This window comes from Cervus elaphus, chromosome 22, assembly GCF_910594005.1.
Source record: "Cervus elaphus chromosome 22, mCerEla1.1, whole genome shotgun sequence".
Classification (NCBI taxonomy): Eukaryota; Metazoa; Chordata; class Mammalia; order Artiodactyla; family Cervidae; genus Cervus; species Cervus elaphus.
Genome location: NC_057836.1, coordinates 26,864,148 through 26,936,236, shown reverse-complemented (window position 1 = coordinate 26,936,236; position 72,089 = coordinate 26,864,148).

Sequence of the window (72,089 nt, the reverse complement as noted above, 5' to 3'; positions counted from 1 at the left end):
AAAGAAGTCAATGAAATGTAGACAGATTTATGTGCTGCTTAAATGGACAAATCTGTCCTGGCATCTTAGTACATGAGCTTCGTAATACAGTTTTCATTCTTTTTGATTTATGACAGATATAGTATTTATAACATAGAGCACAGTTTAAAATACAGAGAACCTTTACCCGTACTGAACCAGACAAAACATCATGTTTTTCTTTTTTTTATCAGCTTTATCATTAACTCTTCCAGAGCATCAGTAAAGATATAAGAGATCCAATTTATTCCTTGGTCCCCAGGTATTAAGGGGAAAAGCAAAACAAAACCATAGCAGACTTACTTTCATTGAAATAATTTAGAATAGTCTGATGGTTATGTTCTTTGAAGTCAAGCCACATGCAGGTTTCAATTTGTGTGTCTGCCCCAAGATAATTCTGTGACTTTAGATACATATCACTTAACTTTTCTGCACCTTTGTTTTATCAACACTTTCGAATGGATTAAAAACAAACAAACAAACAAACAAATGGACATTACCCGGTATTTTTGGCCACCCAGCCTCTGATCTAACTTTCACTAATTGAAGTTATTATTCCAGATATTCTACTTACTTTTCTATCCTTCCTTGTGACTATGATGTGTGTGTGTTAGTCACTCAGTTGTGTCCAACTCTTTTGTGACCCCATGGACTATAGTCCTCCAGGCTCCTCTGTCTGTGGAATTCCCGGGCAAGAATACTAGAGCAGGTTGCAATTCCCTTCTCCAGGGGATCTTCCTGGCCCAGGGATCTCCTGCATTGCAGGCAGATTCTTTACCATCTGAGCCCCCAGGGAAGCTCAGATGGCAAAGTGACTATGATGCAAGCACCTAAGCTGTAATTCGCCAATCACCGAAGTCCTCTTAGATACTGATTCAGAAACTAGTGATTCAAAAAAAAAAAAAGTGGGGGCTCCTACAGGACCAGCAGCAACTACATTTATTTTCCCAGGGGAAGATATTGGCAGCGTCAGTAGCAACATCCACTCTATGATACCTCTATATCAAAGATGTACATGTGGGCCTCTGGGATACAGAGGGAGGAAATGAAATCATCCCTGAACCAATTCTGCTACATAATTTTGAGTTTTCTGCAGGTTTTTTGACCCTTTCCAGTGATACTCAGGGTTTTCCATACTTTACCTTTATACACAAACTTTCCTACTAGGTAAATTATCTTACAGTACTTATACCAATGAACCTTGACCTTAAAATAAAAATAGTGACTAGAGCACCTGACAATTTTCAGTCTCAGCTTTGGTATTTATGAAAAATTTTCTTACATACTCTTTTGCTTAGCCATTAGAACACCATAGTGAAGATGAGCAGCTTACAGCTGAAGAAGCTGGTGGTCAGAAAAGTCACCTGATTTTCCCAGGATTACATTTGGAAACTGGCAAAATCTCAAATGTAAACAGGAAAATCATTTAATTTTCCTGACGCTGTATCTGATATTTATTATTAAACTGTAACTTTTCAGAGTTGGCATTCATGCAGATTCTGGTCAATTGATACAGAACAGTAATGTGTCTTTGAGTCATAAGATGTGACTTATCAGAAAACCCCATTTATGCCAATCATCCAATTGCCCTAAAATAATTACACCCATTATGGTTACTATAAAGTTTGCATAAAGCAGATATATTTACTAGTTTCTGTCAGTCTTCAATTTCCTAGCATGTCTAATAAAGCAAAAAAAAAAAAAAGTATGATTATCTGGTTTTAAAAAGGCAGAGAAACAGCATTTAAACATAAAAATCCTATTTTTAATCTAAAATATTACAAATTTATCTGAAAGTTCACTGATTCCTAAACTATACAAATGTATGAATGTGAACACATATCTGCTAAGGTGCTCAGTCGTGTCCATGTCTTTGCGATCACGTGGACTGTAGTTTGCCAGGCTCCTCTTTTTCCATGGAATTCTCCAGGCAAGAATACTGGAATGAGTTGCCATTTCTTTCCCCAGAAACACATACCTAGAAGTACTCATATATATGATCTCCTAGAAATTCCCAATATTTCATTCAAAATATATTATACTACAAATACACTACGTGCTTAGATACTCTAGATACTTAGAGTCTGACTGTTTGCGACCCAATGGATTGTAGCCTGCCAGGCTCCTCTGGCCATGGGATTCTCCAGGCAAGAATACTGGAGTGGATTGTCATGCCCTCTTCCAGGGGATCTTCCCAACCCAGGGCTCAAACCCAGGACTCCCGCATTACAGGCAGATTCTTTACCATCTGAGCCACCAGGGGAGTCCCACAAATACACTACTTAATTATTTTTTGCAGAAATTACAAATATTTATTTTAACTGCCAGGAAATAACTTGCTGAGAGTTCAAATTGTCATGACAACTTTGAGTTATGACATGAACTCATAACATTAGAAATACGTGAACCTTGTAACTCGGAAATCACCCTGCTGCATATACCTAGAAAAACTTTTGCATCTGTCCCACCATGAGTTATATACAAGAATGTATAAGTGTTAGTCTCTCAGTCATGTCCAATTCTTTGCAATCTCATGGACTATGATAGCCCTCCAGGCTATTCTGTCCATGGGATTTCCCAGGCAAGAAAACTGGAGTGGATTGTCATTTCTTTCTCTAGGGAATCTTCCCTACCCAGGAATAGAACCCAGGTCTTCTGTATCTCTGGCAGATTATTCACTGTCTGAGCCACCAGGGAAGCATATACAGGAATACAAGAATATTAATTGTGACACTATTTATAATAAAATATTAGAAATAAGCCAAATGTCAATTAGCAAGAGAATGGATAAATGATGGTGCTTGTTGTTCAGTCGCTCAGTCATGTCTGATTCTTTGCAACCCCATGGACTGCAGCATGCCAGGCTTCCCTGTCCATCACCAATTTCTGGAGCTTTCTCAAAGTCATGGCCATTCAGCTGGTGATGCCATCCAACCACTGCATCCTCTGCCGTCCCCTTCTCCTCCTGCCTTCAATCTTTCCCAGCATCAGGGCTTTTGCTAATGAGTCGGCTCTTTGCCTCAGGTAGTCAGAGTATTGGTGTTTCATCATCCAATGAATATTCAGGATTGATTTCCTTTAGGATTGGCTGGTTTGATTTCCTTGCAATCCAAGGGACTCTCAAGAGTCTTCTCCAACACCACAGTTCAAAAGCATCAGCTCTTCGGCACTTAGCCTTCTTTATGGTCCAACTCTCACATTATGGATGTGACTACTGGAAAAGTAGTCATGTGACATGACTACTGGAAAAACCATAGCCTTGACTAGACAGACTTCTGTTGGCAAAGTAATGTCTCTGCCTTTTAATATGCTGTCTAGGTTGGTTCTTCCTAGACAGCAACCTAGGTTCTTGCTCCTAGGTTCTTCCAAGGAGCAAGTGTCTTTTAATGTCATGGCTGCAGTCACCATCTGCAGTGATTTTGGAGCCCCCCAAAATAAATTCTGTCATTGTTTTCATTGTTTCCCCATCTATTTGCCATGAAGTGATGGGACCAGATGCCTTAATCTTAGTTTTCTGAATGTTGAGTTTTAAGCCAACTTTTCACTCTCCTCTTTCACCCTCATCAAGAGACTCTTTAGTTCCTCTTCACCTTCTGCCATAAGGGTGGTGTCATCTGCATATCTGAGGTTATTGATATTTCTCCTGGCAATTTTGATTCTGGCTTGTGTGTCATCCAGCCTGACATTTTGCCTAATATACTCTGCATATAAGTTAAATAAACAGGGTGACAATATACAGCCTTGACATACTCCTTTCCCAATTTGAAACCAGTCCGTTGTTCCATGTCGGGTTCTACCTGTTGCTTCTTGACCGGCATACAGGTTTCTCAGAAGGCAGGTAAGATGGTCTGGTATTCTCATCTCTTTAAGAATTTTTAAAATATTAAAAAGAATAAACTATAGCTGAAAACAACAACATGGTTGAAGCTCAAATATATAATATTAAACAGAAAACAGCATGTCAGAAAATAAATCACACTTTATGATTTCATTTATCATAGTTGAAAACCAGACAAAACTAATAATACTTTTTAGGGTTGCATGTAAATGTATTGTAATGAAATTTAAGGTATAAATTTTAGCCCTAGAAAAGCTAAAAGTGTAAAGAGAGCCTTTAAGAGGTATTGTGGGGTGATTAGATGAGTGATTACTTTATTATATTATCTGCACTATAGCAATGCAAACTATAAGTATGACACAATTCTTAGTACAGTATCTTTTAAATATGACTCTATATGTTTAGGACCTATTCATAATTTTAAGTGTTTGTTGAAAGAGCTCACAGGACTCAAAATGTTTATACTCATTGCACAACTTTCATATGGTGAAGGGTACAGTACAGCAGCAGTAGGAGAAGAATACCCATTAAAAGTGTCTAGAGAGTCTAGTGCAGAGTTCTTTGTCCTATTTCCACTGGCCAAGTTGTGCATTGTGTTGGGTCTCAAATTGCTACTCCCTTACCTCAGTACCACAAAGCCCAACCTCAGCTTGTGGTTGCGATCCCTTAGAGGGAACTGGTTTACAGAGACAAATTCTAACTCTTTGACCTTTCATAACCATTAAAATTACACCTCTGGGCCCACTGCTACCCTGCCCCACCTTGCTCTCAATGACAGATTTCACCAAACCCATATACGAATCGTACAGTCAATTATTATTAAGTAATGCTAACAGACTAATACAACTCATGGAAGAACAAGAACTCTGTGGTTACAGAACATTTGTTTTTCTCAATGAACAGATTCCACAGATTGCTCAAGAGTTGGTAGCTATGGATAAATGAATGAAGTCAATCCACACCAGGTAAGATTAACCCATTCTATGTAGTGCATAGCAAAGCATATGTTCACCACTGCTATGGGAGTGTTGACTCTATGTCAAAATATATTTAAATTTATATGAATAATTTTTTACTGGCCTGTCTTTTTCCACACCCATCAAATCTCTCTCTCTCTCTCTTTTTTTTTTTTTTACATCCATCAAATCTTAATGGCTCAGCCACTTTACCCATTATTCTAGACTTGGTCAAGTTGCTGATTTGGGGATCATCTCTATATTTCTAACCCATAGCAATATAGGGAGTATTGGCTCCATCAGCCACAAATCTGCTGATTTGCTGTTAAAAAATTTAACAACTGTGTCTTATTTTGATAATGACTGCAATGAGTAATAACATTTGTTAAGCATGTTTCGAATTAAGCACTAAAGCTAAGCACCAAGCATTTATTATTCAATATACACATGAAGTAATGAGGAAATTGAGACTTAGAGAATTAAAATAACTTCCTCTGGTTATATAACAAGCATAGCAGTTTAGAATGCTTTCAGCTGTATCAAAAACCTGATCACAATATATTAAATAAATTGGAGCTGATTTTTCTCTCACAATGAGAAGTAAATAGCCCTGGCCTAGTTTGCACAATAATGTCAGTACCAGATACTTCATGATGCTTTTGGTTTTTTATGTTGGGTTGGGGAAAAGGTTTGTTCATTCTTTTCTGAAAGGTGGCTCTAGTGGCCTGGTGGTTGTGATTTAGTTGTCTTTAACTTCATTTGAAACAATTTTGTTAGATTGTACTGTGTGGCAGCTGTCATATCAAAGTGTATTTTTTAAAAAACCAAAATTGGTGAATATTTGCATATCCATTTTAATATTGAAGATGGAAGTAAAAAGCAACATTTTAGCACATTATGCTTTATTATTTCAGGAAAGGTAAAATCACAACTGAAACTCAAAATAACTTTTGTACAGTCTATGGAGAGGGAGCTGTGACTAATTGAATGTGTCAAAAGTGGTTTAAGAAGTTTCATGTTGGGTATTTCTTGCTGGATGGTGTTCCACAGTCAGGTAAAGCAGTTGAAGTTGATAGTGATCAAATCAAGACATTAACTGAGGACAATCAATGTTATCCCATGCAGGAGATAGCCGACATACTCAAAATATTCAAACCAAACATTGAAAATCATTTGCACAGCTTATTTATGTTAATCACTCTGATGTTTGGGTTCCACATAAGATAAGCAAAAAAAAAAAAAAAAAACACCTTCTTGACTGTATTTCCACATGTGATTATCTACTTAAATATAATGAAATTGTTCCGTTTTAAAACAAATTGTGCTAGGTGATGAAAAGTGAATACTGTGTGATACTGTAGAATGGAAGAGATCATGGGGCAAGCAAAATGAACTACTGCCAATGACATCAAAGGCCAGTCTTAATCCAAAAAAAGGTGATGCTGTGTATATGGTGGGATTGTAAGGCAGTCCTCTATTATCAGCTCCTTCTGGAAACTAAACAATTAATTCCAAGTACTGCTCCCAATTAGGCCAACTGAAAGCTGTACTACATGAAAAGCATCAGGAATTAGTCAACAGAAAATGCATAATTTTCCAATAGGGTAATATAAGACTGCGTGTTTCTTTGACGAAGTAAGTGGCAGGGTCTGAAGTCAGAGATACCACGTTAAACAGACTCTCCCCCATCATCTTCTATACTAACTATACTAACACCTTCCATCCAGCTATCAGGTCTTATTTTTGTTTGTTTTTATCTTGCATATGAATCCTTATTTAGATCCTTTACCAAGAACACTAATTCTGAGAAACTTTTCTGTCATCCCTCATTCCTTCTGTTAATTGCTCCCTGGCACAGATTATGCACCTTACTGGGCTTTGATGATATTCTATTATTTGGTATTGCTTATGGACCAACTGTGGGGATTCCCTGGTGGCTCAGATGGAAAGAATCTGCCTGCATTGCAGGAAACCCGGGTTCGATCCCTGGGTCAGGAAGATACCCTGGAGAAGGGAATGGCTACCCTTCTTTCTTGCCTGGACAATTCCATGGACAGAGGAGTGTGGTGGACTAGAGTCCATGGGGTCGCAAAGAGTCAGACATAACTGAACAACTGACATGCTTTCACCAACCAACTGTGGCCCAATCCATCCTTCCATTTCATCTGGATTTTGTTGTCTGTTCCTCTCATTAGTCTACTTACTGCTACCTGAATATGTAACCTAGCTTTAATCTCTTTAGTTGTTCCATTCCATATTCCTGAGATGGCTTTTTCTTCTCCATCTGTAAAAGTCCGTCCACTGTTCTAACCATAGCACACTTTTATTGAAAATGTCTTTGAATGATGCAGTCTACATAATTTTCTATCTTTTCTGAGGCAAAGTAGAACTTACAGGTTACTATTCACTTGAAAAATAATAATGTCTTGACTTATGAAGCCTATTGATATATTTGATATTTATCAACTATATTGTTATTTAATTTATTTGAAAATATTTGAAATATACAGGATAATACAAGCCATTAAAAATCAATCATTCCTATTGTAAGTATCAGGAATTAACTTTTACTCTTTCACTTTTACAAAAAAATTTAACTTTTGCCATGTGTTTTTTAATTGATTTTCCTGATACATACTTTTAAAACTCACTAGTGGTGCTTACATATATATCTATCATTAAGAATAAATAAATGATGCATTTTATTCTTCAAGAATTAATAAAATATTTCAAAGTTCACCTTTGTCAGTACTTCACTCCCACTCCGTGTCCCATCTACTCTAAGAGATAATCTTTCACAATTTCTGTGCAATTTTTTTCATCTTATTTTTTATACATGTATCCATCTACATCCATGCATGTTCTATTATACATATTTTGCACTGCTGCTGCTGCTGCTAAGTCACTTCAGTCATGTCCGACTCTCTGTGACCCCATAGACGGCAGCCCACCGGGCTCCCCCATCCCTGGGATTCTCCAAGCAAGAACACTGAAGTGGGTTGCCATTTCCTTCTCCAATGCATGAAAGTGAAAAATGAAAGTGAAGTCGCTCAGTCGTGTCCGACTCTTGGCGACCCCATGGACTGCAGCCCACCAGGCGCCTCCATCCATTGGATTTTCCAGGCAAGAGTACTGGAGTGGGGTGCCATTGCCTTCTCCAATATTTTGCACTAGAAATTACACAAATGGTATTCTTTATTTCAACTTGTGTCTTTCAGAAAATATTTTAGAAATAAATATATGCACATACACATAAATATATATGTACTTATTACAGTTAAATCTAATATATTCTGACTAGTTTCTGTATAGTAATATAAATATGTCAATATTTGCCCATTTATATTCTATGGAGGAATAAGTAAGTTTCCAGTTTTTCACCATAGAGACAGCACTTAATCAGAACAGTAATATATCCAGTGTACCTGTACAAAACATTCTTCACTGTGTATGAAAAAGCAGAGTTTCTGGATATTAGGAAATGAGCATTTCAACTTCACCAAATTAATGTCATGTTGCTGTTCATATTACCTGTTTACTTCATTTGTACATGAATGTGTGAGAGTGCACTTTTTATATCTTTGCCAATTTGTTAGATTTTTAGAAATTTTTCAGTGTGATGAAGAAAAAATCATGTCATTGTTACATTAGTTGCTATGCTCCTGATTATCAGGGTTGTTGCTTTTCAAAAATAATTGACATGAAACGTATGAGACTTCAAGTCATAATATAAAATTTCAAATATATCTATTGCTAAAAATTGTTATAACTGCTTCCAAACTTAAACGGTATGCATAAAATAAAACCTTAAAGTTAAAAGTTCTTATGATCCCATCCCCAGTCCCCAAACACATCCATTGTCATGCTTTCTAAAATCTAGTTTGTCTCTGTTCTTTTAGTATGTATATATGTAACTATAAAGAGTATATAGTGTTGTTATGTATATTTTTAAATTTTCATAATATGACTTTTCTAAAGCTTATTTCCTTAATTTTCTGCTTTCAATATCTAAATATATGGAAATATCAGGCATTCATTTTTTCTAGACATTATGGCACCATATAGACAGTATGGCGTTGTAGCATGCGTGGTCATTATTACTAAATGGCAGAAATTTGTAAATTTTACCTTTTTGAGTGCTGGATATTTTTGTATAACAGATTTTCTTCAGCTTTGTTCTAGAGCAAAGTTAAGTTATTTGAGAAACATGGTAATCTTTTTGAGGGTGACTTTTAAGCTTTGTGAGGTGGGGCCAGACTAGCTATTAGTCTAGGGCACTTTTCTACCATTATTGAGACAACATCCTTCTGAGTACTCTGCCCAATATCCCATCAATTATGTTTTCTTTTCCCACTCTGGTTGTAAGGACCACAAACTCTACCCGACTTACTGTGAACCTCATAGATTGTTTCTCTGATCCTTTTGGATTGTTCTTTCCCCACTCTTGCCTAATTCCCTCACACACAAGTATGGATCTTGTGTGCATGCACGCACAGTCATGTCCGACTCTTTGCGACTCCATGGACTGTAACCCACCAGGCTCCTCTGTCCATGGAATTTTGCCGTCAAAAATGTGCTGAACAGTACTGTGCAAAACACTCAAGAGAAATCCTCTGCAGATACCTAGAACATTCTCTTTTGCAGGCCTTTCCCCTCCATGTTCTGATCTGCAAACCCTGTCTGTCTTGACTTTCTTGAATTTCCAAATTCTTGCACTACACTTGGTTACCTCTTACGGAAGGAGAGTAAATCCAGACTGAGATACTAAATCTTAGCTTTCAGTGGAAGTGTAACTCATTTAATTATTATCCTTACATTCCTGGGATAATCAAATGTGACCACAGTATATTTTTTTCTACATTGTTGCATTCACTTTGTTAATTGTCTAATGTTTTGCATCTTTATTCTAGTGTAACATAGTTTATAATATTTACCTTGTGTTTTTCTCTCCCAGTTTTGCTATCAGTGGTGTATCTCTCTCTTTCCAGTGTCTAAAGCAATTATTAGTTGAATTATCTCTTGCTTGAAGACTTAGTAAAACTCACCTGTAAAAATATTTTTGATTGGTACATTTTAGATTCAAGATGTTTTATTATATATTTGGGTTTCTAAATTATTTTTACTTTATGTAGGTTTTCTATTTCTAATATAACATATACATACATTATCCAAATCATTCAAGTTTCTAAATATGTTGGCATAGATTATTCTATATTATTATAAAGTCTTGAACACATTATTTTCCTTATCTTTTAAAGTCTAATGCAATTTGTGTATGCTTTTTCTCTTTCTATATTAATAGAGGTTTTATTATTATTATTGTTAATAAAAAAGGTTGAAACTATTTTTCATTTTATTTATTAATTTCTGCTTTGTTTTATTTTCCTTTATTCTATTTAATGCTTTTTCGTATTTTAACTTGGATTCTCAATTTAAAAAAAGTATTTCCCTTTATCTTTAAATTCATAAGGCTATGGATTTACCTCTAAATACCATTTTAGCTTTACCCATAGTATGGATCATTGTGCTTTAATTGTAAAATATTGATTTCATAATTTTTATTGTGATTTCCACCTTTATCTATGAACTACTTAGAAGTGAAATTTTAGTATCTACGTGTTTGAAGCCATCTTCTCTTCATGATATTTCATTTAATTTTGTTTATAGTACATAACTTGAATGATTAAAGCTCAATGAAAATTGGTAAGATATTTTTATGCTTTTTATGGTATTCAGTTTTTGCTAATGTTCATGAATGCTTGCAAAAAAGGAAAAGTCTCTGTTGTCCACAGGAATCCACTTAAACATACTAAATCAAAATTATTGTCCAAATAGTCTATATTCTAGACATTTGTTTATCTGTTTCATCTAAAACTTCTGGAAAATTTGTTAAAGTTTTTATCATTGGAAAATGTTTTATCTAATTCTGTATTTTTTGTTTTATATATTTCAAATATAAATTAATAGGTATCTGCAAGTTTGCTATTGAAATACCTTCTTTATAAATTTTATTTTAGCTTTACATTGTTTTTATCCATAATAATATGGCTATTTGTGCTTAAATTCAATTTGAAAAATATCAATATTTTGTTCTCATATATATTTTATTGCATATTTTTCTTTTTTTCTGTACCCTGATGTTTTAACTGTATTTCTTAAAAGCACAGTAGTTGTTCATTTGCTACACTGTGTCCAACTCTGCAATCCCATGGACTACAGCACACCAGGCTTTCCTGTTCTTCACTATCTCCCAGAGTTTTCTGAAATTCATGTCCATTGAACCAGTGATGCTATCAAACCATCTCATCCTCTGCTGCCCCCTTCTCCTCTTGCCTTCAATCTTTCCCCAAATCAGGGTTTTTCCAGTGAGTTGGCTGATCACAGCAGGTAGCCAAAGTATTGGAGTTTCGGCTTCAGCAACAGTCCTTCTAATGAATATCCAGAGTTGATTTCCTTTCAGATTGACTGATTTGATCTCCTTGCAGTCCAGGAGACCCTCAAGAGTCTTCTCCAACACAATTTGAATGCATCAATTCTGTGGCACTCAGCATTCTTGATAATTCAGCTCTCACATTCGTACATGACTACTGGAAAAACCATAACTTTGACTATACAGATCTTTGTCAGCACCTTCATGTCTCATCACTTGTGTTTGATGCACTCCGTGATCCATTATTAAGACCATTTTGTGTTTATTCTCTAGTCATCTCATCAAGTATTAAGGCTTTGATACTATCTATATACTGATGACTTCCCAAAGTATATCCTCAGTCTCAAAGATCCTAAGCTCCATATTTGTTTTTTCTAACTATTTCTTTGCCATATCTACCTGTAATTCAAATAGCTTAACATGCCACAATTTGAATTTCTGTTTTTCTTCTTTATATATGATCCTCCTTTACTCTTCTTTAGCTCAGTAAATGGCAATGTTAACCTTCAGTTGCTCATATCAAAATCTTGAAATCATCCTTGACACCTCTTTCTCTCCTACTCTACATCAGACTTATCAACAAATTCTGTTAAATCTGATTCAAACTATAGATGCAATCCTATCATAGAACCATCAGTACTCTCATCCTGACTGATGCTATCAGATTGTTGCAATAGCCTTCTAACTCAGAGGTCAGTAAACTATTGCCTACAAGCCAAATTATGATTTGCATGTTTTTATATGGATTTTTTATATTTTTATTCACTGATATGTAGGCAATAGTCAAATATTCTGTATACTAATCCTTTATCTACTCTATATCTTACAACTCTTGTTTTCTAAAATGTAACTTACTTTTTAATATTAATATTATAGTTTTTTATACATGATTTTTGCATTTTTAAAATTGCCAGCTAGCTAAATTTTAAACTTCCTGAGGGAATAGGTCTTGCTTACTACAACTTTAATATGCTACTCTGACTAAAACATCATGGGTGCTCAATCAACATTTGCTGACTGATTGATTCAAAATACTGTATTTCACTTGAGTTTCAATACACAGCTCACAGGTAACAAAGCAACAGGATTCACAGCCTATACCAGCACTGACCTATACCCCATCAGCAGTCAGAAATGAGCTTTAGAGGATAAGCTGGTTTCTCATGTTCCACTGTGTCAGAACTCGGGTACACAGGCCAAGAAGTAGGAAGCAGCGTATAAATGCACAGAGGATTCCAGACAGAATCTTAAAGTAGTAAATGCACTTTCAAAAATGAAAAGGTTTACTTCAAGGTCCCAGTTCCTTACACTGTTAGAAATATTATTCAGGAAGTCTTTTAAAGAAGTTCTGTTCACACAGTATGCAATTTCATACACACAGGACAGTCAGGCTACCAGGGACTAGTTTTGTATTCTATAATTCATTTGCCACCTTCAACTGTTAGCTTATATGTATGTTTATGTAAGACTATATTTTACATTTATTACCAGATCAAATAATATATATGCAGCACCAAGAGAAAGTATTCCTACTGCCCCAGCAATAATATCATTCACTACAAATTTAAAGAATAGGAGCAATGCCTGCCTAGCCAGTGCATTTCTTTCTCTCTCTCTAAGAAGTAACTACACTGGAAGTTCACTAAGTTCATAAGCCCATAAATGAGTTATACAGATAGAAGAAAAGTCAGGAGGGACAACCTCTGAACAAAATAAATCTGAAGGAAGAGGAGAGGAAAAAGTGTACAATGCTCCAAAAACTATGTATTAACATGAGGTTCACCTTGATTTTTATAAATAAGTTTCAGTTGGCTATTGCATCTGTGGGTATGATTAGAAAAATTAAAAACGGCTTCTGAACATTACTAAGCATACTAAAAAAACTACCATATTACATAGAAACAGTAATTTAAGAGACTACTCTGGAGGTGGTACACATAAGAAAAGTGGAAATTGACATTAGGAAGAGAAGTACTTGAAAAGAAAGACAGAGAAAGAGGAACAGAGGTCAAAAGAAGATACTTTAGCATTTGTTGAAGAGCTGGTTTGGTGGTGCTGAATTCTCTCAGCTTTTGCTTGTCTGTAAAGCTTTTGAATTTGGGAGCGGGGATCGGGATGGGGAATACATGTAAATCCATGGCTGATTCATGTCAATGTATGACAAAAACCACTACAATATTGTAAAGTAATTAGCCTCCAACTAATAAAAATAAATGGAAAAAAAATAAATTATAAAAAAAAAAATAGAGGAACTGAGGTGTAGAGAAAGAGAAGTTAGAGATAGCCAGTTCTAAAATAAAAGCAAGGAGAAAGTAATAACCTGATGCTGACTGATCTATATACTGAAGGTATTATTACCAGTTATTTATTACACTGTGAAGTATGCTATGCTCCACTCAGTCATGTCCAACTCTTTGCAACCCCATGAGCTGTAGCTCACCAGGCTCCTCGGTTCATGGCATTTTCCAGGCAAGAATACTGGAGTGAGTTCAGTGAACCATTTTTTCACATTTTTTTTTTCAGTTCTTTATTCCATCTGCTTATAAGGAGAAAGAGAAAATCATCTTAATTCTCATTGTTGAAAATAGTCTCTGAAATGCATCATCAGTTTTCAAACAATACACTTTTGTAGTTGGAGATGTTACTTTACTGATCCAAAGTAAAAGGGGAAAAGAAAAATGTAAGTACATATTTCAAAAATAATTTCATAAGATTTACCGAAGAAATCTCACTATCTTATTAGCTATGTATTTTTCAATTGTTTAACCTTGTTAGGCCTCATTGTCTTCACATTTAAAACTTTCACAGTGATAATTCCTGCCACATTTGATTGTTATAAAGATTAAATGTCATAATTTACATAGAACGAATACTATAGTTCTTGGCATATTTTAAATGCTATGCAAAAGTTAGCAATTTTGTTTATTCTTATAGTCAAAAAGAATAGAATTCATACTCTAATAAAATTTTTTGAGTCTTCTAATTGCTCCCAGTTATTGTTTCAATACTTAATTATACATATAAAATTTATTTCAAAGTATGTATTTTAATAATTACAAAAATAAGAGGGTTGCGAGTTGTTTTATTTTCAAACTAATAATCCTTAATATAAAACACCATATGGTAATATAAATACATTATACCCTTTAGAAATAAATATGTCAGTAAAGTATACTCGATTAAAAAATATAAAAAGATATTAACCAGTTATTTATTTCTCCAATAAAATGATACCTTACCTTGTTGAGAATTGCATGTGGTAACAACAAACAAGAAGCTAGCACAGGTCACCATGGAAACAGCTATGCAAGGAATGGTCTGGGTTTTCTGGACTGTTTTTCTGGTAAAGGAACCTTAAGGACTGATCAGCGCTAGCAAGTCTAAAGCCATGACCCAGAGACCAATAACATGCACAGATGTGATCATAGAGTTCTTTTACATGAGAGGAAATTCATTAACTTTGTTCAGAAGAAGTTGTACCCTGATGTGATGATGGAGAAGTGTAGTAACTTGATCTCAGTGGACCATTCCTTTCCTAATCCAGACATAATTGTGTTAAAGCAAGGAAAAGAATCCTGGATAGTTGTGAGGGAAGAAAAAAGAAGCTGGAGGGCAGATTTGGATTCAAGGTATAAAATAACCAGAGATAGAAAAATGTTTATATCTTGAAAACATTAATTTCTTTTTCTGCATCAGAGAACTCATAGTGGTGAGAAAACCTATGAAGATTAAAGATGTGGAAAGGCCTTTAGTTATGCCTCAAGCCATGCTCAACATGGAAGAGTTCACACTGGAGGAGATAGCCAGGACTCTAAGATGGTGTCAGTTGGGCCACTGAAGGTGAAGTTCCTGGATGCTGAATTAAGGGAGCTGCCAAGCAGGATACTAACGTGGGATTTCATTCCTAAAGGCACTGCTGGAGAATTTCAAAAAGGTTATTACAGATATTACAACAGGTATTTTAACATAAAGGGATTAGATGTTAAAGAACTCAATCTTTGGGTTAAATCAGTGGTCCCCAACAATTGTGGCACCAGGGACTGATTTCATGGAAGACAAATTTTACACAGAAATGGGTCATGGAATGGTTTAGCTCATGTTCTGCTATGCAGCCTAGCTCCTCACAGGCCAAGGATCAGTGCTGGCCTTGTTTGTTTTTGCTTTAATCTACTCTGACAGCCTCTGTTTTTTAATTTGCACTTTTAGTCAATTCACATTTGAAATAATTGCAAATATAGCTCATTAATATCTACCATGATTTTAAATGTTTTCTAGTCATTAAATTTTTCATTTTTAATTTCCTCTCTTTTCTGCCTAATTTTCATGACATATTCTATGTATATATTAGTCCATCTTTTCTCATCTCTTAACATATCAAATATGTACGTGTGTGTGTTCGTTGCTCAGTCATGTCCAACTTTTTGTGACCCTATGAACTACAGCCTTCCAGGCTTCACTGTCCATGAGATTTTCCAGGCAAGAACATGGGAGTGGGTTGCCATTTCCTTCTCCAGGGGAATATTCTCCACCCAGGGATCAAACCCGGGTCTCCTGCATTTCAGCAGATTGTTTACCATTTGAGCCACTGGAGAACTTTATCAATTATACTTCTTTTAATTTTTTTTAGTGGTTGCTTTAGAATTTACAGCACACATTTAGAGCTAATATGTCTACTTTCAAATAATTCTGTACTGCTTCACAGATTGTATTGGTAACTTAACAGAATATTTGCAATTCCTTCTTCCTATCCCATATAATGTATTACACCTTTGTGTTATAATCACTCAGTAATCACCCAATATATTGTTGCTATTAATACTTTGAACAAAAGGTTATGCATTAGATCAATTAAGAATCAGAAAACATAAAAGATTTATTTTATATTCATTTACACCTTTTCCAGTTTCTTCATTTCTTAAAGTACACTTAAGTTTCTGACCTATCATTTGTCTTCTCTGAAGAACTTTTAACATTTCTTGCAGTGCCAGTCTACTGGTGACAAATTTCCTTAGTTTTTGTTTTTCTTACACAGTACTACTTCTTCACTAATTTTTTAAATTGGGGGAACAATGTAAATTTTTTATAGTGGCAAAAACATAAAATTTATCATCTTAACCATTTTAAGTGTACAGTGGCTTCCCTCGTGGCTCAGATAGTATAGTAAAGAATCTACCTACAGTGTAGAAGACCTGGGTTCCATCCCTGGGTTGGGAAGATCCCCTGGAGAATGGAATGGCAACCCACTCCAGTATTGTTGCCTGGAGAATTCCATGGACAGAGGAGCCTGGCAGGATACAGTCCATGGAGTCACAAAGAGTCAGAAATGACTGAGCAACTAACACTAATTGAGTAGTGTTAAGTATTTTTACATAATTGTGAAACAGATCTCCAGAGTTTTTTTATCCTGCAAATCTGAAGCTTTACACTCATTAAATAGGAGCTTTCCCCAACCCTGATTCCAGCCATTGTTAACTACCACTCTACTTTCTGACCCTATGATTTTGACTACTCTAGGTACCTCATATTAGTGGAATCAAGTAGTATTTGTCTTTTTGTGACTGGCTTACTTTATTTGGCATAAAGTCTTCAAGGCTCATCCATGTTGTAACATGTGATGGAGTTTTTCCCCTTTTAAAGACATGACAATATTCTACTGTATGCATAGACATACTTTGTTTATCCATTCATACAATAATCAGTTCAGTTCAGTCACGCAGTTGTATCTGACTCTTTGTGACCCCGTGGACTGCAGCACACCAGGCCTCCCTGTCCATCACCAACTCCCAGAGTTAATCAAACTCATGTCCATCAAGTCAGTGACGCCATCCAACTGTCTCATCCTCTGTTGTCCCTTTCTCCTGCCTTCAGTCTCTCCCACCATCAGGATCTTTTCCAATGAGTCAGTTCTTTGCATCAGGTGGCCAAAGTAACCAAAGTATTGGAGTTTCAGCTTCAGCATCAGTCCTTTCAGTGAATACTCAGTATTGATTTCATTTAGGATTGACTGGTTTGATCGGCTTGCAGTCCAAGGGACTATCAAGAGTCTTCTCCGACACCACAGTTCAAAAGCATCAATTCTTCGGTGCTCAGCTTTCCTCACAGTCCAACTCTCACATCCATACGTGACCACTGGAAAAACCATAGCCTTGACCAGACAGAACTTTGCTGGCAAAGTAATTAATGTCTCTGCTTTTTAATATGCTGTCTAGGTTGGTCATAACTTTCCTTCCAAGGAGTAGGCATCTTTTAATTTCGTGGCTTCAATCACCATCTACAGTGATTTTGGAGCCCCAAAAAATAAAGTCAACCACTGTTTCCCCATCTATTTGCCATGAAGTGATGGGACTGGATGCCATGATCTTGGTTTTCTGAATGTTGAGCTTTAAGCCAACTTTTTCACTCTCCTCTTTCACTTTCATCAAGAGGCTTTTTAGTTCCTCCTTGCTTTCTCTCATACATTAATAGACATTTGGAATGCTTCCACCACTTGATTATTGTGAATACTGCTGTGTGAACAAAGATCTATAAATATAGCTTTAAAACTATGCTTTCAGGTCTCTATACTTTCAGTTCTTTTGAATATATTTCCAGAAGTAAGATTGCTGGGTCACGTGGTTGTTTTAATCTTCTGAGGAAACATCATACTGTTTTTCATAATGGTTGTATGATTTCACAATCTCCCCAACAGTGCACAAGTGTTCCAATTTTTCACATCCTTACCAACACTTGTTTTTTTTTTCCCCATTGTAATTACACTAGTAGGTGTGTCTCCTTTATTTGTGAAAGTTAACTTCACTGGTACAGGATTCTAGAGTGTGACTATTTTTTCTTTCTTTCAATACATATCTCATTCCATTCTCTTATTTTTTGTATAGTTTCTGAATTTTTATAATTTGTAATTACAAGAAATATATAATTATTGAAATAGGTAATTCTTGCACTTGTTCCTCTACATGTAAGATATTTTTTTCCCTCTAGCTATTTTCAAGATTATCTATTTTTCTTCAGTTTTCTGCCATTGAGCATGATATTCCTACATGTAGAATTTTTTCTTTATGGTATTCTCTGAACTTTCTGGACCTGTAGTTTTGTGTCTGTCTGCAATTTCAGAAATTTTTCATCAATTATCACTTCAATAACTTCTTCCCTTTTTTGTCTTTCTTCTCTCTCCAGTATTCCCATTACATATACATCATGCCTTTTGTAATCATCTCACTGTTTTTGGATATTCCGTTTCATTTTGTTCATTCTATTTTGTTCATTCTGTTTTCTTTTCATTCAATTCAGGAAGTCTGTTGACATATTCACTCACTGATTCCTTTGTCATATCCAACTTAAGCCAATAAGCCCATCAGAGGCAATCTTCATTCAGTTACATTTTTCCCCCCAGCATTTCCTTTTTTAGTCATTATAGTATTTTTCATTTTCTACTTACATCATCCATCTATTCTTACATGTTGTTTAATTTTTGCATTAATGCTTTAACTTATTATCAGAGTTATTTTAAATTTCCAATCTGGTAATTCTAAAATCACTATCATATCTGATTCTTGTCTTGTTACTTGCTTTATCACTTCAGATTTTTCTTTTGGGATTTCTTAAAATTTTTTGTTGAAAGCTGGTGATGACATGATATATCTGGTAACAGAAATATGTAAGTATTCCTACAAGTTTCTGGTTCCAATATGTCATTTCCCAGTAAACTGATCTAGGTTATAATTCTGTCTTCACCTGCATCTCTAGCTTTTAAGGTGGAATTTTGTCCTGTGTCATCAGTTCTCTGATAAAATTAAGGAAAATCAATGATTCTAAGTTTGTTCAACTTTTTTTGGTTTTATAAAAGTAAGAATGATAATTTTATAAGCTTTATATGTTAGAACTGAGACTAGAAGTCATGTGTTGTTTTAAGACTGTTTTTATCCTTATGACTGAAAGCTAACTTTTTAATACATATGTTCACTTCATGCTTTTTATTTAAAAATATTGTGTATATAAAAATACAATTCAAACAGAACCCCACCCCTTTTATCTGAGTAATATAAAATGAGAATGAAGTGCTCCTACCTACTCAGCCCCTTAGTATTTGCACTTCACCTCACTCAGAGCTAAGAATTAATTCTATTTGGGATGTATCTTTCCTGAGTTCTACCTGAATGTATACAGGTACACACACACACACACACACACTTTTCAGACAAAAATTTAATCGTGACATGTATTAGTCTTTTATTTCAAGACAATGAGCTTCATATAGAGAGCTAATCAGATGAATGAAAATAATGACATTAATTTGTATTTTAGTATATTAACTTTATTGTAATTGTTATTGGCTACATTTATTCAAGATCTACTGTATGCAAGCCGCCCTAGTAGATATTGTGATAATAAGGGTGGTTTGAGGAAAAGAAAACACACAATTCTGAATATTGCACTAGAAATTAAAGGAAGCATGATATTAAAAGTCAAATAGCTAGTGGATATTTATAATTGTTCCAGGTTCAGAGGAGGAAGGGATCACTATCTTATGCAAGAAAAATGTCTTCACTTGGTTAGGACCTGAGGTTGAATCATTAGAGAATAAAAGACATATGATATGGGGAAGAAATTTTAAACCAAATAAATAGTAAAAGATTTTTTGAAACTAATCAATTCTAAGCACTTGTGCCTGTTCTCTTCTAGGAACTTTCCATGTATTAACACATTTAATGATCAACAATCCTATGAGATAAATACTCATTATCTCCATTATAACTCTGAGGAGACTGAGACTTAAAGAGAGAAATAACATGCCCATGTTCATGCAAGCTTTGAAGCAAAATAGTCTCTCTTGCCAGTGCTTTTACATTCTGCTAAATCCCACAGGTGGGCATTTAGGGAGGGAAGAAACATGGAGCTATATTTTGCAGGCTTTTGAATGCCAGGCTAAGTATTTTGAATATTTTTCTCCAAACAATAAAAAGTCAATGAAGACTCGACCAGAGGAATAGCTTGTACAAAGAGTGTTTTAAGATAATTAATTTAATAGCAGTGTATAGAATGGACTGAATTTGAAAAGATAAAAAGCAGAGTAATTATTGAGAAATCTGGCTCAATAGTTAGGAAGCAAAGGGGTGAATGCTTATTTCATGGTAATAGCAAGAAATAACAAAATCAAAGGATAAACATTACAGTCATATTACTCTTAATTCTGTCAGAAGCACTATTATGATACCAAAAAGAAAAAAAAAATAGCCTTCTTGAGTTTAAAGTCTTAGATCTCAAACACAGAGGTCTTACCTCTTAGTCCAGCCAAATAAAAGATTTGTGTCTATCACACTTAAAGGCAGGTAGAGAAAGTTCCAATTGCCATTCAGTGCATTTGCTAGTATTCAGCATTTCCTGCAAAGTGTTTTATAAAATAAAATTGTAAAATGGTATACATTCGAAAAGTTGAAAAATAAAAATATTTGCGATGGGGTCAAAGTACATATGTTGATGTACCATATATTACATTAAATGAAAGAACCATTCTCAAAGAGGTAAGCAGAAAAAAAGTCTTTTAACTGAGGCAGCACAAATCAGGGGAAACTTATTAAAGCATAAGCACCTGAGAAAATGAAAGAGTACAAAAATGAAGGCAAGATCTTAAAAAGAGACATTTTCAGTCAGAGAACAGAGCATTCAATATAATAATAAGAAAAGGCATCATAATAGAAAAGGGAGAAAGCATAAACACCTCCAGTACACACACAAAAATAATAATTGTTTTTAGAAACTAGGAGATGGGTTCCAATTTCCATAAGTTAATAAAAAGACACTTTACATGCAAAAGAGCCCTAGAAAAGATTAGAGACTGAATGACCTAAAATAATGCCTTAGAATTGCCCTGCTTTTTTTTTTGGTCAAAATCTCATATTATTCAATATAATCATATATACAAAAAAGTAATCTAGCAACAGATTAATTTCTAGGTGTCTGAATATAACAGAGAAGGACATGTGCAAATAAACCCAGCAGGTAGTTAATAGCCAGCTTCTCCAAAGGACTGATTGTCATCTTTATATGTGAAGAAAAAAATCAAGGTACTGCCTTTGGGAATATCTCTAACATATTTATACTGGCTATTTACCTTAGTAGTTAATGGACATCAATATCCTGGCACCAAAATAGAAGTACTGGAAAGAGATTGAAATGAGCTCAAAGGAAACATTTCACTTTGAGATAAATACCATGAAAATATAGCTGATTGCAGTTTCTTGGGCATAAATTGTCATGAGTACACACTTCATTAAAAATGAGCTTAATATAAAAAACTATTCTTGGTACTCCACTGATGTATCATTCTTCCCCCTTTCTATAGCATCTTAGCTTAGCTGTTGAATTAAATGATAAAAAAAAAATGATAGTGCAATAGAAATGGGGCCAAGAGCTGTTGGGGTGGCTTAATGATCAGAATTAGAGTACCCAGTTTTCCTGGAGAAAAACCAAATCTAAATCCCAGTAGCAATTTCACCTTCTATTCTTTAAAGATAAATGAACTGTGTTGCAAATAACTCATTTTATGAAAGTGCTTTAGGCAGGACTATGAACATATAACATTGTCTTAGGGAACATGAGGTAAAATGTTGATTCTAATTTAAAAAACTATTTTCAAAAGATACTTCAAAGTACAAAATGTTAAAAAAAAAAAAAAAAAAGTAAAACATGCAGTTTTCATCATTGTTCTATCTTTTCATGGACTAATGATATAACCTCAGTTTGAAATATGGAACTTTATGATTCTATCAATGAATGGTTATTTTAAAATAAAATATCTAGTCTTACTTAAACACTCCCTGCTAACGTCTCATAGGTTTTCTGTGCCGTTGTTCTTAATTAGCTCATCTGGCTGTCCATATGATTGCTGATTATCACATGTCAAAGAAAAGCCCTGAACCCAAGTTTCCAGTACCCAGAGAAGTGTGAAAAATTGTACCATCTTGGACAAGTTATGTTAGCTCTCTGGACTATATTTTGACTGTATTTGATAATCTAAAGTTAGCATGGCTACTACACTGTCATGGTGCACATCAACATTTTCAGATTCCAAACTGACCAAAAAAGGCAAGTGTGATGAACTGAGTATTTCATGGTACTCAAGCACAGAAATCTTACTAAGTATCACTAGGACAAAGTAATCTATGATCAAGCTACCTTCAACTTGTATGAAAGTACAAGTTTTTGTATGCCGAAGTGCCTTGCAGCTGGTGGTACACAAAGTAAAGATGCTTTCATAAAATTCTATCAAAGTCAAATTCAACTAATGATTGAGCAAAATCTGTGTGCAAGGAACTATGCTAAGTCTCACCACATAATTTGTTAACATAATCAGATACAAATTCCTAAATGTCTTATATTACCAATATTTTACTACTACAAAAACTGATGCTTATAGAATGAAATTTTGAACCCTAATCTGGTCCACATAGTTAAAGAGACTATTGTGTGTGAGTGCATGCGTGTATGTGTAGTACTTATGTAGTTATGTGTGTATCATTATTTAACACTTGTTATTGCCTAGGCATGGTGTAGCATGTGTCTGCCCAGTCCTAACTCTTTGTGACCTCATGGGCTATAGCCCACCAGGCTCCTCCATACATGGAATTTTCCAAGTATTGTGTTAAGTGGGTTGTGCGTGCGTGTGTGTGTGTGTGTGTTGCAAGAGTGACATTATTTGATTATTAAAACAAAGAGATTTAATAACCTGCCCAAAGTAGCAAAGCTCTTAGGTGGTAGATCCGTGATTGAAGCTTAGACACATTTAATTTTAGAGCTCACACTCTCAGTCACTTCAACACACAGCCTGCAGACAGTTTGCCTATTTATTCAATTTTCATTTCACTTTCATCACTACTGGACCACGAGTCTAAACCATTTGGAATTTATTTGACTCCTGGTCAGTGAAATGTGGGCCAAGATTTGAACATTTCCTAGCATCATCTTCTGAAGTCACCAATCAGATTAACAAGGTGATAATGTGGAGAAAATATTTATTGCTTGGTCTAGGCTTTTTAAAAAATCTATGAAATGGTTTTGCTTATAAAATAATGTGTCCATTCTGTTTAGAGCTGGGCACAGCTGTTTATTGACTATAGCAGGGTTTATGAAGACCTTATCATTTTAATCTTGTGATTCTTTCATATTGTTAAATGTGGAGGGTGGGGCAAAGGAGCATACATATATTGTTGTCCTCCATTGTCTGATCTTTCAGCCAGCATCCAGAAGAGATGGTCTGCAGGAATAGGGCTCTGTTTAAATGCAAATTGTTTTCAGACAATCTTTTGGATGACCAACCAGACATATATGCGTGTTTTTTTCTCACAGATATACTCTCCAATTGCAGCTGTAATCTACCTTTAAATACCACATTTTCCCTTTGGTAAAAATACTTTCAGCTTTGAAAACTTAGCCTTAGTTCCTCAAAACAAAAGTTATCAATATCCCTTGTGTTTTTAGTTCCAACAATGAAAAGAGACAATTTCTTAAATAGAGAATTGACAAGTGACAGTGATTAATGACATTTTTGTTTATTGTTTTGGCTGTAGGCCAAATATGAAGCCCTGCTTCCCTAGACCCCATGTTGGTAAATTGCAGCAAAAAACAGGTGCAAAAACATTACACATAATGTAGTAGAAAAGGGCTTACTTCCAATAAAGTCTACCCATATTAGTTTCTATATTTTGTACTTCCCTAAAGGAGAAATGTGGATCAAATTTGTTCCAACACAGTTGCAAGCTCTCTTTTCTTTTTTGATCTGCCTATTGTTTCAAAAGTCAGTCAAGATCAATGTAAAAGAATTACGCTAGTTTCTAGTTTATAATTACTGTAAATTCGTATGGCTCTTTACTTTTGAATTCCTCTTTCAGGCTACTTTTATTCTTACTAGAAAATATACACAAATGGTTAAAACAAAATATTAATCAAATAGCAACTACATCTTTCTTTCTTTGTGTGCTACAGAAAATGATTTCTGTCCTTGAAAAACCTTCCATTCTGATTGAGAAAACTAAGCTTTCAGCATAGGCTTTTCTCTTCCCTAACTGGAGAGCAGCTCCAGGTCCATGAACATCCCACTTGCTTCAATTACACTATTTATTTCCCTTCTCACCATCTCATCACTTAGATCCCAGAATTGCAATATTTATGCATCAGATGTTCTCATTAAAATTATTCACTGAGATGTCCCCAAAGGAGGAAGAGAATAGGTAGTCCCAGTCTACAGACACAGATAAAAAGGGGTAAAAGACAAGGAAAGCATAGTGACTCATTTTTACTGAGGGAGGAATAAAGTGAAAACTTCTGATGACAAGAAAGCCCATAATATGCAAGAACTCAAACAGGTATATTGAATAAATAAAAATTATTTTGTAAGTCAAAATAGGCCAATAAAGGAAAAGGGAACAACCATAATTTTTAAATGCATGTTTATTTTATTTGATGTTGGATATCCTGGGACCTTGAGTGGTCTTCAACATTTTCTAAAAGTCATTCAAGTACTCTAGCAAGTTACGTGAATTTCTTCTGGCATCCTCTCTGGTTTTGGATATTATTAAAATATTTATCCCTATCAATTAAATGAATATTTCTCCAGTGGAACCAGTAGCTAGACTCAGGTTTGCAACTCTCCAGTGTATACAGATACTATGAGCAAGAAATAAATGTGTATTAGCAGTAACTTTAGTATGTTGAAATTTTGTTATGATTTTTAAAGTTATATTAGTAGTAACTTTAATATGTTGAAATTTTGTTATGATTTTTTTTTCTTGTCATTTTTTTTCCTTTTTTTTTCCTTTATTTTTATTAGTTGGAGGCTAATTACTTTACAATATTGCAGTGGGTTTCGTCATACATTGACATGAATCAGCCATGGAGTTACATGTATTCCCCATCCCGATCCCCCCTCCCACCTCCCTCTCTACCCGATCCCTCTGGGTCTTCCCAGTGCACCAGGCCCGAGCACTTGTCTCATGCATCCCACCTGGGCTGGTGATCTGTTTCACTATAGATAATAAATATGTTTCGATGCTGTTTTCTCGAAACATCCCACCCTCGCCTTCTCCCACAGAGTCCAAAAGTCTGTTCTGTACTTCTGTGTCTCTTTTTCTGTTTTGCATATAGGGTTATCATTACCATCTTTCTAAATTCCATATGTATGTGTTAGTATGCTGTAATGTTCTTTATCTTTCTGGCTTACTTCACTCTGTATAATGGGCTCCAGTTTCATCCATCTCATTAGAACTGATTCAAATGAATTCTTTTTAATGGCTGAGTAGTATTCCATGGTGTATATGTACCACAGCTTCCTTATCCATTCGGATAAGGCTTCCTCAGTGTGTATGCCCAGAAGTGGGATTGCTGGGTCATATGGCCGTTCTGTTTCCAGTTTTTTAAGAAATCTCCACACTGTTCTCCATAGCGGCTGTACTAGTTTGCATTCCCACCAACAGTGTAAGAGGGTTCCCTTTTCTCCACACCCTCTCCAGCATTTATTGCTTGTAGACTTTTGGATAGCAGCCATCCTGACTGGCGTGTAATGGTACCTCATTGTGGTTTTGATTTGCATTTCTCTGATAATGAGTGATACTGAGCATCTTTTCATGTGTTTGTTAGCCATCTGTATGTCTTCTTTGGAGAAATGTCTGTTTAGTTCTTTGGCCCATTTTTTAGAGTCTTTTACCCTTAAGGTACTTGAACAGCATAGATACTGAAGCACACCCATAATCCATCACCAAGTATTTAAAATGTAGTTCAGTCAAACATATCCAAATCATCAGGGCTCATGTCATTGTCAAAATTACCTCATAATCAAACTTGAGCTGATTGTCTTCCAGCCTTAGGAAGCTCAACTCTTTAGGGACATTTGAAAGGGTGGGGGCATTTTAAACTCTCTAGTGCAATGATTAGTTGTCCAACAAAAAGATCAGTGGTGCCTCTGATGAAATCACTCTGAATCTTGCCCTTTCTCCACAGAGAGAATAAAAACAGAATAGAAATATTCTACAGGAGACATTGTTGTCAACCTTAAGGTAGCACATGGTATCCCCAATTATCTCAAGTGGACTAATGACAATTTTTTAGAATTTCTAGAAGTGTGGTTTTAAGATCTTCTATTTAAAAAGAAACTGTTGCATTGCATATTGTGAGAAGCTTTTGAGAAAAGCTAGATAGAGAAACTTCAAGTTAAAAAGCCTCTATCAGATAGCTTGTCTAAATCTAGTACTTAGGAGAAAAACTAGAAAACTGCAAACCATTCATTGCTGAGGCAAGGTGAAATGGATGAAATAAATGAGTGGATAGGTATTTTGCTCAATGCAAAGTGGGATGCCCAGGTGGCACAGTGGTAAAGAATCTTGTCAATAAAGGAGATAAAAGAAACGTCGATTTGATCCCTGGGTTGAGAAGATCCCCTGGAGAAGAAAATGGCAACCCATTTCAGTATTCTTGCCTGGAAAATTCATGGAGAGAGGAGCCTGGTGGGCTACAGTCCATGGAGTCTCAAAGAGTTGGATACGACTCGGCACACACACACATATACTCAATGCAAAGTACTACAGAGAATGTCAAAAGGAATCAGATATTTTTCTGCCTTTGTGAAGCTTTATATTGAAATTGTGGGAAAACAAGTAATATTTTACAAATGCTGATGGAATGAGTACCTTTAGAAATACAGAAACCAATGGTATTGAAAACTTTTATTGAGAATTCTGAGATTCCATCCAGATGGTAATGTGACAGATTAAAGCTTTGTTTTATTGGAACTGGTGCAAAGAAAATGGTTGGGTAAAATTTTTTATGATAATCCTGACTCATCATTTAATTAGTTACTCAATGTAAGACTTTCTTGTAAATTTACAGTAACGTTTTCTATTCATGAATCAAAGAGATAGAAATAGTGTTGACTAAAGCAGTAATGGAAATTTGATCACTAGCTTTCTTTTCTTAATGATGTGAAATTGTATTGTTATTTATAATTTACCTTGGGGCTTTTGGGAGGAATATTTTATTCATTCATTTATCTATTCATTCATTCATTATCTGTTCATCACTAAATAAGCTTCTACTTCCCAAGTCCTGTTGGCAAAACTCTGTGCTAGACAATTTGAGAGAGAAAAAAAGGATGCATAAGATAGAAGATCTATTCCCTGACAGTTTACAACTCCAGGTCCTCTTTGACTAAATAAATATAATAATAAAACCCCCATCAAAGATGCTGATTTGACAGCAATTTGTGATGATGTATTAAACTGGGTCATTTCTATAGCTTAACATTAGCTTAGAAATGCCATTTAAATAGAGCATAATAAATGTTCAATTTCCTATGTCCCATCTTGTCCTAAGTGTTCCTATGAGACCACAAATTAGACCAAAATGGCCTGATCATCTCTCTACTCACCAGAAAGAGTGGTGACACTAAGTTTACATAATCTCAGAAAAATGTTCATAATTCACCTTTTTTATGCTGTTCCTAAGCTCAAATAGGCCTTCCAATCTGAAGTAGTGACAAAAAAGTAACACTTCAGTATTGGAATGATTGATGCTTTTATGATGTCTTTATAAGACACATTTCAGTAAAATAGTTTTCTACATGTCTTCTCCTACTTTTCTCCTATTATTCTGTCAGTTATCAGTTGGATACAAAACTGTGGTGATAATCATGAATATCTCTGCCCTCACCTTTTTCCTTTTCTATACTTATACATACATACATATGTATACCTATACATACAACATAAGCACCTTTTTAAGCATATAGATGAATAGATACATATGAGGTCACAAAGAGTCAGACACAGCTGGGCACATACATACATACATAGATTGATAGATAGATAATGTATCATTCAATTCAGCATATTTGCTTGTTTTGAATCTATTTTATATTATTAGGAGAAAGAAGGGAGGGAGAGGGAGGAAATATATCTTTATCTTGTTCAGATTTGAAGCTTAGCATTGTTTAAATTAATTTCAGATAACTTGGCTCCTAAGAATAGACATCCTGGGTTCATTTTTAATGTTCTTATACACTGATACAATTTTTTAGAAACCAACATTCCAAACTATGTTTGACTTAGGTCTTTGTATTTTCTTCCTTCTTCATATGTCTGTCTCTGGATAATGCCATAGGTCAGTACATGAATCAAAAGATTTTAAGAAAAATTAGAGATAAAATTAAAACTTCTAAAATCGTTTTGCCCAAAACTCTGGCAGGAGTTTGATAAGTGAAAATGTTTAAAGGACAACTGATTTGTTTCTTTTAGGTTTGCTTCATTTTAACAGACAGCCCCAAATAAACACACCAAAACTGGCTTCTCTTTAAACTGTGTTACGTCTTCATTCTCTTTTTTAAAACCAGATTTCCTGAAAAACTGTCTCTACCCACACACCATCTCACTGATTCTCTAACTTTCTGTTTACACCTCTGTCATTCTATGGAAATTCTTTCTCAACAGCCACCTGTCGGCTCTTTTCTTGTCAAATCTAATATCCTCTGCTAAGTTCTCACCCTGTTTTACCCTCTGTTGCATTTCCCATTCTAGACCATCTTATTTCTTTCTTTCTTTTTTTTTTTTTTTTTTCTCTTTTGCTGCACCTAGACATGCAGGGTCTTGGTTCCCTGGCCAGGGGTTGAATTCACAGCCGCTGCAAAGTCTTAACTACTGCACTGCCAGGGACATCCCTAGACCATCTTCTAGGAATGCTCTTCCCTTGTGGTCTTGGGGAAAAAAAAGCCACAGCTCTCTTGTCTGCTAACCTCTCTGAGTGTTTGGTGTTCTCCTCCCAAGCAAGTCAGTCAGTATGCCTTTCTTACACATACAGAGCTTCCAATCAGTTTTAGCATCTAAATCTTTAATATGATGAATGACTATGGGTTGTAGGAAATTTGAGGAAAGCCTCAATCTTGAAAAAGAGAACCTAAAAAATATTTTAAAAGGAAAAATGAAGCTGGATAATAATGAGATTTTTTGCAATGTACATAAAAAATACATCCAGAAGAAGAAGTGAGACATAAATGTAGAGAACAGCTTTGTGTACAGTAAAAATAAAAGGGACAACAAAAAATTACTGTAAAGTTGTTTGTTCAGTGATTTTTCCAAACAGTCTTTTAGGTCTGTATCCTTTGCCACATGTGGTCATTGAAGTCTTTGCTTAGTAACTCAGTGATCAGTACTGATTGGACAGAAGTTTCCTGAAATGCCTGGAACCAATAAGTCCCTGAGCCTTCGTGAAGACACACATGTTGGGGCACATTATCCACATTCAGCCATGCAGTTTACAGCTCTGCCTTAGCCTTCACTTCCTTCTTGGGCAGAACCCCAAGCTTTATACTACCGAAGCTCTGGGAATTTATTTGATGGACCTTATCTCAATATATGTATCTGAATATTTGTACTGAATATTACTATCTGCTCAGTTGGGCAGTAAGTTCCACTAGGGCAACATCTCTTGTTCACCACTGTATCCTCACCACTTATCCTGCTTTCTGTCACATTGTATAATGTTAAACATATATTGAATAATTACATCTCTAACTTCTAGACATGGAGAACCCTTCTAATTCCGTGGCTTTATGTGCCCTACATACACCCACAATTCCAAACATCCTCCAGAGTTCCATATGCTGAGTTACTAACTGCCTTCTGAATATTTTTTTGCATAGAGGTTCACTAGGAACCCAAAGCCACATGTCTTCTTTTCCCTCTGCCGGTTGATCACATCACATCTGTTGAAGAAGGAAACTTAAGAACATTTTTACTCTTACTTTATTTTCACATTGTTTATTGATATATATTTGGAATAAGTTCTGTCTTCCTCTAACCAACTGTATTGTCATCAATATATTCTCAAATATTTTGCTGGAGATGTTTTTCAAACACAAATTCTGAAGTAAACTTTGAAACAATATCTAAATTCCTTGAAAAGTCTATTTTAATTTTTCATCATTTGTCCTTCCAAGATTTTAAAGATCTTGACTCTTGTCTCCAATTCCACCTGACTCCCTTGCACATCTGTAATCCTTAGATTATTATATCAGATTATTGTGTGATCCCTGAATATGTTTTTACCCCCTAAACCTAAGCAGCTATATATAGTTTTCATTTTAAAGTGGGATATAATTGACATGTAGCATTTAAATTTGTGTTCAATGTAATAATTTGATAAAAGTACATATTATAATACAAATTACCATTGTAGCATTAGCTATTACTTCAATCAGGTCACATAATTATCATTTCTTTTAAGTTCTGAGAACATTTAAGTTTTAATCTCTTAGCAGTTTCCATTGCTTAACATTGCTGACTGTAATCATAATATTTTTTAGGAGAGCTCCAAAATGTATTTATCTTCTAACTGCAAGTTTGTAACCTCTGGCCAACATCTTTCCAATGACAACCCCCACCCCCACCCCTGCATCTACAAGCTTCTAGCAATAATACTTTACTAGTTGGGTTCATAAATATTTACAGTTGTTATAACTTCTTGATGTGCTGATTTGTTTATGAGTATACAGTGATCTTGTCTCAATATTATTTTTGGCTTAAAATCTATTTTGTCTAAATATTACTACCAAAGTTATCTTTTTGTTTCCATCTGTGTGGAATATTTTCATTCCATCTCTTCCCCTTGAACCTATTTGTATCCTTAAAGCTAAAGTGAGTTCCTTGTAGGCAGCATATACTTGAGTTAATTTTTTTCTTAATGCGTTCATATGTGTCTTTTTTTCTTTTTTTTTATTAGTTGGAGGCTAATTACTTCACAACATTTCAGTGGGTTTTGTCATACATTGACATGAATCAGCCATGGAGTTACACGTATTCCCCATCCCGATCCCCCCTCCCACCTCCCTCTCCACCCGATTCCTCTGAGTCTTCCCAGTGCACCAGGCCCGAGCACTTGTCTCATGCATCCCACCTGGGCTGGTGATCTGTTTCACCATAGATAATATACATGCTGTTCTTTCAAAACATCCCACCCTCACCTTCTCCCACAGAGTTCAAAAGTCTGTTCTGTATTTCTGTGTCTCTTTTTCTGTTTTGCATATAGGGTTATCGTTACCATCTTTCTAAATTCCATATATATGTGTTAGTATGCTGTAATGTTCTTTATCTTGACTAGAAACGCAATCATGTTACATTTCAAGAAATTATTAATAGAGAAGTATTTACTCATGAAATCTTATTAATTGCTTCCTGGCTATTTTGTTGTTCTGCTTTTCCTTTCTCTCTTGCTGCCTATCTTCGCAGATTAGTGATATTTTGATGGTGGTATGCCTTAATTCTCTTTTTATATTTTGTGAACCCTCTAGAGATTTTTGTTTCATAATTACCATGAGACTTACATGAAACATCTTACTGCTATGAGTCTATTGTACAGTGATAGCAACTTAACTTCAATCACACATAAAAATCCTACTCTTTATTCCCCCCATTTTTATGATTTTTATGTCACGATTAACCTCTGTTTATGTTGTATATTTTTTAACAAATATTAATAGCTATAGTTATTTTTAGTAGTGTTTTCCTTTCATTTTTACACTATGAGGAAGAGGTTAATACATCATATTGCAAAATTAATTTTCCAAATATGACTATATATATTTACCTTTACCAGTGTGTTATAAATTTTTATGTTTTCACATTACTAATTAACATCTTTTCATTTCAGCTTGAAAAACTTTCAGCATTTCTTGTGATGCAAATCTAGTGGTGATGAACTTCCACAGCTTTTGTTTGTCTTGAAAAGTCTTCAAATCTTTTAATTTCTGAAGGGTGATTTTTGCCAGGTAAAGTATTATTGGCTGGCAGTATTCTTTCATCTGTTTAAATATATCATCTCTCTCTCTCCTGGCTCATAAATGTCCTCTGACAAATCTATTAATAGCCTAACGGGGATTCCTTTGCAGTTTATAATTTTTGTCTCTTGCTGCTTCTAAGAGTCTTTGTCTTTTATTTTTTACTAGTGCCTTGGAAAAAATTCATTTTGAGATGAAAAAAATGAAGTTATCTGCAAACTTCATGAACTTGGGTGTCTAAGACTTTCCCCAGTTTGCAACACTCTCAGTTATTATTTCTTTCAGTGTACTTTTAGCTTCCTTCTCCATCTCATCTTCTGGAATTCCAGTGATTCACATAATGGTTCTTTTGATCATATCCTATAGATCATACAGGCTTTCTTATTTTTTATTTGTTCTCCTGTGTTTGCATTATTTCAAATTTCTTACTCTCTAACTCACTGATTCTTTCTTCTGCATGGTCTGTTCTGTTGTTGCTGCTCTTCACTGCATTCTTGGTTTCACTCATTGCCTTTTTCAACTCCAAAATTTTTGTTTGGTTATTTTTTAGTGATATCTATCTCTTTACTAAATTTCTCATTTTGTCCATGTTATTTTCCTGATTTGTTGAATTGTCTTTCACTATTTTCTTATGACTTCTTGAATTTTCTCAAAAAGCTTTTTTAATTCTTTATTGGGTAAGTCATAAATCTCTGGGTCATTGGCTTTGGTTACCGGAGGAATATTGTGATTTTGTGTGTGTGTGATGTCATTGGTCCTTGATTCTCCATGTTCCTTAAAGTTTTGTGTTGCTGTTTCTACATTCAAAACAACAACCGTTTCCTCCAATCTTTACTAGCTGCCTTCATGTAAGAGATACTCTTTTTTTTTTGGTCCTGCTATTTATTCTGGGACTTCCTCTGGCCTTCTTTGAATACTCTTGTTCTACATTCTTTCTCTTTCTGTGGCAAAATTCTTAAGCTTATGTGTTTTCTCTAATTTTTAGAACTTACCAGGGTTGCTGCTGGAAGTCTGTTTTCTTTCCCTGCTGGTGGTGGTAAAGCTCAAGGTTGTGATTTCTCCCATACCTACATGCTGCCCCTGGACTGTTTCCTGTCTTTCTGAGCTTACTATCCTCAGCACCCTTGGGATCATGCACGTAAAGGCTGGGGGAACATGTGGATTTTGCACCAGGGAATCAAGGATGCTATGGGCCAATTAGAGGGATCTTTAAGTAAGGTTTCCCTGGCTGATTGTGAGTGTGTTTACTCCTGGAGCCCAGAACACAACAGGAACAGCATCCCTTTAATGCCCTCTGATATCCTTGTTGGCTTCTTTTCTGATGTTTTTCTTCCCCAAGTCATGGATGTCCTACATTAATATTCTGGGCACAGAAGGATAGAAATTAATTTCTTTAGCAGCATCGCACACAGCTGGGGGATTCCAGCACTCAGTCAATTTTTTCCCTTTTCCCTGTGGAAGAGATCATGGGCCTCTTCTAGCTCTAAGTTGTACTCCGTTGTCTCCAAGCTTGTATTTTTTTCCTTCCTCCAGCTGAGTGCTGAAACTCCTCAACTGGAACTATTGACTTCTACAAAGGTTCTGTCGTCTGTGGGTACCTTCCCAATGAACTGTTTTGCAGGTGCTCACAAACCAGAGGCAAGAGAGTTAACAAGGCAAGAACGAGTTAACAGGTTACTACCAGTTCTGCAGTCTCATCCAAGTTCTGTCTGCCTGTTTTCCAGTGCACAGATGGGTTAGACTCTTCATGGGTTGTTACCATGCCATGCTGGATCCCACAACTCCAACAGAGGCATTTTTGTATGTGGATAGTAGCCAAATTTTCCTTGTTGGGTGGTAAGTAAAGCAAAAAGGAAGGACTTATACCACCGTAATGCTGACATCATTTCTCATCACATTTCTGATTTTTAAATTGTGCCTACTCTTGAAAGCCCATATCACGTGCTCATGATTTATAAATTTGTAAACCCTCAAGATTAGTATCGTCTCTCCTTGATTTTCTAAAACTAATTTTAAATAGTTAACAGCAATATAAAGGAGAAGGGGGCGGCAGAATATGAGATGGTTAGATAGCATTATCAACACAATGGACATGAATTTGAGCAAACTCCGGGACATGGAGAACAGAGGAGCCTGGTGTGCTACAAACCATAGGGTCTCAAAGAGTCAGACACAACTTAGCAACTGAACAACAACGTGATGTTCTTCTGCTTAATGTGTGTGTGTGTGCTCGGTCACCTCAGTTGAATAGTTTCCCCATCTAAACTTTGCCATGAAGTTTAATAGCTATTCTACTTAATGGACATGTACAAATATATTATGCTCTACCTGCAAAAGACCACAAGTAACTCCATACTTAAAATATTATTGTTTAGCTTCTAAGTCATGTCCGACTTTTTGACCCCATGGCCTGTAGCCAGCCAGGCTCCTCTGTTCATGAGATTTCAGAGGTAAGAATACTGGATTGGGTTGCCATTTTCGTCTCCAGGGGATCTTTGCAGCCGAGGAATTGAACTTGCATCTCCTGCAATGTCTGTTGAATTCTTTACCACTGAGCCACCAAGAAAGCCCTACTTAAAACAGTCAGTCAATGTAGGCTTATAGACCTAAAATTACCTAGTAAAAGCTGATGTGTTCCTCACATCTTGAGAACTCTTATTATTCATTCTCTGTATAATAAGAAATAGGTGAAAAACAAGGTACCTAGTTATTTGTCATTGCCCAAAAAATAGAACATAAAAGAGCTCTGTTTTCTCAAAACTTATATCATCAAAACTGCTATGTTGTTGTCATATGGTGTGAACTAAACTGGTTCACCAGACTGTACTTGTTTCATTAATCATGAGTTTGTCATACATACACAAACATAGATAATTTGTTCAATAATATATATATACCTATCTTACAGATTTTATTGTAAACTTATTTTACTTATTGTTAAATTAATTATTAGATTTATAATGATAAATGCAGGTACATGATTAAACATTAAAATGGAACACAAGTTTATTTTTTCAACTCAGCAGTTTCCAGTGTTTATTTCTCAGAGACTTTCAATGTATTTGTAAACTTTCACAGGTTTATGAGCACACACACACACACACACAGATGTATATGTCTTTGTTGTCACATAACAGTAAAGATGTAATAAACACCAGCCACAGATTCTACATAAGATATAACAAGAAGTGTTTTATTTCTTTGAGAGGTGAATTCTGGTCCACTGGCAACAAAAATGAACAGAAAATAAGGTATGTGATAGAAGAAATGTTGCTTTGATGCATTTGTTTATCTGAAGTAATTTGAATGTAGTTTTGACAACATTTTCTAAATGATGTATTGGTCACTTGAGATGAGAGAGGAATAGCATGAAATAAACCCAATAATGGCTTATTTTTGAGTAAAATCACTTGCTTTCCAAGGAAGCAAATAATTTTTCCAGTAGTTTGCCATCATTTATGGAGCATCTGTCTGTCTTCACACTGAATCACAGACAACTTGGGAGCATTTCTTTGGAAGAGTGCACGAATAGTTGATGTGGAATAAAGTAATTAATGGGTAAAAATGGTAAAATAAAAGTAACTTACAAATTCAGATAAACCCTCTTGATGATTTTTCTTAGTCTATAGAGGCAACTGCATAAAGAAAAAGAAACTGATATTTAAGTAGAATGAAAGGAAAGAGAAAGAAAAGTTTTGTAAAATAATTTCTTAAAAAAAATGTCAAACTGTTTTTAATATATGTTCATTCAGTGAAACGTCAACTCTTGGAAGATCAGTCCTTTTTATAGTCTTAACAAAGTATGTGTTTTCAGCCTGAACAAAGTATCTGTTTTCAGCTAACATTAAATGATTGTTGATTGATAGAAGGGACCATATCGTTAATTCATCTAACACTTGAGCCATGAGAGGGTCATTTTTATTAAGGCAATAAAGATCTCCCACTTCATTCAGGTTTTCCATTTGGTCTCTTTAGACCTACCTACTACTCTTCTTTCTCTACCCTTTCTTAAAGAGGGAAAGTTTTCACTATAAATTAATTTATTCTGTCTCTAGTCCATTCTGAATGTATCTTCTCCAAATCAGGTCCAGAGAGAGAAATTCAGTGTCCTTTAGTGACAAAGATAATCCACCAGTATCCATTCTGCATAGCTTCCTCACTAAAAGAAACACTTCCCAAATTTTAACTGAGTCCATCCTTTGCTGCTGTGTTTACTTTTAGATTCAGTTTGATCAAATAAAATAGGGAAGTTACATAAGCAGTTTATTTGTCATCGTCTTTAAGACAGAACCTGCTGTCTAAATTTCATCTTTTCACTTTTCCCTTCCCATTCTCTAAAATTCAGAAGAGGAGCTACTAAGCTGCCTTGTCCAACCAAACCAGTAACATGAGCTCTTAAAATCAGAGATGAAAACCGTATGTGGAGGGTGGAGAGCACCCTGGCAAGTTGTGTTCCTAGATGACCCCCTGGACCAAGTCCAACCTTTCCTGGACTATTTCTGGTGAAAGAAAAAACTGCTAATTCATTTCAGCAACATTATTTTGAGGTTCTGTTGATACAATAGTTTAACCTACATACTAAATAAAATAATGCCAAAATGGCAATGGAAATATTATGCTACCATTAAAAAAATGAAAGATAGAGCTTTGGCTCAGTGAATAGTTAATATATATATATATATATATATATATATATATATATATATATATATTGCAAACTGGAAAGCTATGAGCCTTGTTATGTCTTGGCTAAACATATTAAACTATCATATGAAATAACTTGGAAAGCAGATCACATGCCTTAAAGAGAATGTAATTCTGGAGCTTGGAGCTGAAAACAGAACATTATAGTGTTTTGAATGTTCCTTAATGCTTTTAGCAAGGTATTATAATAAGTAGATGAGCCCAGTCAAAAATTGACAAATTTGCGGGCAGAGATAGAATAGAAATCTCTGGAGGCAATTTTATCTGCCTTTGGTCTCAGTTAGACAGTCTAGTAATTTTTAGCAAGCAGGGTTGGAAAAATCACTGCTTGTTTTATTCTAACACTATAAAGTGATACTCCAGACATTCTTCAAATAGCTATCATTATGACTTTTCAACTAGGAAAATGGAAGTTAGCCCAGTGGTAAAGATAAGATTAGGGGGAGTATCTTATTCTGTTAGCCTATTTTTTTCTTTCAGTTATAACCGTTAAAATGAGGGAGAAGATGGATGATCCTGGAATAGAAGTCAGTGTGTCTTACAGGTTTAAGGAACTATATCCAAAATGTAACTTTGATATAGTTGATAGTTGTTGTTTACTCACTAAGTCGTATTCGACTCTTTTGCAGCCCCATGGATTGTAGCCTGCTAGGCTCCTCTGTCCATGGGATTTCCCAGGCAAGAATACTGGAGTGGGTTATCATTTCTTTCTCCAGGGTATCTTCCTGACCCAGAGACCAAATCCATTTCTCCTGCATTGGAAGGAGAATTTTTTACTACTGAACCATCAGGGAAGCCCATGGTTGATGGTATATGAAAGTTATTGAAACAAAATTACTTGAAGTCAAGTAAGTTTTTAAGGAAATTACATTGTCAAAGAATCATCTAGCCAAGTTTCAAAACCCATACGGTTGCTGGAGTCCTAAAATTTTTCCTAAACTTTTAAACCTGCACCAGCAGGAAGTGAGCTGCAAAAGCTGGGTAGTTCTGTAGTGTCCACTCCAATATAGTCACAGAAGATAATGAGCAAGGCAGATAATGATAATGGTTCAGATAATGATCTAAAGGGTCTAGTCAGGTCAGAAAGAAGGACAATGGATCAAGTTCTCTCTTTCCCCCAAAACAGAACCAGTGTCTAATAAAAAAATAAAATAAAAAATAAAAAACTTATTCCACTACCAGGAGAGAGAACTGTGGAGTTTCTATTCAGGGGGATTTCCTCCTTGATGTGGACTCATAACCCCCATGTTTCCTGCTTTTTTTTCCCCCTTTTCTAAGTGGAAAACTAATTTTGCATTCATCATGTACTACTCTCTCTTTGTGAGACTCATTTCATGTGCAGAAAGAAGAGTGAGCATGGATACCTTTAAGACCAGAGACCAGAGAGTGGAAATTGCAAACCATCTTCCAGGATGCATTCCCCCACTTAACCTTTAAGTAATTACATCTCCTTATTTATTTTTAGCTGAGAATGTATTTGTTCAACCTCACACTACATTTCCCAGTCTTCCTTGAAGCTAGGGTAGTCATGTGACTACATGTTTGACAGTGCAAGTTGAGTAGTGTCAACCTACCAAGCTAGATTCCTGAAAGAACTTTTAAAACAGAATCTCCCTACCTCCCCTGAACTATTATGGGAAAGGATAATATACTTTGATTTTATTTAAGCCACTATATTTTAAGAGAATCTTTGTTATAGCAGCTTAGTTTATACCTTAGCCTATATCATAATGCTGTAATATTACTAGGCTACATTTTCCTACAGCTTGTGTTTTGTCAAACCATAGACAACTCTGTGTTAAAAATTATTTGATTTCATATTCTTGGTAATTCCATCACTACTACATTATGGCTACTTCCCCAGGCCTACTGTGATAGTTAATGTTATGTGTGAACCTGGCTGAGCCACAGTGCTTAGATATTACTATGTCAAATATTAGTGTGGATGGTTCTATCATGGTATTTTTTTTGACTGAGACTAACATTTAAATTGGTGGATTTTGTAGAGCAGATTATCGTCCATAATGTGGTCAGGCTTTTTCCAATAAGTTGAAAATATTACTAAACAAACACCTTCTTTAAGCAATCAGGAATTCTTCCAACAGGATTCCCTTAGACCCTAACTGCAACTATTCTCAGAGTCTCCAACCTGCCCACTGATCCCATCCATCTTTGGATTCATCAAGCCTCTGAAATCTTATGAGCCAATTTAAAAATAAATTTCTCTCTCTCCACACACAGACATCCTCCTCCTCTTCCTCAGACTTCACAACCGTTATAAAATCACCATTCTGCTGTTGACAGCATGTGTGATAATTTTTGGTTATTCTTTCATACTACAAATATCTACTGAAGACTTATTATTTACCAGATTCTAGTTTTGGAATGCAAAGAGCCTGTCTCTCATGGGGCTTACATTCTGGTGAATACAGATAAGTTCAGTTCAGTTCAGTTGCTCAGTTGTGTCTGACTCTTTGCGACCCCATTGACTGCAGCACGCCAGGCCTCCCTGTCCATCACCAACTCCTAGAGTTTACTCAAACTCATGTCCATCAAGTTGGTGATGCCATCCAACCATCTCGTCCTCTGTCATCCCCTTCTCCTCCTGCCTTCAGTCTTTCCCAGCATCAGGGTCTTTGCCATTGAGTCAGTTCTTCGTATCAGGTGGCCAAAGTATCAATACTTCAGCCTCAGCATCAGTCCTTCCAATGATAATAAATAAATAATAAAACATGGCAAAAGTGCTGTGAAGAAAAATAAAGCAGCAGAAACACCTCAAGAACAACAGGAAGTATTCCTTTACAGAGTGTCTTGAGGGGGTGGGGATCTCTGAGCTGAGCTGTGTTATTGTAAAGTAAGGGAGTCAGCCATGAGGATACCTCGTGAGGTCTAGACTGAGGAAACAGTAAGGGTAAAGTTCTCATGGTGAGAGGATGCTTGATGTGTTTGAGAAGTTTTGTAGGACTGTGATGAGTAGAGTGGCCTGTGACTTAAGCCAGAAGGGGCTTTCTATTTTTCAGATTCTAAATTGGGAAAAAGGCAGATCTTAAGCTAGGGATAATAAAAATGCCTTAGACTCTCTGAAACCACTTTCTCTGAGTATATGTTTTGAAATTGCTAGATATGTTTGAGAGTTGGTCCAACTTTTCTAGTCAGGAAAAATTCCTATAAGTTTCTCCAAGTTAAGGATGAGATAAATGTTTTACAGCACATTTAGGTAGTTATGTGCAACTATTCTTTATGCTCTTTGTAAATTTCTAGAACTTAGGTGGACTAACCTAGTCTCCGCTGCACTTAGGAACTGGGAGAAGTCAGGTGAGCTCCGCTCACAGGGAACCCAGGCACTAGCCAATGGCAGAACTTCCCCTTGTCCCCAAGCCCAGGACACTGTGGAGGTGAAACCAGTCTTTGAAGGAACAGAGTGGGGAACTTGAAGGCAGGTTTTCCTATCAACATGGAGATTCTCCTTAGTTTATATACAGTGAGAGTCTGGATTGTATCAATATTTTATTAAAATAGATAGCACATTTTCTTACCATGTATAGCCTTGTATTCAACCTTATGATTCTGGCTTTTAGGCTTAGACTGACTATTTAGTCCTTTGATAAGCGCAATTTATTAGTAGACATGAAAACTATAGAATACAGCTTAAAGCTGAAAAGGCTTTCCACTTTTATTAACTATTTAATAACAGTTTCAGGAAGGGTGAGGCCTCATTGCAAATGCTGTTCTTAAAATAAATATAGCAATAGTCCAGCTTTTAAAATAAAACAAAATCTAGATCCTTCATGTTGGCAAGCAAAAGAAAACCTTATTTTTGACAGAGGGTAGACTCAAAAGGCCAATCAGCTTTCCTTCCTTTCAGGAAGCTGTGAAATGACAACACTCTTGTGTCAGATGCCACATTCAAATTACGGTAATTCAAGGAGGTTTTACTTTAAAATGGACTATTTACAAAAGTGTAGATTTAGGTGCATGATTTAGTGGCCCTAGGCATAGCAGCACTGTCTATCACCATCCAAGGCCCAAAGGGGCAAACAAAAGGAAAGACTATTAGAACCCAGAGAAACAGAGTCACGTAGATTAAGAAACATTGAGAAGAACAGTAAGCTTCAGTTTAAGGACAGGGATACAACCTTGTAAAGAAGGAGCTAAGGAAATGAATGTTTTCACTTCATGCTTCTCACTTATTCCAAAGCTATAGTGCAAGGATGTCCATATGGCCAAACCCAACAGTAATCAGCTGTTGTGAGTACCATGATGTAATCTGGGATAGTGAGTAGGACAGTAAGGGGTTGAAAATCAACCTGAAGGGAGAAATGAGAACTTTAAGACACAATTTCCTTTCCCCACCTAGACAATGATTCTGTCCTAGGGTGATTTCAACAAGTGAAATTTCTATAAATGTCAGAATGGTAACTCTTCCTTTCTTCTTCTCCCTGGTAGAGTATGAGAGAGACAGGCTCATGACTGCCCCTACTGCAGTATTCTGATGGATGGTAAGCTTTCTATAAATAGATTACTTACCGTTCCCTGGGAAATAAGGATGAGGCAAAGATGAGCTTGGATATTGGAACTATTTTTTTCCAAATAATTTTTTATTAATTAATTAATTTTAAAGATTTAAAGTTTTTGGCTGTGCTGGTTCTTTTTTGCTGCACATGGACTTTCTCAAGTTGCAGTAAGTGGAACCACTCTCCACTTGCAGCATGCGGGGGTCTCATTGTAGTGGCTTCTCCTCTGGCAGAGCATGGGTTCTAGGGTACCGTGCCTCAGTAATTGTGACCACAGGCTTAGCTGCCACGCAGCATGTGGAATCTTCCTGGACCAGGGATCGAGCCCATGTCTCCTGCATTGGCAAGTGAATTCCTAACCCCTGGACCACCGGGGAGGTCTCAAATAATTTTCTAGCTCAAAGGAGTACTTTTTTGTCAGTGGGCCTGAAGAAAGAGCTTGGGAAGAGAAGCATCTCCACTTACATATCCCACAAAGACTAACATTCAAAGTTAATCATTTCCTCAACACAAAATGTCTAGACACATTTACCACACTCAGAAGACCTAGATTCATTTGTCACTTTTAAAGAATACTACAGTTAATATTGGAAATATGTTCACTTCCTTCTTGGGATGAGAATTTGGAGCCTAAACTTAGGCCATTCTTTATGGATTTGTAGAGTAAAGCCCTAAATGAAAAGATGAGTCTTTTCAGTTCTTTCTAAAGGTCACTGTGCTGCAGATCATGGTAACCTTTAATTTATGAGTCCCATGACACCAGAGACACCTGTGTAATACAAACTGAGAGGTTTTTTTTAATTTGTCATCTAGTGTAATCAATAAAGTTTCACTATTCAAATACGCACATGTTTAAAAATCAAAGGAAGCATGTGTATGTTTTTGCATAATTTAGTAAAATTATTCTGAAAAATTTAATTTTTATTCTCATAAACAAAACTTTTAAAACTACTCAAGTAGATTCTGCATCAGTGAAAAATCTTAAGGAGGAAAAATGGTTTATTTGCTTCTCTTACATTGAAAACCCCAGATGACAGCACCATGCTATATCATATATTTTTAAAATAATTCTCTTAAATACAGAGTATATTATGCAGTAGATTGTGTAATTGTATTTTAGTACTTTTAAGTACACTGGCATAGCTTAACTTACACCATAAACCACACAAACAGTGGTACAGCTGCTATACAATACAAAAAATTAATATCAAGAAGAGTGTTCACTTGAAAACATTATCAAAAATACTATGACTAAAACCTAAAAAACTAAAAATAAAATCTCCTACCTTACAGGGACTTTCCTGGTGGTCCAGTGGTTAAGAATCTGCCTTACAATACAGAGTACTCGGGTTCAATCCCTGATCTGGGAACTAAGATCACAGCTGCTGTGTGATGCAGCCAAGCCTGCACCACAACTAGAGAGAAGCCCACGTACTACAACAACAAAAATCCTGCATGCTGCAACTGAGGCCCAGAGCAGCCAAACAAATAAATATTAAGAAAATAGCATACAAAAACAGCTGCAAAAAGTATGACATATAAAGAATTTGCCAATCAGAAGAATTTAGAAAATTTGTTGTTCCATCACTAAGTCACGTCTGACTCTCTGCAACCACATGGACTGCAGCATGCCAGGCTTCCTTGTCCTTCACTATCTCCCCGAGCCTGTTCAAACTCATGTTCATTGAGTCATTGAGTGATGGCATTCAACCATCTCATCCTGTTGCCCCCTTCAATACTCAAGTTTAAAAATAGTGAAGAATTAAAATGAGTTTTAGAGCCAAAATTACACATCTTATTTGTCTATAACTCCTAATTTCCATCTAACCGTCATGATTTTTCTTTTTTTTTTTTTTTTACTACAAAAATGGCCCAAGTCTTCTAGGAGCTTCTACTCTTGCCTATTTTGAAAGATTGATTTCTGCATATCCACATATCATCTAGAATCATCTTTGTAACACATTTATTTGATCATGCTCCTTATCCTAGCTTAAAAATTTTAATTACTTAACCATTATCTTTAGAAATAATAATTCCTTCCCTTCAGGGGATTGTTCCTACAGACTATTCTAATTTTTTCCCCTGCCACTCTTTCTCCCAGCTAGCTTTGCTGTAGTAATATCAGCCTCATGCATGCTCATTGAACACCCCAGGGTTCTTCCCTGTTTAGACTTTTTCACTATGTTTGAAAAGCTCTTCCCTAGCAATGACATGAGTCACTCCCTAACTCAGTTCTGGTCTCTACTTAAATATGCCAATTTTTTCATCTCAAGACCTTTAGCATATGCTCTAAAATCTTTAAATTCTCTGTTTCCTTTATTTCATATAATTGGCTGCTTATTATTCCTTCTTACCCCAATTATGTGAAACTTTATAGAGTAATACTCCATAAATGTATTTCTAAAAGATACTCTGTAGTTCTGGTTTTAAAATAAGAGCTGTACTCTCTTCCATGTGACCAATGAGAAAATAAAATAAATTTTATCTTCTAAAGTAAATGAGATATTTATACTACAGGCAGAATTTTATGATGCCCTTTCAAGACTTGTTCCCTGGTGTACACACCCTGTATAATCCCCTCCCCAAAATATGTGGGATGTGAAAATATAAAATAGTGCTCCCAAGATTAAATTGCTAATCAGTTGATTTTGAATTAATCAAAAAGGAAGTTATCCTGAATGGGTCTGACTCAAATTAATGAGTTCTTTTTAAAAAGTGAGGCCTTAGAGAGACATTCTGCTGGACTTCAAAATGAAAGAGAATGCCATGCTATGCCAAGGATGACCTTAACCTGTTACCATAACCAAATAAAGGCAATGCAAACAAACGCACACAAAAAAAAGATTGAAACAATATCATTCTTGAATACTGGCTTAAGCAAATTTAACAGCATGTTAAATCAACTCTAGAAATAGCCTACAGTGCAGGAGACCCAGGTTTGATCCCTTGGTGGGGAAGAGTCGCTGGAGAAGGGAATGGCAACCCACTCTAGTATTTTTGCCTGGAGAATTCCATGGACAGAATTCTCCAGTCCATGGGATTGCAAAGAGTCAGACACAACTGAGCGGCTAACACTTTCACTTTGTTTCACATCAGAAACAAATGGGAATTAATCCAAGGATGCAAAGTTAGTTCATTTGAAAAGAAGTTAATTATTTCACCTTTTTAACAGACTGAAAAAAAAGTCATCTCAGTAGATTGAAAAAAAGCATTTAACAGAATTCAACATTCATTCATGATCAGAAAATCTTTATGCATACTTAGAAATAGAATAAAATGTTTTTATTCTGATAAAAGACATCAGGAGTAAACATCAATAATATGATATTTACTAGTTAAAGACAATGCTTTCTTTCTAAAATACAGAACAAGGATAAGATAGCTGCACTCACTTTTTCTATCGACATTGTGCTGCAGGGTCTAGCCAAAGGAATTTTAACTTTGAATTTAACTTTGTAATAGATATAAAACTATTCAGGTTATCTAGGCTATTTTGTGTGATTTTGGTAGTTTGCCTTTTAAGTAATTTGTCCATTATGTTTAAGACAAGGACAAAAGCTACACAGATTAGAATAGAACAAATGAAACTATATTTGCATATGCCATGATTGTCTAAGTAGACAATTCCAAAGTTAAAAAGTAACACTGGCATCATAACCATGTTTACCAAGGTCATAGGAAACATGGTCAATATTGAAAATCAATTTCATTTCAACACAGTAGCAAGAAACAAATAAAAATTGAAATTAAATATAAATGCAAATATGTTTATATATATATAATTTATATTTGACTTAGAAATCATAAAGTGCATAGGGATAAATTTATAAAATATGTGTAGTAGCTATACATTGGAAACTAAAATATTACTGGAAAAACTTTAAAAGATCTAAATAAATGGAGAGAATACACTGTGTTCAAGGACTAAGTTGTTAATTGATCAAATTGATCTACAGACTCAAAGTAAGCCTAATCGGAATTCCTATTTTTGTTTGTGTTGTTGTTAATATTGAAGATGAGGAAATACAGAAAATGTTTTATAGAACACATAGATTATATTTAAATATAGAGCTAAATTTACAAAGAAAAATGATTAAAACTTACAGAAATTATGTGGTAAAAAGCAGTCAACTTGAAAAAATTATGTGATAAATAATAGTTGAGTAGAAATATATTTTACAGTTAGAAATAAAAATATGTCATTTACAGGCTATAAATAGGTGTAAATATATTGCCTTAAATAAAAGTAAAACAAAAATAAATTACAGAGAGGTAAAACTGAGTTATAGATGAGAAATTAAATAAAAATACATCATTCTAAAAGAAAATGATGAATACTAGTAGGATGAGTACTGTTTTAAAAATAGAACATTATACACATGTCATCAACTATAGCTATTCATGTATCCTCTGAAACAAAACACATACTGTGCAAATTTTAATTATGCAAAACACATAATTTGTGCAAATTATCGCAAACAGTAAGCAAAACAAATACAACATAACAAAAGTAGAAAAATAACATAATGACAAGAAATATAACTTAAATATGACTACAGAATTCAAATGAAACATTTCTGTCATCAAAGGAATCATTTTTAACCAAGTATTGATTATGTTAAGTTGCATTCATATAGTGAAGTGTATTTAGAATCCCATTCGCTTCTTTCAGGGAATTTATAAAAATCTGTAATAAAAAAAAATGGATTTTTTCTCATGTTTGCTGTTTACGAGACTTACAAAGTTGTAAGCTCTCTGTGGGCTGGGACCAAGCATGTCTCCTCTAGTAAAGAACCTGATAGTCAAATAGGCACTAAACATAATATACACAATTTGAAAAATGAACAAACATAATCAAGTGAATAAAAGAATAGATGATTGAAGCAACCAAGGGATTGAAAGAGCTGAGTACATTTTAAAATAACATTAATAGCAAACAATCACATATAAGTTAAAACCAAAATGAAATATAGTTTTATCTATTTGTGAATCGCTTTATAACATCCAGCACTTGTGGCTATATGCAAATAGACACTTTCTATCATTACTGTATTAGAATGAGTAATGGCATTCAGAAAAAAAATTTTCATAAAATAGAGAAATCAAACTTAATATAAAATCTAAACAATAAAAGATTGGCTAAAATAGCAGGTATAACCCTTATAATGAAATAAAATGAAATAAAAAAGCTATGAAAACTCTTTCACATATTAAAAACCAAACTGTTTATGTTTCTTAACATGTTTTCCAAAAGAAAAAGCATACACATGCACATGTACTGCAAAAATATTGTAAATATGTAAGGCAATAAGTTCAGAGTGGTTATATCTTAATGCCAGAATTATTTGTGTATTTAGATATTTTCCAGAATTTCTGTACTGAACATATATATTACACTTTTAAGGGTAAAATTTATAACAGAAAATGAAAAGCTTCATTCTGAACTGGCAAAACAAAAAGTAATGAAATATATAATTTCTATTATGACTCCTGGTTTCAAAAATAATGTTTGCAAGCATTTCTTTTCCATTTGGAGTGGCAGAATAGAACATTTCAGACTTGAGCTGTGTTGACATTTTGGTGTAACCAAAGGAACAAGAGTTGGACTCTTTCTTGTCCTCAATTCAAATATGGCTCCACTTCTCACCAGAGCCCAGCCTGGTCTCTATGTCCCAGGTGTCTTCATCCAGATAAACATTGGTGCTACATAGCTCGCCACAAAAATAAACTCCCTTAAAAAAAAAAGAATAATTCACTGTAACTGTTCCAAGTTTCAGTTTCCATATCTGAGATGTTGAAATGGTGCCAACTCCAAAAGAATTTAACAGAGTAATGCTCATAAGAATGCCCAGGACACATTTATCTTGATGAATATATGTATACCGTACATGTATAAGTTGTAATTAACATAAGCTTTCTATATGTAAATATAGACACAGATTGCATGCCCGTAAAATGGAGAATTATAATCACATACTGACAAATGGAAGTGCATTATGGAAGCTGCATTTTTATAAAGGGAAGATTAGATATGCTTGCAAATGATATAAAAGGCCAGTATATTTTCTATCTTCAACAGGCAATTTTAAGGAAAAAAAAAAAAACAGATGGGACTTACAGAATTTGATTTATTAATAACATGGATTTTATTTTTGGTCCCAAACTAGTTTATTCTTTTAGGATGGGGAGAAATATACAAAAAAGACAGAAAGCCAAGATTTAAGGAAAGGCTCTGAAATGAAATATGCACACACAGACTTGAAACAATCTGGTTCTAGGGGTAACAAAGTAACAGGTTTTTCTCTACACATTTCCCCACCCCCAGCTAGGCTCAGAGTCCGTATGCAAACAAATGGGACGTTTTGCAGAGGTGATTCATACAGCTGGGGACACAACAGGCTGTCCCAGACAAAACCAGCAATTAACAATGGTCTATTTGTTCAAACTTGTCCTCCCTAAATTGTTTCTCCCTTTATGAGGAAAAGTGGCATGTTTGAATACATGACATCTTCTTCAAAGTTTCAACATTTGTGCATTACTAAATGTACCTCAAAATAACAACCAACTTTCCCCTTTTTTAAAATAGAAACACAGGTTTTCATAAATATCCGTCTGCACTTTCATCTACATATGGGCTGCTATCTTTCCATAAACTCAGTTAATTTAGTCTGTATTGGTAAATGTAGAAAGGCTCTCAGATGGTTTAGAAGAAATAGAACAAAATTAATTTGTGTTTTTTTTTCTCCCAAGTAACGTGTTACAATCTGTGCATGCTATTTCTCTCATTGTTACATTTATGCAACATTCATATTCCCTTTCCTCCTTTATCCATCCCCTATTTAACATAAACAAGGGAAGGATTAAGTGGATATAATGATCTCTAGATCCTTTATAAAATTTATCCAGCAGCTAAGAGATATTGATACTTGAATGACTGTTATTGGTTGGCATTTGAAATGTGACATCTAAGCAGCGTATCTTCTGCTATGCCCAGGAAAATTTCAGAGTTCCAAGCTCAGGTAGGCAAGGGAGAAATTTTCTGGCTATACTATGTTCCAGCATTCCTGAATCTGGTCTCTGTCATGATCATCCTTCAAGAGGAAACTCCATTTTAGCACAGCTCCCATTAGACTCCAAAGATAAGTATTAAAGAAGCCTTGTTTATAGACATGTGCTCGGTCTCCTTTCTAAGGAAATATATTTGACACAGTACTTATTTATTGTATTAAAACATGATTATTTGCTATTAAAAAAGCAATTAGATAAATGTAAGTGTCAAAGTCACAATAGAAATTATTTTTTTTCATAGAGCTCCAAGATAGTCTCCAAATTTTGAGGCTCCTTGAACTTTCTTCTCCAATAAGATGATACCTAAGATTTAAACACCTGTTTTTTACAACCAGTGAAGTATTGTCAGAAGTATTTCAAGTAATTAGATCTTTAAAATGCTTCAGATCTCCCTATTACGTGTCTCCGTAGGTGGCACAGTGGTAAAGAATCTGCCTGCCAGTGCAGGAGACCTAAGAGATCCAGGTTTGATCCTTGGGTCTAGAAGGTCCCCTGGAACAGGAAATTGCAATCTCCTCCAGTATTCTTGCCAGGGAAATCCCAGGAACAGAAGAGCCTACAGTCCATGGGGTCACAAAAGAGTTGGAAACGACTGAGCACACACATGAGAAATTTATTCACATTTTTAAATGATGAACACTTTTCAAAATGAATGTCAGTTGCCCATTCACATTCTGTTTTCTCTTACTAACATTCCTTATGGAACAAGGTCTTGTCTTCCCCTTTCCCACACATAAAATGCAATACTGAAACATTCTTGTAATTTAAGAAATTATCTACTGTATGGTAACTTATTTTAAAGTCTACAGTCACAACTCCTGATGTACATAAAATTTTTTTCATCATACTGAATTTAATTCTCAGGAACCTCCATTTGTGTTGGCATATAGATAAACATCACCATCATTTCAGGCTCAGTATAACCTAGTCACTTCCAGTTTAATACAATTTCCCTGGGGGAGATACTCAACTTTTCAGGATTTCTCTAAACACTCCTTTGTCTTTTACTTTTCATCAGATGGCATCTGAGTTTAGAAGAGGCTTGAAAAATTAATGACTAGACATTGGAAATAATAGATTAAAAAAAAAAAAGTAGGGGGACAATAGGCTATAGTGTTCCATGAGATTATCCAGGATTCAAATCTTTTAAGGTTTTTTTTTTTTCTTCCAAGTCTTTACAGGATCAAAGTGTTCCAGTCCATAAGAAAGGAGAATGAGAGGAAGTGGAATGCATGCAGTTTCCTACGTAAAGACATGACTCGAAAGTTGTTTACATTATTCTGCTTATATCTAGTTTGCTGGAACTTATTATCCTGGATTGTAGTAGCAGAAGACAGCATAGACATTGATAACTACAAGGTAGCAAAAGAAAAAATAATTTTCATGAAATGGGTGAAAATAGCATCCAGCAACAGTTGAACTAGACTTCATTTTCAAGAATTAAGCAAAGCACTTTAGAGGATGTCTTATAAATGAACTGAATGTGTTACTTTTGATTGATTTATTGAAATAATATTTATCAAGTCTCATCCATGTTGGTAATGGAAAGTGAGTTAATATGAAGGACAACAATTCTAGTATCTTCCTTAGTGATAATTACTAATTATTAAATATACTGTAATTTTATTACTCGATGGAAGTGAAAATCTGTTTCTTTTTTTGAGACAGTTTATAAGACATTGAGAATCCCATGATATAGACATATTACTTAGAATTTGATACACTTTCAAATTGACTGAAAAATTGCAAGGACAGTAGCAAACCACTGTTGAGAGGAAAATTTCTGTGACTTGAAGGAGTTATCTTTTGGCTGTAAATAACATGAAGCATAGCTAACATGTCTGGGGCAGGGGCTTAACAAATAATTATGGAAGAACCTAGCTCCATCCATCCTTCAATTCTGTCATTCTCTTTTTGTTGCATTTTTGTCTGTCTTTGTACTATTGCCTCATAGTCTTGGAGTGGCTTCCATAGGGCAAGTGTAAAACAGTCATATTTGATGTCAAAAATTAGGGTGGTAGCAAAAAGAGTCTTTTGTCAAGTTTCTTCTTTTTATCAGAAAAGGGAAAACTTACTCAGAAGCTCCCTAAAAGACCTAACTTTTTTTGCTTCCTTAACCAGAACTGCAAAAAAAAAAAAAAATTGAAAAGGAGATATTCCTACAATTAACTTAATAATGACTAGACTGACTGCCCTACAGTGGAGTACACTGGCACTCTCATAAAATCAAGGTATTTTGTTTTTTGGGTTTTTTGGCCGTGCCTCGAGACATGTGGCATCTCAGTTCCCTGATCAGGGATCAAACCCACTTCCCTTGCTGTGGAAGTGCTGAGTCTTAACCTAGACCTGTATCTGTGCTATGCTGGGCTTAGGCGCTCAGTCATGTCGGACTCTTTGCAACCCCATGGACTGTAGCCTGCCAGTCTCTTCTGTCTGTGGAATTCTCCAGGCAAAAATACAGGAGTGGGTAGCCGTGCCCTTCTCCAGGGGATCTTCTCACCTCAGGAATCAAACCCTAGTCTCCCATATTGCAGGCAGATTCTTTACCATCTGAATCATCAGGGAAGCCCAAGAATACTTGAATGGGTAGCCTACCCCTTCTCCAGGGGATCTTCCCAACCCAGGAATCAAACTGGGGTCTCCTGCATTGCAGTGGATTCCTTACCAGCTGAGCTACCAGGGAAGCCCTTCTTAATTTAAAGGTTATCCTGAATCTCTACTGCCCCCTCAGCCCAATCACTTCACAAATGATCTCATTTCTCTCCTTAATAAACTGTATTCGTGTTCTATGGCCTCTTACTCTCAGAATTATAAACATGATCTTGTCTCTTCTATAATAAAATTAAATAAATCCCCCTTCATCCTAGTGATCAGTTCTGGCGACCTGACAACTTTTCTCTTTTCCTTCATGGCTGAGTATTTCTAAGGTGTAAGTATCCCTCATTGTTTCTGTTCATGTACTTCCCTTTTGCTTTCTAACCCCAATCAGTCTGACTTTTGCCTCCACCATTACAACTATTGCTAAAGTCAACAGTGGTCAATGGTCTTCATATTTCAAACGCTATAGACATTTTTTATCATTGTAATATATGAATTCTGTGTAGCATTCAACCCTATTTACCACTATCTCTTATTGAAATTATAGCTTTCTTTGACTTTTGAGAAACTGAAATCGTTTACCTCAGATTGGGACTTGAATCCACGTGGCCAGGACTCAAGCCTGGCTAAAACCCACAGTCTTCCAACTGAGATTACAGACCTGGATTCAAGACCTACTGAAGTTCAGGTTCTTCATGTCTCTTCACAAAAAATTCAGTGAGAGACAATGTGATAGGTAAGAGGTGGATTCATTCAGAGAAACACACTCCTCAGAGTATGGGCTGTTGCTGAGGCCTCTGTGGGCTTGACATGTGGTGTGGTTAGTTTTTATGGGCTGGATAATTTCATAGGCTATTGAGTGGAAGGATTATTCCAACTATTTGGGGGAAGGGGCAGAGACTTCTGGGAACTGGGTCACTGCCCACTTTTTGATCTCTGATGATCAGCCTTGAAACTGTCATGGTGCCTCTGGGTGCATCATTTAGCCTGCTGATGTGCTGAAGTGAAAGTGTTAGTCACTCAGTTGTGTCCAACTCTTTGTGAACCCATGGACTGTAGCCTACCAGACTCCTCTGTCCATGGAATTCTCCAGGCAAGAATACTGGAGTGGGTTGCCATTCCTTTCTCCAGGGGATCTTCCTGACCCAGGGATCAAACCCAGGTCTCCTGCATTGTAGGTAGATTCTTTACCATCTGAGCCACCAGGGAATAAACATATCCTGAGGATCAAGGTCTAGTCAAAGTTGACTTGTCTGCCTGCCATCATGGACCCATTTGATGCTAATCAGTTTATGTTGTGTCCTTGGGCTATGTCATTTTTTCAAACTTGTGCCCTGCCCCCTTCCCTCCTATTTAAAACTGCTTCTTACTATTTTCTCATACCTTTCTGGCTGTATCTCCTTCATCTTAATGATTTGTGTCTTCTATTTGTATATCAACTCTGTTGGTGCAAGATGAAAGAAAAGTGAAAGTGTTTGTCACTCATCGTGTCTGACTCTTTGCAACCCCATGGACTGTAGCCTGCCAGGTTCCCCTTTCCATGGAACTCTCCAGGCAAGAATACCGGAGTCGGTAGCCATTCCCTTCTCCAGAGGATCTTCCCAACCCAGGGATGGAACCCATGTCTCCTGCATTGCAGGCTGATTCTACAGGGAAGGACATCAAAATGCTAAAAATTCTCTGCATTAAGGAAAAGACAGAAATTCAAAGAAATGCCATATGCCACACCATATGTTATAAATAGAATGAGATTAACATTATTAAGCCATTGTTACCCTCATCAATGGTTGTAAATTTTAAGTGAACATGAGAATCACCAGGAAATAAATTACCAGGAATCTGGAAGACCAGACTGATAAAGAGATATCCTATTTCCTTACATGAAGAAAAACTGAAAAGAAAAGTAATTCAAAAGGTTGTTAAATATGCAATCAAGCATAAAAATGAAATTAAGTGAATCTTCAAGGGCAAGCAAAAAAGAGAAAACACAAAACCCAGCAAACTCAAAGTGTTTTAATGTGGTTCATGTGTATTTCATTAAATCTTCAAGGCTAAAATCTAACACTCTTGTGTGGGTAGATGTGGCCTCCTATCCCTATAAAGTCACCTGGATGAAGCTCAGACGCTTAAAGTACTGCCCTAGATATTAAATTATATACATAATATACTGTCTACTGTCCTGGAGAAGTGTCAAAACGATGTTACATATCTAAAATAAAAGAACAGAAAGATCACCACTAATAGAGTATCTCCCACGTGGCTCAGTGATTAAAGAATCTGCCAGCAATTCAGAAGATGAAGGTGGGGAAGATCCCATGGAGCAGGAAATGGCAATCCACTCAGGTATTCTTGCCTGGAAAATCCTACGGACAGAGGAGCCTGAGGGGCTATAGTCCATAGGGTCAGAAAAGAGTGGAACATGACTTAGCGAATAAACTACAACAGGCTTATTGCATGCTCAAGTATGTAGTCTAAATATATACAGTATACATGATAATAGAGACACAATCTAGGAAATTAACATAACAGTATTTGAGGATATTGAAAATTCTAGATCCCTGAGAAAGCAAACATCTTCCATTATGGTTTATATTGAAATTCCACAGAAGTTCTGCCAAGCTCACAAGAAAAAATTTTACAAACTTCAAAAGAAATAAACACCCTTAATATCAATATGCTAAATGTGATAAAAGAAATGTATTCCTTCAGCTCCCCACTATTTGATGAATACTTATCAGGTGTGTACTATAAGTCAGAAGGTCTTTAAGGCATTGGATATATAGAAGTGAATAGACAATGATGAGGATATGGAAGATGAAAAAAGAAAAGATGAAGATGATGAGATCTTCAAGAATGAAGATATGGAAAAAGGAAAATAAACCATAGTTTAAAAAAAAGAAAAAAAAAAAAAACCAGGATTTAAAATCATAACCAAAGCCATAAAAGAACAAAGTGAATACTTCCTGAAATTAAGGACTTAAAGGACATGTGTTCACTTCAGGGGTAAACATGCTAAAATAGAACAATACCAAAAATATTAGCCTGTCTCCCCTTCATGGATGTCATGAAAATTTGCGAATATTTCTGTAAAAATTTTAGCATCCATCCCTAAGTCTGAGAACGATAGCTTTAAACAAATTTACAGACTATTCCCACTCATGAATATTGATGCAATAATTCTCAATAAGATATCATCAAATATAATTCAACAGCTAAATACAAATATTTTAGTATGAACAGTTTAGGAATGCAAGGATAGTTCGGTATTAGAAACTCATTAATATAATTCACTATATTAACTTATCGAAGGAGACGACTGAGCGGTTGACAACAGCAACAACATGTACTTCAAAAAAAAAAAAATAGTGTTCAAGGCAATGCTATTCAAAGTAATCTTAAACTGCTAAACTAGCCAACTGCCTATCAACAGTTGAATGAATACATAAATCATGGTATATTCACAAAATAACTACATTCAACAATAAAGAAGAATGTGCTACAACTGTAGGCAAGTATGGAGATGAATTTTTACAAATATAATGTTAAGTAAAAAAGCCAGTCACATTAGAGTACATAGTGTTTGATTCAATTCATTTAAAGTACAAAAACAGGTGATGCTTAGCCATGCTTTTAGAAACAAAGAGTAGTGTTATCCTTGGTAGGGGCAGGGACAGGAAGAGCTACTCAAGAGATTTCTGACTGTATCCTGGTCAGCATAGAGAAGTGCTGGTCATATTCTGTTTCTTGATCGAGGGCTAGTTACCTGGGGGCATTCAGATTGTGAAAATTCAGCACACTGTATAGTTTTGAAACATGCACTTCTGTTCATGGATATTACCCTTAATATTTTTGGAAGTCCCCCAACTATCTTCTTAAACATACAGATTTCAGGGCTATATTTTTAGAGATTCTGATTTAGAAAATCTAGGATGAGGTTAGGGTGTGCACTTGTGTGCTCAGTATGTCCAGCTATAGCCCGCCAGGCTCCTCTGTCCATGAAATTTTCCAGGCAAGAATACAGGGGTGGGCTGCCAATTCCTTCTCCAGATCTTTCCCTGACCAAGGGTTGGAACCCATGTCTCCTGCATTGCAGATGAATTTTTTACCACGGGTGCCACCAGGGAAGCCTTACCCAAGGCTAGGGTAGGTGTGTTTTAAGAAGTAGGTGGTCTTGGCAAACTTTGAAAATCACTGCTTTTGAGAACTATTAGATAGTAAAAGTCTAATAATAGAGTCTGTCAACGAACCAACAAAGAAAAAAAAAAAAAAAAGCAGCAGTAACTTTTAAATGTGACAAAGGGGAAAAACCTATTGAATACAACTCTACCAACTCTAACATTGTCGGCACATTTTGTAAACAAAAAGTGTAATTTAGTAAACAATGTGTAAAGTTCTTTCCACTTCTAGTACTAAAAAACATACCATTTTTTGCAAGATCATCTTGGTCGTTCATGGCTTACAATGGTACATTGCTATGACAATGGAACAACAAGCATGGTAGCCTAGTCTAAGTGCCTAAATGGAGGTTAAGTAGGATGTAGCATAGATCTAACTTCAATATTTGTCAGTCCTTCACCCCCAGGGATGACTCAGCTACTCTGATGTCCCTGGGAAGGCATGGCAACCCCCTCCAGTATTCTTGCCTGGAGAACCTCATGGACAGAGAAGCCTGATGAGCTCGAATCCATAGGGTTGCAAAATGCCAGACATGACTGAAGCAACTTAGCATGCTCTCTTGCACCTATTTTCTCTGATGTTGTGGTCACGAAGAATTTGGCCATGTAAACTGTAAGTTTAGCAAAACAAAGCTCTTCTGACATTAGCTACACTAAGCTGCCAGCAGCTCAGGGCTTCAGTTCAATCACTCAGTCTTGTTCAACTCTTTGTGACCTCATGGACTGCAGCACACCAGGCTTCCCTGTCCATCACCAACTCCTGGAGCTTGCTCAAACTCATGTCCATCGAGTCCATAATGCCATCCAACCATTGCATCCTCTGTCATCCCCTTCTCTTCCTGCGTTCAGTCTTCCCCAGCATCAGGGTCTTTTCCAATGAGTCAGTTCTTCTCATCAGGTGGCCAAAGAATTGGACCTTCAGCTTCAGCATCAATCCTTCCAATGAATAGTCAAGACTGATTTCCTTTATGTTTATCTCGTTTGATCTCCTTGCTGTCCAAGGGACTCTCAGGAGTCTTCTCCAACACCAAAGTTCAAAACTAGCAGTTCTTTGGTGCTCAGCTTTCTTTGTAGTCCAACTCTCATATCCATTCGTGACTACTGGAAAAACTTTGACTAGATAGACCTTTGTTGGCAAAGTAATGTCTCTGCTTTTTAATATGCTGTCTAGGTTGGTCATAGCTTTTCTTCCAAGGAGCAAGTGTCTTTTAATTTTATGGCTGCAGTCACCCATCTGCACTGATTTTGGAGCCCCCAAACTAAAGTCTGTCACTGTTTCCATTGTTTCCCCATTTATTTGCCATGAAGTGATGGGACCAGATGCCATGATCTTAGTTTTTGAATGTTGAGTTTTAAGCCAGCTTTTTCACTCTTCTTTTTCACTTTCATCAAGAGGCTCTTTAGTTCCTCTTTGTTTTCTGCCATAAGAGTGGTGTCATCTGCATATCTCAGATTACTGTTATTTCTCCTGGCAATCTTGATTCCAGCTTGTGCTTCATCCAGCCTGACATTTCACATGATGTAGTCTGCATAGAAGTTAAATAAGCAGGGTGACAGTACACATCCTTGACATACTCCTTACCCAATTTGAAACCAGTCTGTTGTTCCATGTCCAGTTCTAACTGTTGCTTCTTGACCTGCATACAGATTTCTCAGAAGGCAGGTCAGGCGGCCTGGTAATCCCATCTCTTTAAGAATTTTCCACAGTTTGTTATGATCCACACAGCCAATGGCTCTAGTGTAGTCAATGAAGCAGAAGTAGATATTTTTCTGGAATTCTCTTGCTTTTTTATGATCCAACAGATGTTGGCAATTTGACCTCTGCTTCCTCTTCCTTTTCTAAATCCAACTTGAATATCTGGAAGTTCTCGGTTGATGTACTATTGAAGCCTAGCTTGGAGAATTTTGAGCATTACTTCGCTAACATGTGAGGGCTTACTATCCTATTAAGTCAAACCTGAAGGCAGAGTTCTCTGACCAAGAGGAGCAAGGCAAATACCCCCTGTCCCTTCTGGATCTCAGGGGGTAGCGTTATCTGACCACACTGAGCTACTCAGGGCCAGAGATGACTAAATGAGATAGTGCTTTATTTAAATGAACTCTCCAATGATAAGTAAACTATCAGAATAGCTTCATAAATATTCTACAAAATCAGTAATAACTATATTATATACGACAGATGACTATTAAACACCAAAAGACATAATCTATTCCTACAAGTAAGAGGAAAACATCTATACTTACTTGACTTTAGATGCACAAAGTTATTCTTGTTCCAACTCCTTTCCTGACTTCTTTCCTCCTACATTCTCCATTATACAATATTCTGTATTTCTCCTATAATAGATGTTGAATTCACTGATTCACTAGTTCACAGTTTTCTGGTTTGTCTTTTGACCCAGTTTAAAACTAATGGATTTGTGTTTGCCACTTTTATATCCTCAGATATCTTCCCTGAATCATGTGATTTTTTTTCCCCTCTGTGCTGTCACTTTGGTTTTGAAAGAAGTAAATCAATACTGTGCCTTAAAAAGCCCTGGCACTATTGTCGGTAAATATATTGCATTCAGTTACTTTTGCTCACTAAATGTTGCTTGATATAATACCAGAGCATCCTCTGCTGCTCCAGGAAAAAAAAAAAAAAAAAAAGATGCTATTTTGAGCTGTGAACCAAGGATTGATTTCTTTTAAGATATAATATATATTTTATGTATTGCATCTAACCTTGTTATTTGTCAGATTTCAAAGAAAGCTCCATTCTCTCATTTGTGTGCAAGCTAGGCAGCCTTCTGCAGAGGTAAGGAGTTGTCTTTGTCTCTTCAGCTTATACTCTGGTAAATTCTACCTTCAGTTATAAACAGAATATAGTCTGAATGCTTCATGCACGTGGTCCAGAGCACAGCCTTGATAGTCAGAAAGCCTATGCGGAATCCTTAACACATTTCAACCCCTGAGTCTTCATTTTCTCACCTATCATGCAGAAATTTAATAATAAACCATTTTGCTATATTGGCAATCAAATGAGAAGAGGTCATGAAAATGCAAACTGTTAAGTAATGTGCAAATGCCAGTCAATCCTGCATTAGAAAAAGTTAAGCAAAGTTGTGTCTAAGAAGGAGGAATTCCACAAAGATGGAATTTATCTTAAAGGGATTATCAATTGGACTGGCCACAGTCTTTGCACCTTTATCACAAAAGATGGCAGCTTCAGGAGAAAGCAAATCATCCTTGCTTCCTAGTGGCAAATGGTAGATCTTGCCACTAGAAATCTATGCTTTTCAGCCCCAGGAGGGTAAACCCCTTGTTTCTCAAGCCAACTTTTATTCCTGATCACCACAAAGATTTTATGAAACCTCCTGCACACTATATATGTATCCTCCCCAAATTGCAAGACCTATATTTCTATCCCAGGTATTTCTTTTGTGCTCCAGACCCATATATCCAACTGCTATTCAACATCGCCGCTTGGCAATCATACATCTATTTGCCATAAATATACTTCAGACATAACATGAAAGGACTGATGTTGCCATGTTTTCCAAAACATAAAGCCTCCTTCTATTCTACATTTCCCTCTTACTAAATACACTGCCATTTACGCTACTACCTAATGTAAAACTCTGGGCTTCCCATGGGGCTCAGCGGTAAAGAATCCATCTGAAATTCAGGAGATGCAGGAGAGTCAGGTTCTGTACCTGGGCTTGGAAGATGCCCTGGAGAAGGAAATGGCAACCCACTCCAGTATTCTTGCCAGGAAAATCCCAGGGACAGAGGAGCCTGGCGGGCTATGGTCCATGGGGTTGCAAAGAGTCGGACAGGACTGAAGCGACTGAGCATAGCACACACCTAATGTAAAAGCTGAAGTCTTGCCCTTGCTTTATTCTCTTTCCCCTTCTGCCACATTCAGTCATCTATTTTGTTTGTTAGTTTATCACTTTAATATCTCTTGAATCCAATCACTTTACGCCAGCTCCATCAGCATTAACCTTGTCCAAGCCACCATCCTGTCTGTTGTGGATTAAAACAGGTGCTTTTTAGCTGATGCCCATGCCTCCAGTCACAGTCTGTTTTCCACATTGCATCTAGAGTAATCTTTCTAATATAGGAGTCACTGTGTCAATCCTATAATAAAGAAATCTCTTCAATTGCTCTACTTTCCCCTTAGGAAATTTCTTAAAAATGCATATTAGAGCCTTGAAGAACTGATTCTGCTTACTTCTTATCTCGGGCTGCCCTTCCTAGAATTCTGTATCCTTTCTACAACATTCATTCTAGTTCTTCATTAGGCCACATCCCCACCCATGGTTTTTAAGTCTTTTCACAAGCTGCTACTTCCCTTACATAAATATCCCACTATTCTCATCTTGCCAATTCTTACTAATTTCTGGACAGTCAGGTCCTTCTTTCTGCCTTCCATATAGACTTTATTGTGTTTCTGTTTGGGTTGCCCTACAATCTGAACTCTTCAGTCTACTGTACTGTCTGCTCTGCCTTTGTCTCAGTCTTTTTTGGAAGAAGACCATGTCTCTTTGCATTATTTTTGATATTGCTTCCCTGGTGGCTCAGGTGGTAAAGAATCTGCCTGCAATGCAGGAGACCCCAGTTCTATCCCTGGATCGGAAAGATCCTCTGGAGCAGGGAATGGTTACCACCCCATTATTCTTACCTGGAAAATTCTAAGGATAGAGGAGCCCGGCCAACTTCAGTTCATAGATGGGGTTGTAAAGAGTTGGACATGACTGGGCAACTAACACTTTCACTTTCTTTTAATGTTAAAGCAGTTTTGCAAAACCTTTATTATTTCTAAGTGAGAATACATTCTCAGATTATACCCTCTAGTTTGCCTTTTGAGTGTATGAAGGTATATTTTTAAAGACTTGTTGAATCTCAATGAAGCAATTCCCTGAATTCCCAGAATCCCTCTCTGTGGGGTACCTCAAGGTCACTTTATGTGGAAAGGTAATAAACCCAACATGAAAGCATGTTTCGAGGTACTACTGCAAAAGTTTGAGCTTTGGAAATTTAAATTTGAGGATTGTAATTAAAAAGGAAAATTGCGGAACTCTCAGTTAACTAATCAAAACTCGAGGATAGCAATTGAATGCCAGTAGTAAATATAATTACCTATCTGTATCTGAGGGAATCCACATTTGTTTCCTGAAATTTGGAACTTGTGGGGACAGAGGTCTGACTGTGTTGTACTGTTTTATATAAATGACTTGAGCATCTGTACATTTTGGTATAGGATGAGGTGTAAAGGGTGGTCCTGAGAACAATCCTCCCTAGATACTGAAGAAAAATTGTATCCTTTATTACAAAAAAAAAAAATTACAATAAAGTCTACCTTTAATACGATTTGTACAAGGATAATATGAAGAATTTATATATACTCATGATTTTGAGCATTTTAAATACATCTTTGTAAAAGTTGGTCAACCAGAAAATGCAAATAAAACAATTCTTTTCTGAACTATTTTAGAAAATCTCCCAAAGAAAAAGAGTAACATACTGCCTATGAAAAAAATAGAAGCCCTCAGCAGGCATTAGTGCCAGGGTGAAAAACAATGAGTAAAATCAGAAATGAACACTCTGATTTCACTCTTTAGTCTAAGTGAAATAATAAAGCAAGCCATGTGACTGATGAAAAAAGACTAGACTTTTCCTTAAGTGATCCATTTTTCTGAATCACTCACATGTGACTTTTTAAAAGTATGGTGTTCTTGGCATGTAAAACAAAGTTAACAACTCTGCTTTTATCTTTTTAAAATCCACAAAAGACACATTAGTGTACTCTATAACTTAATATTTAAAACTTACCTTTTATGATGTAAGTCTTGTATAAAATAAATCCTAACAGGGATGCACCAGAGTGTGATGGGAAGAATCTTGTATCAGTGATCAATCTTATATCAGTGATCAGTCACTGAAATTCTGGAGAAAACTTATGACTATGTAACCTTTGACAGGCCTTTTAGCTTCTAGTTTCTCTGTGCCACATTTTCTTGGTTATGAAGTAATGAGTGGGTTGGTCCAAATAGTCTCCAAGATCCCTTTCAGTTCAAATTCTAATATGGAATACTATTGAAAAGCAAATGTACTTCTCACTAAAATAATTACTTGTTACTGACTAAAATTGCTCATTTTTGTGTGCATAGACTGTTTTCTATTTACACAGTCTGCATATAAAGCCATGTGATTTTTCTGAATAAACATAAAAGCACTGACTCTTTTAAATGATTCTACTAACTCATCTCACACACTAGTCAAGTAATGCTCAAAGTTCTCCAAGCCAGGCTTCAACAATATGTGAACCGTGAACTTCCAGATATTCAATCTGGTTTTAGAAAAGGCAGAGGAACCAGAGATCAAATTGCCAACATCTACTGGATCATCGAGAAAACAAGAGAGTTCCAGAAAAACATCTATTTCTGCTTTATTGACTATGCCAAAGCCTTTGACTGTGTGGATCACAATAAACTGTGTAAAATTCTGAAAGAGGTAGGAATACCAGACCACCTGACCTGCCTCTTGAGAAACCTGTATGCAGGTCAGGAAGCAATAGTTAGAACTGGACATGGAACAACAGACTGGTTCCAAATAGGAAAAGGAGTACATCAAGGCTGTATATTGTCACCCAGCTTATTTAACTTCTATGCAGAGTACATCATGTGAAATGCTGGACTGGATAAGCACAAGCTAGAATCACGATTGCCAGGAGAAATATCAATAACCTCAGATATGCAGATAATACCACCCTCATGGAAGAAAGTGAAGAAGAACTAAAGAGCCTCTTGATGAAAGTGAAAGAGGAGAGTGAAAAAGTTGGCTTAAAGCTCAACATTCAGAAAACTAAGATCATGGCATCTGGTCCCATCACTTCATGGCAAATAGATGGGGAAACAGTGGAAAGAGTGATAGACCTTATTTTTCTGGGCTCCAAAATCACTGCAGATGGTGACTGCAGCCATGAAATTAAAAGATGTTTGCTCCTTGGAAGGAAAGTTATGACCAACCTAGACAGCATATTAAAAAGCAGAGACATTACTTTGCCAACAACAGTCGATCTAATCAAGGCTATGGTTTTTCCAGTAGTCATGTATGGATGTGCTGCTGCTGCTACTAAGTCACGTCAGTCGTGTCCGACTCTCTGCGACCCCATAGACGGCTCTGCCATCCCTGGGATTCTCCAGGCAAGAACACTGGAGTGGGTTGCCATTTCCTTCTCCAATGCATGATGTGAAAAGTGAAAGTGAAGTCGCTCAGTCATGTCCAACTCAGCGACCCCATGGACTGCAGCCTACCAGGCTCCTCCGTCCGTAGGATTCTCCAAGCAAGAGTACTGGAGTGGGTTGCCATTGCCGTCTCCAGTATGGATGTGAGAGTTGGACTGTAAAGAAAGCTAAGTGCCAAAGAATTGATGCTTTTGAACTGTGGTGTTGGAGAAGATTCTTGAGAGTCCCTTGGACTGCAAGGAGATCCAACCAGTCCATCCTAAAGGAGATCAGTCCTGAGTGTTCATTGGAAGGACTGATGTTGAAGATGAAACTCCAATACTTTGGCACCCTGATGCAAAGAACTGACTCATTTGAAAGGGCCCTGATGCTTGGAAAGATTGAAGGTGGGGGGAGAAGGGGACAACAGAGGATGAGATGATTGGATGGCATCACCAACTCACTGGACATGAGTTTGGGTAAACTCCAAGAGTTGGCGATGGACAGGGAGGCCTGACGTGCTGCCGTACATGGGGTCACAAAGAGTCGGACATGACTGAGAAACTGAGTCGAACTGAACTGAACTTCCATCTTAGGTGGCTCAGAAGTTACAGATTTTTACTGATGCTGAGATTCATCACTTTGAAACTCATAAAATTATCTTCTGAACTGAGAATATATATTTTTGAATTCACTTAATATATCATGCATTTATGCACTTGTCAAAGATCTCCCTAGAGCTAAATCTTAATCTTTTGACTGTGTTTTTGATTTTTGTTTTTTAGCAACAATGAAAACTATTTCATAGCCTGAATTAAATATGACAATAGATAAAGCTGGAGAATGTGGCATTTGCTTTCTAAAATGTGTCCAGTATTCTTGCCTGGCAAATCCCATGGGCAGAGGAGCCTGGAAGGCTGTAGTCCATGGGGGTCACAAAAGAGTCAGACACAACTTAGCAACTGAACAACAACAAAATTATAACATACAGAGATGAATTTTCCTGTGTGGCTCATAAAATAGTGATTAAAATAAATCTCAAAAGAGTAATTCTGAATGTGGTTTGAAAATAGCATATTTAGAATAAATATATGAAGTCATAGAATACTTTAAATTTTAACATTTTTATGATTATTTAAGTTCAACTATGGCTTGTTTAAATATCAGTTCCATTACTTTATAAAAAGACATGTTGAATATTTATAATTAATGAATGTGTTCAAAGGAGTACATATATACACATTTATACATACATACGCATACACACATATAAAATGTAACTTGCTAACTTTGGAATTCCAATTTCTTCCTTTATCTTTTGCCTTAAATCAGCTTTATTTCCAATCTCCAGAATAAATAAATGATTAAAGAGAAATTTTATAGTTTTAATATCAGAAGTATCTTTAAGCTTCATGTCAAAATGAGTGCTTAATGGAGACTTGTTCCTGTGGCCTGAATATTGGAGGACTCTTCACCTTCTTGTCAGTAGTGGGGGCAAGCTCTTCACCAGACTGAATTAAACTGCTCTTGAAGGCAAGCCACATTTGGAAAGATAGGTAAATATCACCATTTACTGTGATATATTGTTTATCCCAGGGAGGCCTGGCGTGCTGCAACTCATGGGGTCGCAAAAAGTCTGACATGACTGAGCTACTGAACTGAACTGAACTGAATTGTTTATCCCATAGATCTTTTATCATAGGACATGAATTGAGGAAACATATCTCTATTAAATCATAATTTGTGTTACTTTTGACAACTATTATTTTCTGTACAGATGTCTTTCTCCCAGTCATGTGAAAAATGACATTAAATTCTACCACTTCTACAAGGCATGCACACTGGCTTGACAATAAAGATTGATATCACTAAACTCTACAAATGTTACTATATAAAAAAAGGGGGCTTTTAAATTTCTGAAAAATGTAAAAGAAAAATATTTAGAAAAATAGAAAGTATGGCTGAGTTACTTTCTTAAATTCTCTCTTTTCATATGATTCTTTATATTCTTTTGCCCTTTATTCATTAATCTAGATATATTTTACATTCTACATTCTACCATGTTGTCATTTTTCACACCAAATACAAATTATTTAAAAATAAGTTTTGTTTATTATTTTTTAAAGCATGATTTGTTAACACATTCCACTTGAAAGCTGGTTGAGGAAAAAATTGGCAAGTTTTTTTTTATTTGGGTTTGCTTTTATACTCCTGTCAATCTTGAATCAACATCCTGTTATGAATTATCATAGGTTTGCAATCAGTTTCTGATGGAAATTTTTAAAATAGTTGTAGATAAGTTTGTACTACGTGTCATATTGCCAACTCCAAGTTTCTTCTTTCTCCTGAAGGTAGCAAAGTCTTACAATGATCATTTTTAGGACACAAGTTCCATCACAAAATTCCTAAAGTTCATAATGTCCATGAGTCTAAAGGAACCAGGATGGGCCATGCACAGTGCCATTCAGAGAACAAATGAAAAGTGTTTTTCCAACGTGAGTTCCATCTTTACTGGAAAGTTTTTTCTATGTGTATTTAAAACAGGTTTATAAGCAGGTTATGTATGTATTTCTGCTTCTAATTATTCCATCAACTAATGAAAGATACTGTTCTTAGTCCATGAAAGTGTAAGTTAATGGAAGAATCTTTCTGTGTCATAAACTCAGTCGTCTTCCTTGACCAACTCCCTCCCCCGACACAAAGACCTGGAAAGGAGAATTGAGATCCCAGAATCTATCTTTCCACGTGTGCTTTAGCTCCCTATGATTCATCCTTCATGCACACTAAACTGTAAGCCTTTGTACAGGCTCCACCTTGACTAATCCCACTGTCTAGATAAATTTTTATGCAATTATAAGGTCCGTCTCAACATTATTCGCCTAGAAAGTCTTCCTGGTTGACCATCTAAGACCAAGTACACTCTTTATGCTCCCACACCTGCTTCCACTATTCTTCACCATAGCATTAACTGAGTGCATTACAGTCTCTCATTTCTAGGTGTGAGTCAGATCCACATTTTAGTTACTGTTGTATCTGCAATTCACTCTATAGTTCTTGGTACATACTTGGTGCTTCATAAATGCTCTCTTGAAGGAATTCTCAATAAAACTCTTTTGCCAACCAATTTTACCCTGAGAGTAGTATCTAATCATACATAGCTTTCCAACCTCATATTGATCCTTGATTATAGTTTATCTGACAACAGGTCAGAAATCAACATTGAAAATAGGTTTCTAGAATCACAAGCTTGTTCATGACCCTATAGTCTTCAATGACCCCTCCTTCATGTCAACTCAACTCATGTTGCATCAAAATACAAACCTTTTGACTCTAAAATAGAACTTTAGCAACCCTAAAGTTTGGGAACTTGACTTTTGTCCTTCTCAGCCTGAATTTGTCAGTTACCATTCAGACTTGCCCACTCTGAAGTACTCTTCTAAACAAAGCAGCAGAAATTAACTCTTGGTTTAAAACTTGGCTTTGCCTAGGTTTGCCTTAGCTTTTGTGGACAAGAATTTTACAATATCAATACTTGGTGTGACTTTGTGTTCATGACACACGTTACAACGTTGCTCTTCTAATTTTATTTACTTTCTATTTCTGTAATATAATATTCTTCTTATCATAATACTTCCTTAATAAGGATTAAATAATTTAACATGCCTAAAGTAGATATTTCATTTTCATCTTATTCTATTATTAATATTTTAATAAGCAACATTTAATTACAATGAATGTGTGTAAACATACAATATGCAAAATTTCTCAGTTCAGTGTTTTGATTTTCTTATAAAATAAAATGGTCATCTACAAATTGTCAATAATTTTGTGGTAGTCCATGCCCTTGTTTCCACATATTTACCATTAAAATGAAAGTCATTATGCTTAGGTACATATGAGTGACTCATAGCAGGCTTCTCCCACCATACCTTTGCAAATTAATTCCTAGGAGAAAGTAAGAGAAGAGTCTCAAATATTTATCACTTAGCTCATAGCATTATGCACTAATAAATATTAAATCCACTATTTCACTTTATCTTTGCTATATGCTATTATTTAACCAGTGGTATCAAATGTGAAAATATTTGGGTTCACATTTAACCTAAGAGTATTAAGAGGATATTAAGCACAAACACAGAAGTGCATTTGATAAAAATATGTTAAATACATTTGCTCTATAATTTAAGGATACATGAATATATATAGAGAGAGGAGTTTACTCACTTATTTTAAATTTCTTTAAAAAAAAACACTACAATTCGGTAAAAATGACACTTCAAGTGTTATTCTGACTTATATTATTTTGAGAAAAACATTCTCAATTTGGATTCTAACATATTTTCCCATAAAAACAGTCATTGTTGGAAGTGTGAGGGGAAAGGATATTTAAGGAGTATGAGACTGACATGTACACATGACTTTATTTAAAATAGATACCCAACAAGGACCTCTTGTATAGTGCAGGGTACCCCACTCAATATATAGTACAAGGAGCTCTACTCAATGTTATGTGGCAGCCTGGATGGGAGAAGAATTTGGGGGAGAAGTGATATATGTATATGTGTCACTGAGTCACTCTGCTGGGCACCTGAAACTATCACAATATTGTTAATTGGCTATACTCTGCTATATTATAAGAAGTTAAAAAAAAAAGTCATGCTTGAGAGCAACAATGAGTATAGAAGGAAATAAGGAAAAGAGGTGAGAAGGTGTTCAGTAGTAGAAAAAAAAGAAAAGTAAAAGAAAGGTAAAATAACAAGGATTATCTGAATATAACAATTACAATGGTCTCTTCTTATCCTCGGGGAAATGCATTCACAATGTCCAGTAGACACAGGAAGCAAATCTATAATGCTTCATTTTTCCTTATAGGTACATACATATGATAAAGTTTAATTTGGAAATTAGACACAAAGATTAACAGCAATAACTACAATAGTAAAATATAAACAATAGTAATAAAAATAGAACAATTGTAACAATACACTGTAATAAAAGTTATGTGAATATGGTCCCTTTATGTCCCTCTCTGTGTGTCTCTCAGGATGTCTTACTGTAAAATTTAATGCCTTTTCCATCTCAACCATTTATCATGCACTATGGCCATACTTTTTGCAATTTGAGATATGACTGCAAAACTAATGTGGATTTCTTTTTCCTTCTATTAATACATAATTTCATGAATTGAAGATACATTCTTATGGTAGATCTTAGCAACCTTAGCATATATATTTTTTCTTATTAAGTTGAAAACTTTCACCTTTTCACTTAAAGTAAGCACTTCACAGCTTTTGGTATATCTGAATTGACAGCATCATCTTGTGCTTCGGGGTCATTATTAAGTAAAATAAAGGTTACTTAAACACAAGCACTACAATACTGCAATAGCTGATCTGATAACCCAGACAGCGACTAAATAAGTCATTTAGTCATATAAATGACGTATCAACCCAGTATGATATGCTGGGCAGAGGCATGGTTCACCTTTAGGGGATGGATGGAGCAGGATAGCATAAGATATCTTCATGCTGCTTAGAACAGGTCTCAATTTAAAACTTATGAGTTGCTTATTTCTGGAACTTTCCATTTAATATCAACCACGGTTAACATGGATAACTGAAATTATGAAAAAAGAAGCCACAGATAACAGAGGACTACTGTAGAAACTTTTTGTGAAGTTGCTTGAGTCTGCATTAGTCAAAAAATATTAAAGGCAGAGTATCTGTAACCAGAACACATTTAAAACCTAAAGACACCATGAGTTCCCTAAGGAACATTTACATGGTGCTCACAGAGCCCCTGAAGTTCAAGAAGCCACCAGTATCTTGGTGTAAAGCCTCCTGTGAGACTCTGAGGGACTTCTTGGCTGTGGTGTGGGCCTTCAGCTGTGGCCGTCTGCTGCTGATCCTCTTCCTGTTAACACTGAGCAAGGTGTTCAAGGTCTTCCGGCTTGGAAAACCTTGGTCTTCCAGTCTTCTTGGCTACCTGAGGAAAATGGTGGCTGGAGCAATGGAGAGATCATTTTCTGCTGAGACTGATGCAGTGTCCCAGTCTAACACCAAGGGACCCGGGAGACAGCAGGCCCTTCAGAAGACAACTTGGTATTGTTGCTATTGTTGTTGTTTAGTCACTAAGTTTTGTCCACTCTTTGCAACCCTATGGATTGTAGCCTGTCATTCTCCTCTGTCCATGGGATTCTGGACAGGCAATAATTCTGCAATGGGTTGCCATTTCCTACTCCAGGGGATCTTCTGAACCCGGGGATCAAACCTACACCTCCTGCTTTGACAAGTGGATTCTTTAGCACTGAGCCACCAGAGAAGACCTCAGAAGACAACTAAATAACCTTTATATCTTCAGACAAAATATTTTCTATTCCTCTAGTAAAAAAAATATTATTACATTACTTAAATATTAATATAGTTAAGTAGCATATCTGGGCATCCTGTGTGGACTGATCTAAAGGAAACTGATTTATAGAGATGAAGAAGGCTTCTGGAAAAGCATTTAAGCATGATTTCTAGTGGAGGTTGGACATGTATGGGCATGCTTTGCAGACAGTGGAGTACTCTGGCAGAAACCTATTTGCAAAGGAAGCTATCCTCCAAGGAAAGAATGTTTCCTTAGAAAAAGCAGGAGTTGCTATGCAGAATTTGAATAGGTAAATAAGAAACTTTCAACTATTGGAAAGAATTGGAATCCTGAGAAAAATGGAGTTGTTATTATTTGAATCTGTCCTCAGCTTTTATACAATGTCTTGGTTCTAGGTTGAAGTACAAACATAATTTTGATATCCTCAAGCATCAGATTTGTTCCTGATAACAAATTGTTATATCTAATGGGGTCTGTAGAGTAGTAGCAAAGAAAGACAGTTCCTCCTGGTCCTGGCAGGAATGTGATGGCCATTGGCAGGCACCACAGTGTGAATACCAAAGAAGCAGACTTCCTAAGCAGATAGGAGATTCTCTCTGGAAATTCTAAGAAATGCTTACAGGAGCAGAAGAGATCTAGAGACACAAAAAGGTATCTTGAGCCAATATAATCTATAGTATGATATTTCCTAAAGTAAAAACAGGTTTGTCTCTCCATCTACAAGATCTCTAGGAGCATCAGCTTCCTAATAAGATATTGACTTTAAAATAGTATTGAAGTGGCATCAGCCAAATGGCAGAATAGGAGTTTTCAGTCACCATCATCCTACCTAACATCAAATTTTGACATTTATCCATAGAAAAGAGTACTTTTGTGGGAACCCAGGAGTACTGCAAAGATGTTCCCGCATACCACTAGAACAAAAGTTCTGAGAACACATTAAAGAGGATTAAGAAGAAAAGTATCAATTTACCGGTGTCATCCTTCCCCCAAGGCAGCGCAATTCAGCGCCAAGACAGACTCCCTCAGCCCATGACTTCTTCCACAGGGAAAAGTGAGAAAGTAGTGAATGAGTGCCTGGTTTCCCTAGCTCTATAGGTTGCAGCCTGAGAGGTTCAATATTTTCTCACCTCACTCAGAATACTCAGGTGATTGACACAATTAAATGCTTAGGAGAGGCTGAGCACAGAGAAGTGAAGATTCAGACATAATGATTTGGAACTCAACAAAGGGCCATTGATTTTAATACTTGTTTCATGAACTCCATCAGGGAACCTGCCCACAAGCCAATTGGGATGCGTCTGTAGTCCTCTGGTTTGTGGACGTCTCAAAGTTCTGACAATCTCACCCCCACTTTGACCCTCTTCCCATGCACATCCCCCAACAATGGCAAATGTGAGCCTTTGCAGATGACTTTGCAGGACTGAGAGATGGCATACAAATTAGAATGCTTCAGGGCACTACCTTAGGGAAAACAAATGAGATTTTCAACACCCGGCCATGCTTTGCAAGAGTGCAAGAAGGCAAACAATATTAAGAATTTTCCCCTTAAGGGAACAAAAGGTGTGAAGTCTGTACATTCAATGGAAAAAAAAATCTGAGAGCCTCATAATCCCTAGCCATGACTCTGATGGGCAAAGTTGTTATTTTAGTGAAGCCAGTTAGTAAAGACTAGAGAAAGTATCTTCTTTTTTTTGAAGAGAGCCAAGCAAGACTTCAAGGAACCCAAAAAATCAAGAAAGCATGACACTGTGCTGTGCTTAGTCACTCAGTCATGTCCAACTCTTTGTGACCCCATGGACTGTAGCCTGCCAGGCTCCTCTGTCCATAGGGATTCTCCAGGCAAGAATACTGGAGTGGGCTACCATGGCCTCCTCCAGGGAATCTTCCCAACCCAGGGATCGAATCCAGGTCTCCTGCATTGCAGGAAGATTCTTTACTAGTTGAACCACAAGGGAATCCCAAGATCTCTGGAGTGGGTAACCTGTTCCTTCTACCACAGATCTTCCTGACCTAGGAATCGAACCAGGGTCTCCTACACTTCAGGCAGACTCTTTACCAACTGAGTTATGAGGGAAGCCCAAGTAGTACTATAGTACATATATATTGAAAGACAAAATTTATGTATAAGTGGACCCGCAGAGTTCAGACTTGTCTTGTTCAAGGGCCAATCACACATGAACAAAATATAAGTTCAAGAAGGACAGAAATCATGAAAAACACAATGAATTAAACGAAAGTGCAATAGAGAGCATTGATAGCAGACTCAACCAACTAGAAGAAAAACATTCATGAATTTGATGACAGATCACTTGAAATTATCCAGTCAGGAAAAAGACAAAAGAATTAAAAGGAATGAAGAAAGACTGCAGGATTTATGGGATATCATTGAGAATGAATATATGTATCATGGAGGTCAAAGAAGGAGAAGAGAGAACTGTGAAAGCAGCACTGAGAAAAAAAAAACAACATTCATTACAACCAAAGGAACCCCCATAAAGCTATCAGTGGATTTCTCAGAAGAAAACTTACAAGGCATGAGAGGTGCAAAAAGAGTAAATCTGCTAACCAAAAATGCTTTACCTGTCAAAGCACCCTTCAGAAATAAAAGTGAGATAAAGATTTTATCAAACAAAAGTTAAAGGAGTTTGTTACCACTAGATTTGTCTTAAAAGAAATACTAAAGGAAGTTACTCAAGCTAAAATGAAAGGGTACCAGTTAATTACATAAAAATATAAGAAAGTACTCTTGGTAAAAGTATATATTTAGTGAAATTTAAAATAAGCGAATACTTATTGGTGGTGTGTAAATCAATTTCAAGTCTAATATAAAGTTTAAAAAACAAAAACTTAAAAATAACTATAGCTATAGTATTTTATAAGTGGGTACAGAAAATAAAGCTGAAAAATTAAAATATAAAATATTATTAAATATCCCAGGAAGGATGCTAATTTGTCTTCTAGTTTCATTTTGACTCACCTTGAAGTCCTTAAAACAGAATCCAGTAGATGTGAATACCCTGTTCTCTAAATTTAAACTAGGCTATAGCTATAATACTTTGGCCACCTGATAGGAAGAGCCAACTCATTGGAAAAGTCCCTGATGGTGGAAAAGATTGAAGGCAAGAGGGGAAGGGGATGACAGAGGACAAGACGATTGGATGGCATCACCGACTCAATGGACATGAGTTTGAGCAAGTTCCAGGAGATGGTGAAGGACAGGGAAGCCTGGCGTGCTGTGGTCCACAGGGTCACAGGGTGCCACACATGACTGGGTGACTTAAAAACAATAGTTACAGAGTCTACTTTAGCAAACGTAGGTAGTAGGCAAGGAATTTAGCAATTGCCAATGATTTGAAGAGGATTAGAGCTTAAGTGTTAGTTGCTCAGTTGTGT